The 72,089-nt window shown below is 38.9% G+C and overlaps 1 long non-coding RNA gene and 1 other non-coding gene across 2 annotated transcripts; both read right to left on the bottom strand.

Moving 5' to 3' along the window:
• Positions 1 to 5,980: 5,980 nt before the first annotated feature.
• On the bottom strand, positions 5,981 to 6,051 carry TRNAG-GCC (transfer RNA glycine (anticodon GCC)). The gene has a single exon. It is a non-coding gene; the product is annotated as a tRNA-Gly (tRNA).
• Positions 6,052 to 15,392: 9,341 nt separating this feature from the next.
• On the bottom strand, positions 15,393 to 52,307 carry LOC143881179 (uncharacterized). Its single transcript, XR_013251897.1, has 4 exons — positions 52,121 to 52,307; positions 51,798 to 51,847; positions 40,784 to 40,910; positions 15,393 to 15,872 (listed from the first exon to the last, which is right to left on the bottom strand). It is a non-coding gene; the product is annotated as an uncharacterized LOC143881179 (long non-coding RNA).
• Positions 52,308 to 72,089: the final 19,782 nt, after the last annotated feature.

Here is a 72,089-nt window from a genome sequence, read left to right as displayed (position 1 = left end):
TGGCTGTTGGGTTCACATTTCTTGAGATTTTTCTTTTATTGAACTTAGGGAGTATACTGAATATGTACTTATAGTATGTCAAATTTTCGGGGTGGGTATTGTTAGACTAAGAAGCTCGAAGAACTTGTCACTGGATTAGACAGTCTCACCCTTGATGGAGTTCATTGAATGTGGACCTTAACCTGATACTGAAATCTTTTTCAGTTGGTTGTATTTATTGAAATCTCCCGACACTCATTAAGTGGATCAGATGATGTATCTCCGGACCCTCATTAAGTGGATCAGGTGATGTGTTTATTGTCCATTTTATCCCCTATATTTGCACAATCACAAGAGTGGAGTTTGGAGTATCCAAAGAGCATGAAAATTAAACACCCATTAGTGTTGGATGCTCTTTTTTTTTGCTGAAGATCGAGATGTTGGATTGCTGGGAGTTCAAAATAGTGGCTGGTATTCTTGGTGACACAGGCAAGGCAGAAAGGAATATGAGTGATGGGTAAGAGAGACATGGATTTCCACATAAATCTTTCCATTTTGGGTCTACCAGAGATTGATGAATCTATATTTTTGGAGTACAACCTTTCACATCACAAGATTGTCTTGGGTGAAAGATGCGATTCGAACAGGAATAAAGGAGGTTATGTCATTTCCGCCACTCCTAATAAAAAGCAAGCACAATTGATTTGTTATAAATCACCCCTTTTTTAGGGTATTATGCCTCAGCATTCCTATTCTAAAGCAACACTGGATAATCTACCAATTTGCAATGTAGGAATCTCTCTCTCTCTCTCTCTCTCTCTCTCTCTCTCTCTCTCTCTCTCTCTCTCTCTCTCGTATGCATGTGCCTACATATTAGAATGCTTAAAAGAGGTAAAGCGTGGTTAGTTGAATAATGAAATCAGGTTTGAGACAACATATCCAGCATTGATGCTATAAATATATACAAGATCAGATGTGTGTGAACTTTAAACAACCCTCCTTACTTTAAGGATTATTTCCAAAACATAATTTTACAAGTGCCTATGAATTGGATATTATAGGCAACCATCCTCGCATAAGGTGGATGTGACGTAGGACGACGTACGATCAACAACAGAAGACGATCTGATAAAAAGGGTTACGAGGGATCGTGGTTCTTAAAAGCTAACCCATGTTTGGAGGGAAATTCCAAGAAAGAAATGTAAAAACATCTTTCTCCACAAAACACAATTTTATTCAATGTTTTAATCAGAAAAAAAATTCTCCTCTTTTCATTACATGCATAGAAGATTCTGTCATTACAAGTGTCAATTTAAATAGAAAGTTAAGGACAAGTAATAAGAAATGTACCTATCAATTCTTTCAAGTAGTTGTTGCTACTTTAGAAACCAAAAAATAAAATAAAATCAACCTCAAAAATGATTTCCATAGGTTGATCCAACCCTCCGATCTATAGAGGGTTAGGATCAACCCACTAATATTCAGATCGGAGGGTTAGGATCAACCTATGGAAATCATTTTTGAGGCACAACTTATTTAGGTTGTGGCCCATCTAATGGACGGTTTGGATCATCTTATGGTGCAGGCCATACTGTACTTTCAATAGATTGAGGAGTGCCCTCATCAAAATACAGTAGTGCTGATAACATTTCCCAAAATAAATTTCAACACATAATAGTGAAGAGACAACATATTTCATAAATTACATAACTTAAATAACTTGCATAAATAACATACATAATTTACATTTTATCTTTCATAATTTTAAAAACTGAGAACAATGAAATCTTACATAAATTACATGGAAATCTGACCCACGCACGCACGCACTCACTTCGTATTTACATTTTGCATTGCACTATATCTCATTCTACACCCCCGAAAGAGTACCATGTAAGATGATCCTACGGACGCGGCACTACATAAGGAAATTCCTAACTCTTTGCCTCGAACCCCAATGGGTATATGAAATGGACCATGCCACATGCATGTAAGGAAATGATTCTTAGGCAAGTTGTCGAGGTTTAAGGCATTCACGAATAAGAACTACACATGTAGGTTTTCTAGGTATGTGTTAATTAAGGTTTAGGGATAGGGTTAGGGTTTTGTATCATGGTATAGTAATTTCTTGTTGACTTGGGCGCTAGACCCAAATTGGAGGTTGGTCGTGTGGTCTAAGCTTGTGTGTTAAGACCTAGATCAGAGTATGGCCACGTGGTCCTAGGCTTGAGCTTGCTCACTAAGACCCATATCGGAGGTTGGCCATGTGGTCCTAGGCCTATCTGCCCCCCTAACAACATGATGGTGCTATTCAATAAAGATAATGGTTGCGCCTTTCCCATCACCAATTGGTTTTGGGATATAGTTAGTAGTGCCACGATCCTACAAGTGGTATTAGAGCATGTCACAAGTTTGAGTCTCCCCAGGAGGCATTGCTGGGGAGTATTCCTTGCTTGGGTGCTAGACCTAGATCGGAGGTTAGCCGCGGTGTCTAGGCTTATGTACCAGTAATGCCAATTGGGACCCAGATCGAAGTTTGGTCGCATGGTCCTAGGCTTGGGTTTGGGTGCTAGGATCCAGATCGGAAGTTGGCCGCATGGTCTTAGGTCTGTCTGCCCCTCCAAAACGCGATGGTGCTACTGTAAAGATAATGGTTGCGCCTTTCCCATCACTAATTGGTTTTGGGATAGGTGGTAAAGCTACTATCCTACTCTTCTGTTTCTTTATTTCTGATGCAAAGGTCTTTCTGATCATTGAAGACTATGATGACGGATTGTTGGCATGGATACGTGAGCTTCACACTACGGAGATGATCAACATCAACCGATTAACTTGAGAACAATTAAATTTTTTTCCTCTACATATCCTTGAGCGTTTTTATTTGTTTTCATTTCAAAGGTGAGTGCTGCACCGAGTTCATATGACAGACAGTAACTAGTTTTTTACCATTCAATTTTCAGTATAACTAAAATTGATTACTCCTAATGGGAGAAAAAACCAGTAAGATCTTATAGCTATTAGACTACTAAAACTCAATTTTTACAAACTTGAAAAAAATTCTCCCCTTTCACCCATTAGAAATCTAATTGATGATAGAAAGTTAGAATGCTTGAAAATTAATGAAGGTCACCCGATAAATTGACTTTCATTTAAGTAAAAATAAAAGCAAAAAAAGTAAAACTTTTGGTTAATTAGAATAGTGAAGAGATAACGTTAATCTTGGTCAGCATCAACTCCCTCCAACTCCAAGTGGTTTTATTAGCACTCAAAGAATTTTGAGGTATCTAAACATGGAGGACCTCCTTCACATGGATTCACGTGTTATAGCTAATATGCCATAATATATAATTAGTATCAACTTGCATACAACAGTGCCAATTGTAAAGACACAATCTCAATGGACCCCACTTTAGTTCAATTATTACTCCATTATTCAAATACTCTTCACCAAGACTAACAACAAGCTGACATGATTCTTCCTTTGTATATTTTTTTCTCAAGTGCAGGCTCAACAATACGTCAAACCAGTAGCCATCTTCTCTAAAGCAAGCCAATTAAGTAGGAAAACAAGGAAAAGCAATTAGCTTAAACCTATGGTAGTGAAATGTGGGCCACCATTAAGTCTATTAAATCAAAATGCTTAAAATTTCTCGAGCATCGTTAGAGGGGAAGCAAGTCTAACCTAGGGAAATCTAGGAGATGGTTGCCTTTCTTTGTAAAAGTTCTGGTCAAATTAATCGAAATTTAAATGCTCAATGCCGTTGTCGTGTTGTATAAGTTGTCCTGATCCCATGAATTATGCTCTAACCTAATTTGCTACACCAGTTGTAGCCTACTACTTTCTGGAATGGAAACCCTACCCGCCTTCATAGAAGGAAAATTGCGCCTATAGCTCAATTTGTTGAGGATTTGCATTTCAACCTTGAGGTCATAGATTGAATCACAGCTTACATAAAAAAATAAAAGAAAACATGATCCAACAATTTCAAAGTTGCGACTGCAGCCGAACCATCCAATTTATAGAACAACACTCTCCAGGCCTTGTTTGAACCGTCCAATTTATAGAACAACACTCTCTAGGTCATGTTTGGATTGCAGTAAAAATATTTCTGGTAAAGTTATATAATTTTTCAGATATGATTTAGAGAAAAATGATTTAATTATATAGCTTATTTAGATGGTTATTATGAAAAAATTAAGGTTCTTAATAAAACTTTTAACTGTTCAAGTAACTTCTTTCATGAATAATCAAACAATAGAAAAGCAGAAAATTCTAAGTATTTTTCTTTTTAGTTTAAACTATGTTTGAAAATTCCTGCAAATTTAAACAAAGCCTTGAGAGAAGAAAATGGATCAACTTATAGCTCCCACAAACCTTCTATATGATGACAACATCCCGTTAAGCTTAGGCATTGTAAGTAAGTTCCATATTTTTACATAATTTAGAAATGCGCAGTATAAGGATATTCTTTTTTTTTTGGTAGGTAAGTTGGGATTGAACCTACGACCTCAAGGTTGAGATTACATAAAAAGGACGGACTTAAGCAATAATTTCCAAGTTTAAGATGATTTTTTTTTTTAATATATAGGAGGTTAGAGTCTTCCTTATGAAAAATTCCTTAGTAAATTATAAACTAAGGTTTACTAAGGCATGCCTTATATTTAGCTAATGCAACAGAGACTAAAAAAACAAGTAATGTGTATCCTTTTTTTGAATTGTTCCACTTTCCATTACATGTTCATGGGGTTTGCCTTCCCTAAGCTTACTCATCAAAGACCAAGTTAGAGGAATGTAACCACTAACCAGATGGTGGTGGAAACCCAAAATGAAGTTGTGAACAAGGCTTGGTGATTTTTGTCTGAAAGCCCATTTCTAATAGAGTTCCAATGACATGATCATTCACTAGAAACCCAAGTATGGATGCCAACTTATCCAACTTTAAATTCATGTTTTGATGCCATTTACTTGAAGGAAAAAAATAAAGTAACATGAGGAATGATAAACTGATAGGTGCCTTGCAATAAAAAAGAAAAGAAAAGAAAAGAAGAGAAAAACAAACAAACAAACCAGCTACAAGCTACACTCCTATTGATCCTTTTCAACAAAGTGCATTTATTGTTCCTTTAATTTTATATTTGTCAACACTAATTTCAAAATTTTCTGTGCCCTTATAATGCACTTTGTTGACAAGACAAATGGGGTGTTAGCTGGGGCGCCCTTGTAGGTGCTTTTTGCAAGGGTGCCCTTAAGTTTATCATTCCTTTTAACATGATACTTTAAACATTATCACAAAAAAATTCAAAATTCACATTCAAAGTCCCCTAGTTGGATGTTTGGATTACTTAAAGTGGGGTCCACCCAAAAACTATTCCAAGTGGATGGTTAGGATTACTCAAAGTGGAGCCCATTGAATGACAATTCGAAGTGAAAAATAGCATTAAATGGTGGTAGGTCCCCCAACAAAGGTGTCTTACATCTCTCTTATGTAAGGTGGGATGCAATCAAGCATCATTAAGGTAGTGGGTCCACTTTGAAACCCTAATAATAAGTGGGTATGTTCCTGAACAATCCAAAAGGCAAAGGAAGAAAGAAAAGCAAACGAAAAGGAAATCCTAGGGTAATGAAAACGACAAAATAGCCAAGGTGGGTGGGTCCCACATACTTTCTTAGATTTCCTATGAAGGGATGGGGAGTAAAAGCCGAGTAAGTGGTCACAAAAAGGCGGGACTCTCGACGAGGGAACTACGGATAGTCGTCCACGTGTCCGATTCTTGTCTTATTGTCCCCACAAATTCTCGCGTCATTGCATCGTCGTCCGTCCGAAGCGGCAAACATGTATTCTGTCCAAAGCTATTTTAATAAGAGTCGCCGATTTATACCGCCGTCCTCGGCATTTCCACGGGAACTTTTTCTTTTTCCTTCTTGTAATTTTCCCATGACCCTTGTTCTGATAATGGCACCCCACATTTATTCTACTAAAAAAATTATAACCAAAACATTTGCACCAGCCGGGAATCGAACCCGGGTCTGTACCGTGGCAGGGTACTATTCTACCACTAGACCACTGGTGCTTCTTTTGGTGTGAAACATTAAATTTCTATTCAAATACTTATTTTTGTTAGCCATGTTATGTTGATCTCACTAACTCAACTTGTCTTTTATTATTTAAACAGCTCTTAAAGGTAGGGGTGCAACTCGGGTAGGGTTGAACCCCACCCGACCGCTTCAACCCGAAAAAAAATGTCAGGTCAGGTTCGGGTTGAGGGTTTGGGCAACCGGACCCGAGTTCAACCCTACGATTTTTATGATTTTTTTTTTCTAAGATTAAGAATTCAGCTTGGGTCGGGTCGGGTTCGGGTTGGAAAAAAGGGTTCCTTGGGTCGGGTCGGGGTGGCCTCAACATAACCCAAGTTGCAACCCTACTGAAAGGTTGCTAAATCTCTGAGAACCCAGTTGAAAATGAAAAGACAAGCTAACTTTGTACAACCATTACAACATGGTAGTGCAAAAACCAGTAGTTGGATTTTAATATGGATCAATAATACTTAATTGTATGCAACGTTGATTATTCTTTCTGAGAACTTCTTAGGTAGATATTCACTTACAGAGCAAGTGTAGAAAATTGAGAAAAATCTTCTCAAATAGGATCCAACATGATATCCAACAAACATTAAAAAAAAAACAAATGCGAGAAATGCAAGCACACACTTGGCCAAGAAAACCCAGAGAAAATTTAGAACTCGTAACCCTAATATGTGGCTTATATATCAATGCCACTACATCAAAAAAATTACCAAAATACCCGAACCCCTCGGTGGGGGCGCGCTGCTCCCTGCACCCCTATGAACAGGGGCAGAGCCAGGAATTTACACTGGGGGGCAAGACTAATTTACACTTTGCCTTCCAGAATGTGTGAGAGGGAGGGGGACAACTGGCCCCTGAAATTTAGGATTTCTTCAATATTTCTATTTATTAAGCGTTGAGGGAGAAGGGGGCAACTGTCCCAGAATTTGGGATTTTTCCTCTATTTTAGTATTTTTCCATGTCTTCCACAAGTGTAGCCATTTTTTGCGTAAACCTCCCTCTCTCTGCCTCCCGTTTTACATCTTTATCTAGTTTAGTTGAAGAATCGAGTGAAAATCTTGATCACCATCATATTCATGTGGGTCCAGCGCGTATGCCTGTAAATACCTGAATTATCCCCTTTCAAAAATTCGTTCCCCTCTAAAACTGAAAGGCGTTTTTGTCAAAGAGAATTAGGCTAAAATTAGGGCTTATTTAAGAAAGCCTATAAATACACATCTTAGTAGAATTTTACAGGCATTAATAAACCCTTAACCATTTTCTACAGCCCCAAGAGAGGATTTTCGTGAGAAAGAAAGAGGAGATCGAGTTTTGGAAGAAGAAAGTGAAGATCAAGGTCAGAACTATGTTCTTTATTGATTTATGTTATTAGAAATCCTAAAACAAGAAATTTGTGATCTTAAAAAGATAAAAGCGAAGGTTTTATTTTGTTTAATATGTGCCTTATGATTGATCTCGGTTTTCTTAGGATTTGCTTTGTTATGGAATCCTTAACGAGCCCAAGATTGGATCGTTTTGGTTTTTAGAAAAGTTTGTCTTGAAGGGTCGAACTAAAAGGTTTAGATTACTTTTACAATAATTATATGTGTCGATTCGAGCGTGAAATTAGATTAGTTGGATTTCTCTCGTCAATACGAATCCAACGGATCCGACCACGTGCGAATCGGAGCTAAAACGAGAAAGTTTGGTCCGTAGAAGTTTTGGTAAAATCGGGGACGAATATGGAATTATCGCAAATAAATTGTAAAACTTAAAAAATTCTTAACTTCTTCGTTTCTTATTCGTTTTCGACGATCTTGTACTCTACGGATATGCCGGAAACGAGTAATTTCTGTTAAAAATAGTTTCAATTTTTTTTGAAGACTTTATAATGATGATAATTCCAAAATACTAAAAAGAGCTTTAGGACGGTTTACCGATTCTTTTTCGAAGAGGCACCAAAGGGTGTCTTGTGTCAGTAGGAGGATATATATGCCTGATAAGAGTGAAATTAATGATGAAACTTATGGAGAATATTCATACTCTTGATTGTAGGTAATTAAGGTGAATTTGAAAAGAAAAGTATTCGTCATTGGAGGTACGTAATTTCGTACAACTTTAGTGATATGATTTGTCATTGAATGATATGTCCTTTTGATTTGTAACTCTCTATTCTCTTTGAAAATATGAAACCTTTGATAGCCCTAGACTTTGATTTGGGTCTTGCATGCTTCCCTCATTGATTACAATTTATTAAATTTTATATTCATTGATAACTTATGATTTTGTATTGAATATGAGACCCTCTCAGATATAAGAACCTTTTGATCATTATATACCCAAATATTTTTGGAAAACCTTGTGGAACCAATGTGAACCATTATCTTTGGAACTTTGTATGAACCTTTGGACTTTGTGTATATGTGGACACCTTTTGTGAGGCTTAGGTATATATGTGAACTATAAGGGCTAGCACCAATGGGGGTTATTCATTTGCTTTTGGGTCTCGTCAGTGGGTGCTATTTCCTGACCATGTTGACAGGTATATGAACTTAGGAATTAGTTTCGAACCGCGAGCAACCGGGTAGAATAACATGCTTTTTGGGCTAAGCTGATGACCTTTAGGTGATTTCATACGTTTTTTTTATCGCTTTTAGTGATCTCTTAAGACTTTGTGACCTCTCTTATTGAGACCATCTTTGATGTGAAACTTTGAAATATGATTTTGTAAGCTTTGCTTCTTAGTTATTTTATTTGTATCAGTTACCTCATATGTAGTTTTTTCCATCTTCGTTTGCCTATTTACCCTCTCTATGTAGCATGCCTTTGACCCCACTTTTGTAGTGCGTCATTATGTACTGAGCTTTTTAGCTGACTGTGGTTTAACAATTTTTAGCTCTTGAATCCTCATAGAAATCTCAAGAGAGTGCAGCTGCATCGTCAGCTATTGGAGTCTGTTAAATATAGCATAGTGAGTATTGTGTAATAGTAAGACTTTGTTCTAAATTTATGTAAGACAATATTGTTTAGTCTATGTTATGAGTGGTTCTGATATTATTTTGCTAGCCTTGTATACTTGTAGAGCTTGCTTTGCAGGTGTACGGCGTGGCGGCGCTGCCACGTCCTATGCTCAGGGTGGGGTTTGGGGCGTGACAATGCCAACATTGAATTTTTTTTATTAGGTATTGAATTAGACGTTGATGGAGACTTACACACCATTCGTTCGGTGATATTTAACCCATATTTGATTTAGCATTACCTCAACCATAACCTGAGCCTCTGGTTGAGGAGGGTCGACCCTAACCCAACATGCCTCTAAATGTCTCAAAAAAAAGAAAGAAAGAAGAAAAGGCAAGTGATATATTCGCCCCTTTTATTACCTGAGACCCAGCGGCACTCTATCAATGACTGCCGAGGGGCTGATGTACTTCAGGCTAGAAGGATTCAATGGGGCTGAATGCCAGAGACACTGCTCGTGGATGTCCCAAGTAATCAAAGGGGCGGATATATCACTTCCCAATATTGAAATACTCTCTACTCAGTAAATCATCTCATAGGACGATCTAACCCTCCTATCTATAATGGGTTACCCTTTATAAAATCCTCTATGATCGGAGGGTTTGTGGATCATCCTATGTAGATGAATTTACTTGGTGCATCCTATTTATGTTGTAGCTCAACAAAATGATAAATGAAGGTTTGGATCATATCCTGTGAAGTGGGCCCCATAGTACTTATAATTTTGAAAAACATTGGACTTCACGGGCACAATACATAAAATCTTGGGAATTATTGGGGTTTTCAAAGCTAAAACTGATATTTTATTAGGGGGCTTGGAATTTATTCAATCACTAGCATTCTTGAGCCATGATATGCATGCTGTAAGGTAGTGGGTCCCACTCATCATTATTTAAATTGTGGGTTCCACCATAGGCATGAGTTGGGAGTGATGGTGGGCCCCACTTGTCAAAATATGAACTGTAAAACAGCCCCAACATGCTATAATAGCCATTCTCTTCCTCTCATGGAGCAAATTTCTTGCTCCGCCCTGCCTGCATTAGTCAATGGGGGGCCGCATGTGTAAAAGACCAAAATGTCCCTAAATGATGCTTGATAGATCAAGGGCGCGCTAGGATCATCTGATCAAAATGGTCTCAAAACCAATTCATCTGACTTATGGTTTTCATTCGGATCAATAGATTCTACCATGTAAACGAGGCCCACCACTTGAGACACATCTATGGTAATTGAGGCCATTGGTTTGGTGCATCAACATAAGGGACCATCCTTGATGCGATCCTTGGTGAAGAAGAAGAAGAAGAAGTTATTCTTTCTGAAAATAGCACCTCCAAACGAAGAATGATCCCCATATTAAGATCAACCGACGGCAATCGGATTACTTGTGATGGATCCAACCCATCGGTTCCATTACATCAATGGCCTGATCCGTTGATTAGATAAAACAAAAAACACTTGTCATATCATATCATATAATATTATATATATATATATAAAAGAGGAGAGTTTTTTCGATTTTTTTTGAAAATTACGTGAGAATTACACGTCACACTTTTTTGAACAAATGCACCCATTCAACTCATATAATTTCAATCCTACCCCCCCTCCTTTATGCTTTTAACAAAGGCACCCATTAAATCATATAATTTCAATCCTACCCCCTCCTTTATGCTTTTAACAAAGGCACCCATTAAAGCCGTATAATTTCGATCTTACCCCTCTCCTTTATGGTTTTTTCATTAAAAAACTATAGGGTGATCTTGACCATCCGATTTAAGATAAGAGGAATTATGGAAACATCTATAGATTGGAGGGCTAGGATCGGCCTATGGAAATGATTTTTGGGGCACAACCTATTTATGTTGTGTTCCATCACATAGACGGTTTGGATCAACCTATGACGTGGTCCGTACAGTTCTTTGTCGGCTCGTGCATCGCATGGGTTTTTTACTAGTATATATGTAAAACAGAATCCGGGACGACGTGGGTGCGCCACGTGGCACCCCTCCTCAAAAACGTAAAACTCTCTCTATAAGGTGATATATTTGGATTGTAGAAAAAATCTCACCATATCCCACGGTTTTAGCAAAATTGTTTTTATTACTCAATATCCCACGTATATTAGCAAAATTGTTTCTATTTATTGGAGAAAAAATCTCCAATGTCCCATGATTTTAGCAAAATTGTTTCTATCTCTCAATATCCTACCTATATTGGCAAAATTTTGGTGAATTATTTATTTTTTACCGTGCACGGGTTGTCCACTAGTTTTATTTAAACTTTAACCCACATACGTCTCCACTTATTAAATTTGATTAACCTTAATATTAAAAGAAAGGTATATCTTTAACGGTTAGGTATATAAGATTAAGAAATTAGAGTAGGTCAAGCAGCCTGCAGTTGGGTGTATAAAATAAGATTAGGACGTTAAGAGTAGGTCAAGAAGACTGCCGGCTTCTTTTGATACTATATTATGACTTCGAACTTCAGGGAGGTGTTATCTATGATTATTGGACCAGCTAGACTTGTCTTATTTTATTAAAGTTACATCTTTTAGGTGGATAGGTTGCGTTTCATTTTCCTTTCTCTATCACCGTTGTTTTCCTGTTCTTTTTTTTTTCTGCCACGAGTAGTTGCTCTTTTCGTAAAGCTTTGGAAAGTTGCTTAGCTGTTGTACGTTTGTACACACATCTCTCTCTCTCTCTCTCTCTCTCACTAAACGTACACACATCTCTCTCTCTCTCTCTCTTTCACACACGCACACCCAAAATATTCTAGCCCTGTTGATAATTCTGCTGGATAAAATTCGATCCCACCATGAATAAATAAACAGAAGAGTAGAAATAAGCAAGCCAACCTTTTCCCCTTGCTTCTCAACCAAGAAACGAGAGTAACCTAAAAGAAAACAAAAGAGAAAACCTAAAAGTAACCCGAGAAAAATCCCAAGAGAAAACTCTCTCTCACACTCTCTCTCCATCACTTCACGTAGCTATGAAGAGCACTAGAAAAAACCCTCTCTCATTTCAGTTGCTACTCTTTGTCTCATGCCTCAACCTCGGTGTAAATATTGTTCGGTTTTAGGTCTTCTACCCTCTCCGGTTTTGTTTTCCAATACCACTAACCGTGTCCGACTCACTCCACGGGGCCCGCCCCTTGTAGATGCTGAAAATGAGTCTACACATAGAGAGGGAGAGTTCACATATATAGCCCAGGAGCTTTCTCTCCCTTTCCGATGTAGGATCTTACAATCCACCCCCTTTAGGGCCCAACGTCCTCGTTGGCACACCATACTGCCGGAGGTACGGCTCTGATACCATTTTGTCACGACCTGACCTTATTGTGTAAATATTGTTTGGTTCTGGCCCTTCTACCCTCTCGGATTTTGTTTTCCAGTAGCATTAACCATGCCCAAGATTGTAGGATCCCACATCGGAAACGGAGAGAAAGTTTCTAGGCTATATATATGTGAACTCTCCCTCCCCTTGTGTAGACGCGTTATCAACATCTCTAAGGGGTGGGTCCCGCGGAGTGGGGCAGGCACGGTTAGTGCTGCTGGAAAACAAAAACTAGGGAGGATGGGAAAACCTAGAATCAAACAATATTTACACAGTGGGGTCGGGTCATGACACTTGGTCGTGTGTTTAGAATCTTTTATATCTTAAGTTTTCCAAAACCTAAAAACAACTTCCCTATTTTTAGTTTCCCACCATAATTAGACAACCGAATTGTATTATGTGGGAAACAAGGCCACTTTTCCAAAATGGTCAAATAAATGAAAATTCAAAGTATACATTCAATGAATAGATCATGTTTAATATATTTTATTTTTAAATACACAAATTAAAAAAAAGATACATGTGTATATATTTTTTGCCTCTTATAAATGGATGTGTAAAACCAAAATCTAAAAAAGCATTTGCTTTAGGGGTTTGCTAGGGACTATTACAAAAGGCATTTCGCGGACTAGCTATTGCATGAAAAAGCAGTCACATTAGATGAATTAAATGAATAAGACAAAATTTGAGCATATGTGGTTGCACTCTTGCAACAGCTGGTCCGCAAAATCCCTTCTGCGATGGTCCCTAGATGCATGCGAGAGCAGAATGTGGATGCTCTCCCATGCAACAACCAGTCTGTAAAATGCCTTCTGCGATGGTCTCCAGCTGATGCAGACAAAAACGATGAAGAACATGCGATGCAAAATAATTGCCTTATTTTTTAAGTTCGATTTTCATCATCTTATTTGTAGCCTAATTTTCAGGCATCAAATCTTGTCTGTTTTGCTTATTTTGGTATCATTAGAAAGGTTTTTTGATTACTTATCTAACGAGCTCAAGATTGCGCGATTTGGAAGTGATTTGAGGAAGTTATGAGAGTTTTTAGGATGTGGTATAGGTTTATTACAGTAATTCTATTTTAGCTCAAGTTTTAACTTTTATTTACTTTAATTTAGATAGATTGACGATTGAGATTTATTGCTTAGGCTTTAAGTTAGCTGTTATGGTTTCTTTTGTTATAAATAGATCTCATCAGAGAATTGTAATGAACTATCTTAAATTATTGAATGAAAATTTGCTTTTAGGCTTTTGATTCTGTGAGAACTTTTGAGTTGCTTGGATTAGCCTGTGTAGGAGTATTTTCCAGTTTCGCTCTGGGAAACTTGACTTCGACGGGATCGAAGTAAATTTCATCCCCCTCGACGGTGGTCGAAGTAATCTATTCCGTACGACGCTGATCGAAGGGCTCATTTTCTACTTTATTTTGTCTATTTTGCCTCAGCTGCTGCGCATCTAGGATCCTCCGAGCTTTCCAACCACATCAGTTAGTATCAGAGCATATTTTTTCATTGGATTGAAGAAGAATTTTGGTAGTGAAGTTTGCATGGATTCGCGATGGCTACAATGTACATTCGATCAATTTAAAGGGGAGTTGGCGAATGCCAGGACTGGGAGGTAACACAAGATTTGAGAAGATTTTATTATTATTTAGAGAAGAAAATCATAAATTGGAAGTCACGACCAATATATGATGAATATTTAATCTTTCCTAAAAGTTTCGATGATGAAATACTAACTTTTGATGATGACAAAGTGATCAACAATTCAATTGAAGCAATGGTTGATGTGCCCTATGAAATCATGAATGAAGAACGTAAGGAAATTGGATCCGACAACATGGGGAGTGAACTGAAGGGTAAATGGCAAAATATTACATCTATTTATTCATCAATTTATGGATATTTATGAATTCAAGCTGCCTCAAGATCAATACATATTATTTTTTCGTTTTCAGCATTATGCAGCATGATATGACCCTAAAGAGTTTCAAATAATAAACATTCTTCGATACTTCAAAACTCACAGACGAGTTTTTTCAAACCAGGGGAGAATGATGCTTATGAAAATGATGAAGAACGTGCGATGCAAGATAATTTCCTTATTTTATAGGTTCTATTTTCGTCATCTTATTTGTGGCCTAATTTTCAGACGTGAAATCTTATCCGTTTTGCTTGATTTTGGTACCATCAGAAAGATTTTCGATTACCTATCTAACTAGCCCAAGATCATGCGATTTGGATATGATTTGAGAAAGTTATGAAAGTCTTTAAGATGTGATATAAGTTAATTACGGGATTTCTATTTTAGGTCAATTTTAACCTTTATTTCATTTACTTTAGATAGATAGACAATTGATATTTATTGGTTATGCCTTAAGCTAGATGTTAGGGTTTCTTTTCTTATAAATAGACCATCAAAGCATGGTAATGAAATTTCTTGAATTATTGAATGAAACTTTGCCTTTAGGCATTTGAGGTATGTAAGAACTTTTGGGTTGCTTGGATTAGCCCCTGCAGGAGTATTATTTTCAGTTTTGAAACTTGACTTTGACGGGATCGAAGTAAATCTCATCCCCTTCGACGGTGATCGAAGTATTCTATTCCCTACAAAGGTGATCGAGGATCCTAAGGAGTACTACTCAAAACACGTGTACGGTAATCGGACCCGCCTGGCTTGTTAACCTTGGTTCCACTCTCATCTTACTATCTCAACCCCTTGATCAATGGTGATGATCAAGGCGCCATTTTCAGATGTCTCCAAGCCATTGATTCTTTGCACATCTCAATCTTGTAAATGAGATCTCTGTTTAGTGTTGGACCTTAATCCATTGGGTCACCTTGTAATAGCCTTTGACAACTTGTCACATTATAAAAGGCAAGGTGAGTCCAACCCATTATCAAAAAATGGTAGTGCAAATATCAATAGCCTAAAAACAGCAGTAGTGCAAAAAAAAGACTTGCAACCAAAAAAAAAAAAAAACTCTCAGCAGCCAATTAAAAAGAAAAGACAAGGTGAGTTCACCCCATTATCAAAAGAAGGTAGTGCGAATTTCAAACTGCTCAGACCCAATTCTCACCCAATCCATATGCAATCTGTGAACTTAGGAAATCCTATATAACACATACATGTACTTTGGATTGTTCCCTTCTTTTAAGATTAGAAGAGCAGCCAGACTACAAACTACTTGATGCTCATGTGTGGTTTCAAATTGGCTTCAGAAACATACCTCTATTGAAGAACTCTACTTTGAATTGTTCCTATTCTCGAGTCTGTGAACTGTGACAGAAGGATGCATTCACTCATCTCTGAGAGTTTGGATAGTTGCCTTCCATTAAAATTAGAAGCTTCTTGCAGTAGCTCAGGCAATATGCTATTGTGTGGCTTCAAATTGGCTTCACTTTTCATGAACTCAAACCCCTCTGTATGTTCTTCCTATTGTTCACTGAATTGACACAACAATATTCAAGAGCGAGCTGCATTTTCAAAGATGATTCATCACAGGAAGCTCTCAAAAGGGATAAAGATTAGTAGGACCTTTTTAGAGATCCAATCAATAGATAGATACTTCTATTTATTGGCAGGTTAAGTTGGGTAGCATCAGTTCTCTCAGTCAACAACTAACAACTGTTGTCAAAATTGTAGGATCTGATTTTGTTTTTAATTTCCTTTTTTTTAATTGCAAGGCCTTTTAAGCCCTTTCCCAGCTTAAGGCACCTCTAATTGAGGCATTGGAAGTAAACAAAAGGCTTTCAGGGCTCTCCAAAAACATCAGGAGGAAGAAACCACAGTCAAGCAAATCTAAAATCAGTATTGTCTGTTATGATTATACAATAAAGGAGAAACAAATTATCATCATGATAAAGGTTTAGGTATGCGTTGAAAAGCTTTAAATATTGTAGGAAATCAATAGCGTTTGCTCTATCTTTTTCCCTTTTCTTTGAAATGCCTTTTCTATCATGATTATAAAATGGAGAAACAAATCATCATCACGATCAAAGCTTTTGGCATACAAGTCGGCACTTTAATAATTAATATTGCTGGTGACTGCATTTTATATAAGGTATTAGATAATAATTAATATTGATGGCTGCATTTTATATAAGGTATTATATAGTATCAATTATCAAATAAGTGTTGTCCATCACCGCCAACACCCTTAGCGCTAGCCACGTGGCAACTTCCTTCGTCCAATTATTTGTCCTTCCCTTGCCCACATTTTTGGTGCACCAATTTTTATGCCTGTCTGTCTAGCAAGAAAAAACCCGACAACTTCTTACTGATTAAAGTGAAAAAAGGATTATACTTCCGAATGTTATAGATATGGGAAAAAAGATGGAAGTCACAAGTGTCCATAAAGATGTACCTATTTGGTTCCAGTTCAAAAAAAAAAGAAAAAGATGTACCTATTTGGTTGACTGCGAAGAAAAGGAACCCAATCATGGGGAAGAATAAAACAATTCACACGCCAGTCAAGATTCTAATGAAGGGGAATGTTGACGAGTAGAAAGGGTGATGACATTTTTTGGTTTCTATTTTGAAAAATCAAACTAGCTTGTTTCCAGATTGGAGCTTCCAATTGTGGCTATTTTCCATTATTTTTGGGATTTCTCTAGAAACTTTGGATTGTGCATATGGAAATTGAGAACTCTATAAATATAAGACATATTGCTGGAGTTTTCTACAGCTCTTCCATAATTCCATGTGCTGGAAATTGGTAGGGACACCCCAAAGTCTTTCTCTTTTTCTTCTTCTTCAATTCCATCAACTAGTTTTATCTTTTCTAAGTCAAAGACAAACACCCAACCAAGCTCCATTGATCTAAATACATATTCCCATATTATAATTTGATTTAGATCAGATTATAAAGTAAACAAATAGTTGTTTACAAGGTCATTTGTGCAACAAAAGGAATCCATCGATTCAACTTGCGGTTTCGCATCGATTAGATCGTTATCACATTTTCGAGGAGTAGATCACGTTGACATTTTTCTTCTCATCAGCAAAATAAGGTATTTATATATATATATATATGTTTATTAAATCACTATAAAATCAATTAGTACCTAGGAATCTTGGGTTAGAGCAAAATTTTGTTCTACAGGGTTTAATTTTCCGCTACGTGTAGCAATTTTACTCGGGGTTTTCCAACCTTTTCTAACACGGGACAGATGGTGACTTAAATGAACTCATAATAAATCATCTATTATACACTAGCAAGGTGATGGCTCTGACTTATTCCGGTATGGAAGAGGATCTTAAAAGTTTTTCAATCAGCGGAGAATAGAGATAACTTAGATGCCAGATGAGAGATCCTTTCGAGGCAGGAAGTATCGATATATTGAAAAGAATCCTTAGGAAATTGTCTCGTCTTCGGTCGTCCGTGAATTATTGCAGATCTGCGTTTAAGCCAGGAGGAAGAGGTATAGGTAAAAGTGGAGGAAATATCTTCCACGGGGAAAGGGAGCAAGCCGGAACTAATGCACAAAGGGATTCTCAGGTAGATGGGTTGCAGTGCCAAATGAGACTTTTTGTCCTTAGCTGTTGTTGGGTCTCCGGGGATTATTTTGGTAGCATGGGATAATGACGCTTACGGGTTAGTTGAGGATCGGGATTTTTTCAGTTTTAATTGTGGTGAAAAACCTTGTCGATTGTTCCTTATGGACTTTCACAGGAGATTATGGTCCAAACCAGGTGAGAGACGGGGGATCCTTTTTGGAGTAGCAACAAGAAATCAGATCCAAGTGATCCAATCCTTGGTGCATTGGTGGAGATTTTAATATTACGAGATTTGTTTCGGAAAGAGATGGTAGTAATAGATCTTCAGCCAGCATGGCGGCATTATTGGATTTTATAAGCAGGAATGAGTTAGTTGATCTCCCTTTGAGCGAGGCTCAATTCACTTGCTCCATAGGAACGAGTGTGTAGTATCAAGCTAGCGTATGTATGGGATTATTGCTTTTCTTGTTATTGTATGGGTATTATAGTTGTTTGTTGTTGAAGGGAATTGTAGTTTTCTTTATAACAAGCTGGAGTGTGGAGTTGTATGGTACATACACTCCACCTTGAGGGGCAGTGTTGGAAGAGTATTCTGGTCATTACATGTAGTGTTGAAGGTATTATAGTCTTTCTATCATGTAGCCCTAAGTTGGGCCTATATATACGTTATATTACATGGGAGAGCTCCCTAGTGGAGACTCACCATCTTCTCTCTCACTCTTCTCCTTCTCTTTCCTTAGCCTCCAATCTAACATGGTATTAGAGCAAAGATCCTAAGGAAGAAAGGAAGAGTTCCCATCACTATCTCCCATTCATCTCTCTCTCTCTCTCTCTCTCTCTCTCGTGCAACCCTATCTTTATCTCTCTGTTTTTTCGTGAACCCTCTCTCTCTCTCTCTACCTAATTTCTCTCATTCTCCCTGTTTTCTCTCTTGTGCAACCGCCACTTTTTCCTCTACATATGCGCGTGGCCCAACCACCCTTCTTTGTCTTGCGCAAACCCTCCTCCCTTGCTTGTTTGCCGTAAACCCACAAAGAAAAAAAAAACCTTGTCTGTTTGCCGTAAACCCTACCCCAATCTCCCAAATACCTTTGCGCTAACCCTCACCCTCATACGACTTTGACGTAAACCCCTTTTTCGTTTTGAGTTTATCATCTTTTTCTCTCCATCTAAAATCCCAAATCCCAAACCCTAACCTAATCTTCCATATCTAACAAAAAATCCATTCCCATATCCTCTCCATCCAAAACCCCATATCCCAAACCCCAAACCCTAAATCTCCATCCAAAACCCCAAATCCCTAATCCCAAAACCCTAACTCACTCTTCCATCTCTAACAAAAATCCTAAATCCCAAATTTGCTTTTCCCTTAATATTTGTAAATCCATCCACCCACATAAAGAACAACAAAAGAATCCCATTTTGTAAATTCCTCCCTCCTTTTTCCAGATTCCCATTTCTTTTCTAAATCCATAAATCTCTTTCTTTTCTAAACCTTAGACCCTAGTTGGGTTCTTTCTAGTTCCCTAAATCTCCTTCTTTGTGGGCTAAATCCTCTCTTTCCTTATGTTTTGAAACCCCCTCCCCTCGACTCTATCCTAGTCTTGCCATCTCTTTCTTCGTCCTACTTGTGTTCTATGGCGTTTGTCTTGATATCAAATGTAGAAAAACCAAGAAAAACCTTCTCAACACGGATCGAACACGATGTGCAGCAAAAACGTCAAGAAAATATGCAAAGAAAACAATCACATAAGAAAACACAAGATTTTACGTGGTTTGGCACTGCCTACATCCATGGGGGTAAGATTTTCACTATTTCAGTCTAGGGTTACAAACTCTTTTCTTCTTGGTCAAGAAACACAAAGGAAAACCTAATCCCACAACCCTAACATGTGGCATATATATCAACACCACTACATGGAGAAATTAACAAAATACCCTTGAGCGAAAACCCAAAGCTAGATTCGTGTGTGCGTCGCGCACATTAATCTGTTAGAGTCCTATATAATGCCAGAATACAAGACATTTGCACAACATCAAAAGTGCACGCCAAGTGCTTGATGAAATGTCTGAGAGAGGTCTGGTGCCTTGAAATTGTTCTTTCCACTGCAAGTTGAAGGCATTAAGCCTAATGTAGCTCCATGGATGGAGTGTTGACTTGTTGTCGTCTCCGGGCCGATGTAGTATCGCCCTCTTAGTTGGTAGGTTGATGGTTGGTTGATTGCTTGCTTTTTCATGTTGTTGGTTGGTTCCTTCCATGCTTGGTGTTGTTGATGGACTCGCTTTGCGAGTCGTGTTTGTTGATGTTTCTACATGGTGAGTTTTAAGGGTGCAAGTTTGGCCCTGTCAGCCCTGACCCGCCTTGAGCCCGAACAGGGTCGGGGCTAGATTTTCCAACCCTAAGGGCGGGTCATGGTTCATTTTTTTAGACCCTGACTCAAGTCGGGTTGGGTTAATGCCTAGGGTAACCTGACCCGGCCCGACCCTAAGTTTTCTATTATAGAATTGAACCATTTGTGCATGTTTCTTTTGCTAATGTTTTCTATTATCTTGGATTGATGTTTCTTTAGATTATTATTATTAATTGTCTCTGTTGCCCGTCATGTTGTTGAATTCATATTGTCTTATTTTGTTCCCTTTCTCTGTTTATTGATCATTTTGTTCTATATGATAAGTGGTTGCTTTATTTTTGGCACTCTTAACAGGTATTTGCACAAGGGTCAATTAGGGCTGGCCGGCCGGCCCTGCCCAATCAGGGCCAATCAGGGCGGGCCAAGGAGCCCTGTTGGGCGGGCAATGGGTTGAGGTTTTTCGGCCCTGACTCAGGGTCAAGGCGGGTCAGGGCCGAGATAATGGGATCCAGGGTTGGGCTAGGGTTTTGAAAAACCCGACCCTGTTGCAGCCCTAGTGAGTTTAGTTGATGGGTGTAATTTTACGCCTTTGTAGTGGTTGTAGCGGTTTGCGTTGCAATCCACCTTGACGGTGCTTATACATGTGTGTGCAGTTGCTTTGCGTAGTTTTACACATTCATTGTGGTTGTTGTGGTTTGCGTTACAATCCACCTTGTTAGTGCCTCTATACGTGTGTAGTTTGCTTTGCGTAGTTTTACGCATTAATTGTAGTTGTTGTGGTCTGTGTTACAATCCACTTTGTTGTTGTCTATGGCTATATGACCAGTCGTTAGCGTTGCTTTCGGCCTTGTCGTATCCAGGCGACTTGCTGTTCGCCATTGTTGGTTGATTGTTTCTTCAGGCGACGTGCTGTTCGTCGTTGTTGGTTGGTTGTTTCTCCAGGCGACGTGTTGTACGCCGTCATTGGATGGTTGTCGTGCGCTCCTTTGTTGAGCGCCTTGTTGGTTGGTTCTTCATCCTTGTTGTGATGGGCTGATTTTTTTATCGCCATGTTTGTTGGTTGGTTGGCTCCTATCACCTTTCTGGTGTTCAAGGTTCGTTGTTGTTTTTCTGTTGAGATCATTCTTGGTATGCAAATTAGTTGGTCGTTGTTCTGATTCAGGGGGAGGCTTTGTGGTGATCGTTCTGACAGTAGTGCTGATTCAGGGGGAGCTATTATTTTTTATGGCCATTGATCTCGCCGTTGAACTCACTGTGGCCATTGCCCTTTTTTTGATGTTTTTCACAATGTACTCACTACACCAGCTTGAGGGGGAGTGTTGTACCATGCTGGCATATGTATGGGATTATTGTTTTCTTTTTTTGTATGGGTATTATAGTTATTTGTTGTTCAAGGGTATGGTAGTTTTCTTTGTAACAAGCTGGAGTGTGGAGTTGTATGGTATATACACTCCAGCTCGAGGGGGAGTGTTGGAAGAGTATTCTGGTCATTAAATGTAGTGTTGGGGGTATTATAGTCTTTGTACCATGTAGCCTTAAGTTGGGCCTATATATACATCACATTACATGGGAGAGCTCCCTAGTGGAGACTCACCATCTTCTCCCTCACTTTTCTTCTCCTTTTCTTTCGTTATCCTCTAATCTAAGAGTGGAAGTAGGATTGACCGGTTCCTTTTATGCTCAGATTGGATGCTTCGTACCCCGAATGTTTGTCAAAGTGCTCTGCACACTCTGTTTGACCACTGCCCAATCCTCTTGGACCCTCGTTTGGAATCATGGGGTCAAATTCCTTTCATTTTGATTTGGCTTGGCTTGAGGAGCCAAAAATGCGGGAAAATATGGAAGGCTGGTGGAGGGAAGATGTGGTCTAGGGGCCAGCGGATGTGGTAATCACCCAAAAGCTATGCTATGTGAAATCCAAGCTTAATGAATGGAACCGGGAAAAAAAAACTGTTAAAGTATGAATTAAAAACCCCATCACCAACAGCTTATGCTTTTGGAGTGATTGGTTGTTTCACATGGTATTAGAGCCAGAGATTTTGAGTTCAAACCTCCTGGATAGAAAAAATCCACATGCAATGGCCAAACCCAAAAGAGGGGCCACATGTGAGGGGGAGTGTTAAAGTATAAAAGATTAAATAACGCCATCTCCAACAGAAGCTTTTGGAGTGATTGGTTGTTTCACAAAAACGAAGTGAGGAAGAAAGAAAGAATTGGGGCTACAAAGAGATTAAAAGTGCAGAAGACGAAGGATCGGCTATTGAGGAGATGGTGTCGGAAATTGGATCCTTTAAAGACATAAACATCTGGTTATCTAAGAGGAAATATATTGGAGACAAAAATCCGGAAATATAAGGCTTTAGGAGGGAGATAAGAATACAAATTAATTCCATAGCATAGTTAGTGCTAGAAGAAGAGGGAACCACAACTCTTCGTTGCTTATCAATGGGGCGAGGAGTGAAGACAAGGAAGTAATATCCAAGGAAATTGTAGACTTCTTCAAGTATCTATATAAGCAGGGGGTGATCGTCCTAGACCTGGAGTAGAAGTTAATGAGATAAAGGCGTCAGATCGGGAGTTTCTAGAAATTTCGTTCACCGACGAAGAATTAAGGCTGGGTCTTTTTGCTCTTAGTAGAGATCGAGCTCCTAGTCTAGATGGGTTCCATATAGCTTTCTTCCGGAGTTGCTGGGATGTAGTTAAAGAAGATATCATAATTTTTTTCAAGACTTTCCATGAAGGTTTTGAATTGGATAAAGGTACTGGGATGACGTTTATAGCCTTGATCCCTAAAGTTCAAGGAGCATCAAATGTGGTGGAGTTCAGACCCATAAGCTTGGTATCTATAAACTTTTGGCTAAAGTCTTAACAGAGAGACTGAAAAAGATTCTATCATAAATCAAGAAAAAAAAAGGAGTTGTTTGTAAGCTAGATAAGGAGAAGGCTTATAATAGGGTGGATTGGAACTGCCTAGACTATATAACAGGTAGGATGAAGTTTGGTGTCAGATGGAGATCTTGGATTATGAGGTGCATGTCTTCTGCATAGTTCCCTATCCGGGTAAATGGCTCTCCAAAAGGGCTTTTTGACTAGAGGTTTGAGACAAGGCGATCCTTTATCTCCATTTTTATTTTTCGTAGTTGCTGAAATTTTGAGCAAAATGATAAAGGTAGAAGTTATGGCATCATTGAAGGTGTAAAATTTAGAGAAGATCTCACTAAACCTGGATAATTTACAATGAAGTAACGAGTATTTAAATAGATCACTCAAAAGGATAAACATGGAAAGATATAATCTCAATCTAATATACTTTCCTAACAAACCTACCTATATCAATTTGTCACCAAATCAAATCTAATATCCTAATTTATTTAGCTTGCCCCATCTAACCTACTTACTAATTTGATCTAATTGCCTCATCAAGCCAGATTACGACATTTAACCAACATGCCTAATCTACCATCGAGATGATCCAACGGTGAATCTCAACCTAATACTACCATTGGATCTCACATATTCTAACATGCCCCCTCAAACGTATATGGATTGGAAATCGTTATACGTTTGATTACAATAGATAACCCCAAAAAAGTAATATAAAAGTTTGCGAATTTTGATGCACACTGCTACGATTGATGTTTGCCCGTTGTTGATATTGCTGAAGATGATTGCCGCCTATTGTTGAAGAACGTGTGGCATGAAAGATGAACCGCAAAGTGCCTCCAAGAACTAAATTGGACTCAAGCCGGAATGGGCGAGTCTTTAGGCTGGTGTTGAATACCAAACCTTCTAGAAATGGGTCACTATGGACCAATACCGAAATGTGCAAGAAATGGGTCACAATGGACCAATGCCGGAATGGGCAAAAATGTCGGAATGGGCCAGATGGGGCCTCAATAGGCCAGAATGGGCCTCGATGGGAAAGACATCATTGGTCGGCTCAGGCACACACCTCATGGAACGAGGCACCTCAACTGAGTAGAGGAATTATTTCAGGCACGCACCTTAAGGAAGGTACCTCAACTGAAATGGATCAAAGAAGAAATTAGGAAAGGAAATTAAGATTTGAAAGGAGCAACGACAATTAGCGGTTGCGAAAAATAATGGCAAACATAAGTAGCCAACACTATGAAATTTTTGTAGCAGTGCAAATAACAAATTTAGGGGGTAGACTTTTGGGTAAAAGCAAATGGGGTCTTAATTATTAATCTTAAGGTGGATAGGTAGGTAGAGAAGAGAAGTGTTGGGAAAAAAATACAATGAAGGGGTGCACTTATCAAATCAAGGACTGGGTATTTGAGTATTTTGTAAAGACAAGGACCCGAGGAGATATGGTGAATGGGTATTAGGAAAGAGGGGTGTATCGAGTAAAGTAGGTCAGATGTAATTTGTAACCCCTTTCCCTGTGAAGATGAAGCCTAACAACAAGTATCTTTGCTGGAATGATTTGCTTTAGGCAAAAATGAAAGAGCCTCGGGAGAAATAATGCTTTTATTCAAATCATCTCATAATACCTGATGAAAGAAATGGATGTAGCCTTCACATGGTAATGGGAGAAGCTCCATGGATGAGATCATCAAACCCATGCCACCATCCATCATCCCCATTAATCAGAGACAAAAACTATCCATATTTCTCCTTTCTCAGGTTCTGATGGCAAGATGATGGAAGGTGGATATGTGGCAAACGAGTCGTAGATCTGGAGTAAAAGGAAATGTGTTGCAGATCTTAAAGAAAAATAGAAGGAATGAAAACTAGGACAGCCATCAAAGAGAAGGGAAAGAGGACCTAAGCAAGAAGAGGTGAAGATGATGGGCTTGATGCTCGGCGAACGGCTAGATCGGCCGCCCGCTGGAAAAGGGAATTGATAGAATTGTAATCAGGACACCAAGATCATTGGCTCTGATACCATGTAAAATTTAGAGAGGATCTCACTAAACTTGGATAATTTACAATGAAGTAAAGAGTGTTTAAATAGAACACTCAAAATGATAAACATGGAAAGATATAATCTCAATCTAATCTACTTTCCTAACAAACCTACCTACATCAATTTGCCACCAAATCAAATATAATATCCTAATTTATTTAGCTTGCCCCATCTAACCTACTTACTAATTTGATCTAATTGCCTCCAATTGCCTCATCAAGCCAGATTACGACATTTAACCAAATGCCTAATCTACCATCGAGATGATCCAACGGTGAATCTCGAGATGATCCAATGGTGAATCTCAACCCAATACTACCGTTGGATCTCACATATTCTAACAGAAGGGTTTAAGGTTGGATCCTTAGAAACGGAAGTCATTCATTTATAATTTGTTGATGATACTCTTGTATTCAATGTTGCCGACATTGAAAAGGTGTTAAACCTTAAGGAGGTTTTGAGATGTTATGAAGTGGTCACTGGGTAGAGATCTAATTGTCAAAAGTCTAGATTGTTGGGCATTCATACTTCTGATACTGAGGAGATGTTTAGGGGTGTTCGTTCGGTTATAACCGAACCGAACAGACAGAAATTCGATAACAGAAATAATTTCGGTTATTAAATTTCGAAAACCGAAACCGAACTGAAATTTCCAACAACCGAACCGATTAAAAATTCGATTATTATGTTATAACCGAATAGTGGGAGAAAACGAGGAAAAAAAAAAGCAAAATCTCGGTTTGGATTGGAAGGCTAGGATCATCCTATTGAAATGATTTTTTTGAGCACAACCTATTTAAGTTGTGATCAATCAAATGGACGGTTTTGATCATCCTACGGAGTGGCCATATAACACTTTTTTTTGGAAAAATAATGGTTTTTATACATAATTTTGGTTATTCGGTTAACCGATTTTGTTTTTTTTTTAAGATAACCGAACCCTAACCCAAATAACCGAATTTCTAGAAAAAAAAAACGAAACTGATCCAAAAAGAAAAAACCGAACCGAACTGACCAAACCAATTCGGTTCGGTTATTCGGTTATAACTGAATAATGAACAACCCTAGAGATGTTAGCAGACATCCTTCGGTGCTCAATTGACCATTTTCCATCAGTTTACCTTGGGCTGCCATTATGTGTTGGAAGGCCTAAGTGGCAAGTGTGGGGTCCAATAGTTAAAAGTGTGGAGAAAAGGTTGGATTCTTGGAAGAGAGGACTAGTATCTTTGGGAGGAAGAATCACTTTAGTCAAAGTGGTCCTAGCAAATATACCGATATACTATCTTTTAGTATTCAGAAGCCCCATCAGTGTCATTAACCGTATCGAACAATTTCAGAGAAACTTCCTATGGGGTGGAAGTGATGAAAACAGGAAACCTCATCTTGTGAGTTGAGAAGATGTTTGTAAGCCAAATAAGGCTGGAGGTCTTAGGATTCGTCGGTTGAGAAGTGTGAATGAATCCCTTATGGGGAAATGGACGATTTGGAGAGGAAAGATCCTTCCTGCAGACTACAATTATAGAAGGCAAATACGGTGCCCTTTCTGGCAATTGGCTTTCTGATGATTGTTATAGAAGTAGTGGGTTGACGTTTTGGAGAGATATATTGAATTAACGAAAAAATTTGAGTTGGGGATTATATACAAAGTTTACACGAGAGGACAAAATAAATTTTTGGCTTGATAAATGGTGTGTGATGGATCTCTTGTATCTGTGACTTTGCCTAATTTATTTGCGATGGTCGGATAAAAATGCTCTAGTCAAGGATTATATGCAATGGGTGGAGGGCATTGTCTTTTGGAAAATCAAGCTTAGAAGGAACTTTTTCAATTGGGAGATGGCTCGTATGATAGGCATTCTAGAATCCAGGTATTTGAAGAGAACATGCAGAGACAAAAGGGTTTGGATCATCAAGGTCTTTCACTGTTAAATCCTTTTGCCATAATCTTATCCCTAATCACTGTTATCCTCAAATTGTGTAAGTAGGGGTGTTCATTATTCGGTTATAACCGAATAACCGAACTGAGGCGAATTGGTTTGGTCGGTTTGGTTCGGTTTTAGTTTTTTTCTGGAAATTTAGTTATACGGGTTCGGGTTTGGTTATTTCAAAGAAAACATTCGGTTAACCGAATAACCAATTTTATTTTATTTTTAAATGGCAATATATTGAAAAAGGAACCGAGATGGTCCACCAGAAATACAAAGAGGAAAAGCATAAAAAGACAACAAAATACAACGGAAAATACAGAACAAACTTCTCACGGGGGAAGGAAATCGAACCACTCCAACCCCACTTTATGTACTCCAGATCTAGCGAGAGAATCCGCCTCACCATTTGCTTCGCACCTAACATGCTTAAAAACCATAGACGACTCTAAAATGAGATCAGAAATTTCCTCAAAGTAACTAAGGAATCTCCACGGGGGAGCCACTCTCCCAGATAACCAACTAATTACATTTGAAGAATCTCCCTCCACAATCACCCTATCATAAGAATCATCACTTAGGTGCTTTATCCCCTAATATGCAGCCCTTACTTCCGCTTCAGATGAGTCAGACCTTCCAATTGGACCTGCAAAAGCCCACGATACCACCCCTCGGGAATCCCTGCATAGCCCTCCAACCCCAGCTGGACCCGGATTATCCAGGCAGGACCCATCAAAATTTAATTTAAGAAAACCTTCACGAGGGGCTTCCCATTTATGACTTCTCTTCTCTCTCCTCATACCTTCAGAGCACACAATGCGCCACCCCTCCCACAGATCGAAGACTGATACAAATGTAAACAGAGGGATGCTCTTCATGCAATAAATAACCATGGCGATGATTTTATTATATAACCAATACGATGACTTTGCTACTCCTTCGAAAACTCTCGAGTTTCTTTCCTTCCAAATGACCCACCACAAAGCTATTAAACATAATTTCCAAAGCACCTTACCCTTCTTTTTCCAGGGCACAAAATCCCAACTCGAAAATAGTTCTGCTAGAGACTTTGGAAAGACCCAGTAAATACCAAACCTATCCAGAATGAGACCCTAAATCTCCCTTGTTACCTTGCAATGAATAAAAAGGTGGTCAATCGATTCCCATCTTCCAAACACAGGGAACAATGGTCCACCAGGCATATACCCCTTTTTCTTAGAAACTCAATGGTCTGAATCCTTCCATTACACACTGCCCAGCTAAACAAGATACCGATGGGGGGCCATGAAACTTCCAAACATCAGCAGAGATAGGGGCTCCAAAAGCAGGCATCAACTGACAGTAAAAAGATTTCACGGTAAATAAGCCAGATGAATCCCATATCCATATCCTTTTGTCCAACCCACTTCTTTTTATATAACACCTCTCAATGAGATGAAGCATACGAGAGATAAATGGTAATTCCGTCTCAAAGAAATTTCTTCTGAAACAAGGATTCCAAACCACCTTATTGTGAACTCTCTCGAAACAATCACTCAACATCACTTCTTTGTCCAAGGCCACCGAGAACAAACCAGGGAAAAGCACCGCCAAAGGCTCAGCAGAACACCATGAGTCCAACTAAAATTTTATATGATCTCCTTTATATACTTTAAACCGAATTACCGCCTCAAAGCTTTGCTTGAATCTCAAAATATTACGCCAAATGGTCGTTCCTTTCTTACCATACTTATCATCCAAACACCAGTCACCGTGTAGGAAACCATACTTGCTCCCAATAACTTTTACCCATAAAGAAGATTGTTCCACACCAAAACGCCATACCCATTTACCCAAGAGAGCACGGTTGAACTCTTTCAATCTCCGGATCCCCAACCCTCCATTCTTTATAGGAACACAAACCTTATCCCACTTTACTAAAGGAATTCCTCTTTTATTATTTGACCCACCCCACAAAAATCTTCTTTGAATCTGGTCAATTATCAAAACTACACTCACCGAACAGTTAAATAGAGACAGATAGTACACGGGTATGTTAGCCAAAACCGCCTTGACTAAAACCAGTCTTCCGCCCATCGAAACAAGGTTTCTTTTCCAGGTTTCCAACCTTCGTTCTATTCTTTCTACAATAGGGGTCCAAAGCTCTTTTCTCGGTTTTTCAACCCCCAAAGGGAGCCCTAAATACAATGAAGGTAGAGTCTCCAAACTGCAACCCATCACATTTGCAAAACCGAGAGCTTCTGAGGAAGGTAGATTGATAGCAAACAAGCTAGATTTCTGAAAGTTTGATCTTTGACCAGTAATCAGCTCATAGCATCTTAGCGAAGCCTTCAAATTTAAAATCTTCATCCTGTCAGGAGCACAGAACAGAATGGTGTCGTCAGCAAATTGCAAAAGCGACACTTCTACTCTGTTACTACGAATGATAAAGCCCTCAAACAGCCCCTTGCTACTTCCTTTTACCATCAATCAATTGAGAGTTTCCGCAATAATTACGAAAAGAAAGGGAGAGAGGATCCCCTTGCCTTACCCCCTGGAAGACTTGAAAAAACCTTTTGGCGACCTATTAACCAGAACAAAAAACCATGCCGAGGAGATGCATTGCCTCATCCATCCTCGCCATCGATTTCCGAATCCCATCCTCCCCAGAAGATAGTCTAGACAATCCCAGTCCACTCTATCATAGGCTTTCTCCATGTCTAGCTTACACAACACGCCCCCAGATCCACTTCTTGAATATGATTCAATGACTTCATTCACAATTAGAGAACAATTCAAAATTTGCCTCTTACTAACAAAAGCACTCTGACTATCCGAAGTTACAAAAGGAAGCACTACTTTAATTCGGTCAGCCAAAACCTTGTACAGGCATCCAACCAGGCTGATTGGACGGAAATCAGACACCTTAGAGGCGCCCCTTTAACCTTGGGAATTAAAGTTATAAATGTAGCCCCTGTGCCCCTATCAAGAGCCATACCATCATAGAACTCCTTGAAAAAACGAAGGATGTCACTTTTCACAGCCGACCAACAAGCTAGGAAAAAAGCTAAGCAGAAGCCATCAGGTCCGGGTGCTTTGTCTTTAGGAATCGAGGACAAGCCTTTCTCAATTTCCTCTTCATCAAAAGGTTGTTCCAATTTCGCGCTTGCCTCCAGATTCAGGCTATTGAACTCCACTCCCTCAGGAATAAGGCGCAAACTTCCTTATGAAGTATATAACGTATCATAAAAATCAATAATAGCCGAGGAAACCTCTTCCTGAGAATTCAACAGTATTCCATTCACTGAGATAGACTCGATCATATTCGTCCTTCTTCTAGCACTAGCCATCGCATGAAAGTAAGCTGTATTCTTATCTCCCTCCTCCAGCCATTTCACCCTTGATTTTTGTCTCCAAGATATCACTTCCGCAACAACAACCCTTTATGTTTCTGCTTTGCTTTTCCCAACTCTTCCCATTCTACCTCTGAACTTAACCCACACTTCTCCAGAGCTAATAATTCTTTTAACCGACTTTCCAGCCACAACTTCCTGCCCTGATCCAGATGATTTTGTTCCTTGGACCATGCTTTTAATTTATTCTTGACAAATCTGAGTTTTTTCCCAATCACCACATCTGCAAAACCCTCCACACTACACGAAGACCACCAATTTCCCAATCTGTTCTCCATGTTAGGATGTTTAAGCCAAGCCATTTCGAATCTAAAGGGAGGAGGGCTCCAAGACTCTAGACGCGGATCAAGAAGAAGAGGGAAATGATCCGAAACCGAATGCACCATATTAAAGCTTTCAGGGACCAAATCTAGCCACTCAGCACACACAAGGAATCTATCGAGACGACTCTTGCTAGGACCCCTAGACCATGTAAAGGAAGCTCCCGCTAAAGGAAGATCAATTAGCTCAAATTTTGCAATAAAATCAGCAAACGCTTTTATGTTTGTGTTAGATCTCACACAACCCAATTTTTCTCCCACTTCTTTAACCTCATTGAAGTCCCCCCCCCCAATACACCAAGGTATAGAAAAAGACTCCCTAACCTTCTCCAATTCCTCCCAAAACAGTCATTTCTCAACTCTAAGGACCGACCCATAAACCCCTGAAAAACAACCACATCGAATTGTACTCCTCCTTTTTTAAGGCCACCGACAAAGAGAACCTACCCCTCCATTCATTCTGTTTTCTCCAGACATTTTCATTCCATGTTACTAAAATCCCACCAGAAGCTCCGGAGGATCCTACAAAAGAGAAGTCCCATTCCGCTTGCACTCCCAACCCTCTCACGACACTTCTATCTACAACCTCCATTTTTGTTTCCTGCAAGCAAATAAGATCCGGTTTTAACTTGCTAACCAAATTCTTAACTTGAATTCGCTTATCCTGATGATTCAGGCCATTAACATTCCATGAAAGAATCTTCATCACAAACCAGATTTTGCAGACCGCTTCCCCCTCCTACAACTAGGTTTTCTTCTCTTCTGATCAATAGACTCCTCATCCATTTCCACTTCTCTAGCATAATTTAAATCCATCCTCAACTTCTGTAATTCTCTAACTTTCCTCCTTGAAGATTCTCCGGTCCCCTTGCTCAACGACTCCTTATTCACTGAATCTCTCATCTCATCTGTTTGAATTTCAGAAATAAAATCCTCCTCAGGTCCATCATAAACCAAACCCAGTTCCTTACTACCCCCAGAGTATGACTGACAAAAGCATCAACTTCCTCTTTATGAGATTTGTCCCTACATTTTCACCCGGAGAAGCTTCAGATATCTCCAAAGGAGCCTTCATAGAACCCATCCCCATTACAGGGAGGTCAGAATTTACTTCCTTTGCCAAATCTTGAGGCGATTGAATGGTTTCCATCTGACAGAGTTTCTGCTGTCTAGAATAACTTCGGTACTTCTTCGGGGTACCTCTCCCAAACCCCCTCACCTCCACACCATCAGAGGGAAGATTTAACCGGAGCTTCGTTTCTACGGGCAATTTAATAAAGGAAAAAGTGCTGAATTTCTTCAGCTCAGAATTAACAAGATTATCAGCTCTGATAACCAAATCTGGCTTCCCAATTTCCTTGTTATTCCAAAAACCGTCGCATCGCACACAAAAACTAGGTACGACTTGGTTAAACTGATCACAGACCAGCTTAACTACTTCCACGGACAATCCACGTCCCCCTTGGAAGCTGCTCCCATCGTTTATCTTTTCTATCGTCATGATGCTATCATCCTCCGCTTCCGAATCGAAATTAAGATGCGAAGCCACTTCTGCCAGAGCAATTCTCAAAACACCAGCCTCCGTGCTACAACCTTTGGAAGGAAACTCTAATCTCAGAGTCCTATCCTCTGGTGAGAACGAAGAGCAAGAAAGAGATAAAAAATCCCCAACTCCAACTCCTAAGAAATAACGACGGGACCTGATAGATTTTGATCTAGATCTCTCCTGACTTGAGTAGCTAACAGGAGAATCCGTATCACACCATTCATTATTACTGCTCTCGAACCGAAGCCCATTATGAATGGGCCCACACACCCCATCCTCTGATAAATGGGCCACGGCCCAAGGGCCATAAACCGCTACAGGTGACAAGAAGCCCACTTCCCAAGCCCCCCCCCCAAAAGAGATCTCGTGACCCGATTGCCAATGGGAAATAAAATCTGCCTTTTGAGAAGGTCTTGGAGAGAGAGCTTCAATAATAACAAAGAAGCTATTAACTTGACTGATGGGGTTCACCAATTTAGAACTGTCATTTCTCCCTCCAGAGACACTACGCCAGCTGTACCCTACAGGAGATAGACCATTTTGAAATTCAAAAACTCCGCCATGTGTCTCTGATCTATCTTGCGCCTCATGCAGCGCAGGATAGCCCATTGCACTATCATAGGCCACCTCTTCCACCGGGACTGCCTCAGTAACGAAAAGCTCCTCTCCGATCAAATTCACCTCCTCCTCCCAAAGAACATACTTTCAGAATTTGATACATCCTCCGAGAAATCCCCCACAGCATCGTCTTCCTGTTCTAAACCCTCGCTACCAGAACTAAACCCATCAAGATCCATCCTCCCTACCTCCTCCTCCTTCCAACCTCTCACCCATCTGACAGCCCCATCTAGAGATACTTGGATAGGCAACTCCTTGCCTACACTCCCTACTACAGAAATTTGCACCCTTGCAATGGAATAACCCTTTCCAGCTTGACAGGATTGACCCAGTTCAACCACTTTGCCAATTTTTTCCCCAATCCCTCGAAAATTCTCCTCACACCATGCCTGAGGTGGCACCCCTTCTATGCTCCACCAATAGTTGCACCCCTCTGAGCTGAACTTCTGATCCCATAGTAAAAGCTCCATAAAAGGAGAATTTATTGCATTTTCCAGACATTTATAAGTTGATGTCTATCCACACCCATTTGAGAAGAAATCAGAATCTCCAACTCTGCAATTTTGTACACAATAACTTCACAGTTAAATCCCTTCCTACTTCTCAACCACCTTTCCATACCCTTTAAGTCCCTTGACCACCTAGGAGTAACTCTACCCAAATACCTAACTCAGCATTACTAATATATTGCAGAGGGACGACTTCCAAATTGAAGCTCACTCCCTCTGATGTCTAAGGCTCAAATCTTGCAGCTCTCATGTCTAGGATGGCCTCATCCTGGATCTCCTCCACCTGACTGACCTCCTTCTGTCTTCCTCCTTCCTAGACAACCCTACTCTGATAAGGTGGAAAGTTATAATCCAAGCTTGACCAGATTTTCTTACACTCCCAACAAACCTTCGTTCTTTGGAAATTTCTAAACCCACATTTACAGCACCTCCAATCTCCCAAGCCTCCCTCCATTCTACGATTGGATATCCTATCAATTCTTTTGGACCTCTTATTCTTAACAAGAGCCCAAGAATTTTTAGGTAAAGTTCTGTTGACATGTTCTCCTCCTAAGGGGATCATATTAGCACCGGTGGCCACTCCACAACAGTCCCATCCGACGGCTCTAGGTCTTCCAGGCAAAGACTCAGATGCCCTTCCATCATCCATCCTTCTCATTGCAACTCAAGATTTCTAAAACCTGGAAAATGGGAGGATCTTCTACTCTCTTGCTGATGGAAAGAAGGGAGAGAATTAAAAAATGAGTAAAAAACGACAGCTGGTCCGCTCCTTCTTTTCATACACGATTAATGTCTTCTACATTTTTTTTCTTTTTCGCCCCGTTTACAATTCCCGTTACTTCATAGCAAGAAAGCTTTCTTTCCAAAATAATGGATAAAAATCATTATTTTTCCAAACCGAATAGCCGAAATTATGGATAAAAACCATTATTTTTCCAAAAAAGTGCTATATGGGTATTTCATAGGATGATCAAAAGTGTCCATTTGATTGATCACAACTTAAATAGGTTGTGCTCAAAAAATCATTTCGAAAGGATGATCCTAACCCTCCGATCCAAACTGAGATTATGCTTTTTTCCCCTCTTTTTCCCCATGATTCAGTTATTTGGTTATAACATAATAACCAAATTTTTAATCAGTTCGGTTTTTGGAAATTTCAGATCGTTTCGGTTTTCGAAATTTGATAACCGAAATTATTTCGGTTCTCGGATTTCGGTTCGGTTATAACCGCACGAACACCCCTATGTGTAAGGGCCCTTTTCTTCAACTCAATGAAGAGCCAAACATGGTTGCATTGCATACACATCACCCATGACAACACTCCCCACTTAGCACACCATACACACAATGCACATGGCCACAACTATTCTAGCATCCCTTATAAGCCCACCATTATAGTATTCAACCCCAAAATAAACTATCCTTCATAGAATTCAATCACAGTCACTAACAGAGGCCATCGCCACAATGAAAGAAATAGATGGAAGATGAGCATTCTCATGTTAATTTCTTTCATATTCCAATTCATTTGTATACAAGATGGAGTGGGGGCATTACATAAAGGAGGTTGAAGAGAGTATGTAGGGAAAGAGAAGGATATGTGGGAGAGGGGATGATGGTTGTCGGATCCAAGGGCGCACCGGCACAGCTTTTGGAATGAATGATAGATGGAGGTAGAGGATGCTCACTGCATCTTCTCCCAATAGGTGGATGGATAGAGTGAACACTGCACCTTCACCATGTAGGAGATGCACTAGCTCACCACCATGGTCGGCTACACTAGCCAAGCTCACTTCAATACAATGAGATGATAAGCAAGCATAATTCCCTTTTCCTTACCTATCAAAGCCACTTATAACCCACACAAACAAGGTGCCCATATCAAATCAGTTCCCAAGCAAAGATGGCCAACAGAGTGGCCTTTTCCCAACTATGGACACACAAGGGGTACCCCTATCATTTTAGCACCAAGGCAAAGGCAGCCCAAGGTCATCTCATAGCCACTTTAATACTAGATGGTCCCTTAGCCCACGTTGTAGGGACGGCCTCCCACTCCATAGGCCCCACAAATGGGCCACCTCCATACAACCCGGCCCCAAGGATGATGCCCAAACAATGAAAAAGGGGCCCCACATGGCCCAAGCCTTGCACTTATATCCCGTCCACGTCACCCAACCAATGTTCCTAAAAGGAACTTTACAATTTGCCAAAGTGTGGGAGTATCCAAGCTCCCCTCGTGTTTGTGCTTTTGGTTGGACTGCCTTCCAATCCAAAATTCAGATGGCGGATTTTCTTCAAAACTGAGAAATGTTAATCATTGATCACTGCCCCCTATGTATTCAATTGGGGGGATCAGTGGACCATATATTTTTACATTGCAGGATGTCTATGGAGGTCTGGAGTAGAATCCTGGCGAGATTTGGCATCCAATGGGTCTTCCCGGCTCATTTAGTAGACCTATTGGATAGCTGGTCTTTTCGCCCTTGGAGAAGAGGAGAATCTTGTGGTGTGTAGTCCTTCTGGCGTTGTTAAGGGTTACATGGAAGGAAAGAAATGACTGAGTTTTCATAGGTTTATCTAAAAGCTCGCATTATTTTTTTTTTTATCAAAGTCATTTCCTTTTCCATTTTTTGGGTTAAGATCCTCTCCTGTTTCAGATTTATCTCTAGCTCTGATTTATGGAGATGCTGGCTGGAGATTTGTGTTAGCAACAACAAGAAGGAGGCTGCATTTCCTCATTGGTCTCCTCGTAGTCAAGGCTTCCTAAAACTTAATTTTGACGGTTCGAGCTTAGGAAATCCAGGGTCGACTAGAATTGCGGGAGTCTTAAGGGATGACAGGAGTCGACATAGTGGGCTTTCTCTGGGCCAATTGGGCTTACAGATTCCAATAAAGCCGAATTAAGAGCGGTCTTCAAGGCATTAGAGTAGTGGATGAAGGCATCTTACCTGTTTGATTGTGGAGGGTGATTCCCTCAATGTGATCAGGTGATTGGATGTACGTCATTCTCATCCCTGGAGATTTGCTGAGTTCATAGATGAGATTAAGGAAAGAATTGCAGGTTTTTGTGTAAGGTTTCAACAAGTAAAAGTATCAGCCAATGGAGGGACTGATAGGTTGGCCCGTGCTGGGGTTGAGAGGGTGGAGTTGGAAAATTTTCATTTTTTACCGCTTTGATATTAGTTTCATGTATTTTATTTTTCTGTTTTGTATATTCTACTCCTTTAGCCTCAACCATCTCGGTTGTGGGCCTCTTCTTTCATATTAATATTATTTTGCTCTTAGCCATTCAAAAAAAAAAAAAAAAAAAAAAACAGGAAAAAAAAAAACCCAAAAGGGTGAAAATGTGTTTTAACTGACAAGAGGGGTAGGAACCCTCCCTCCCTCCCATGCCATGCATTTGCTCTCACCTTTGCAAAGCTGTCCACACCTCTCTCTGAGCCGGATTGCTTCACTGGAAACAAAGCATTGGGGTAGAGTTGTAATTGATGGGAATGAGAATCTTAGTGGAGAAAGCCCATTGAATCAAGATACTGTAAATCTGTCCGAGAAATCAAGCCCAAGGTGGTTGCTGGTTGTGGTGGAGGCAACACCGAATAGGTTGATGTCAAAATAACGGGGATCAACAGGGGCAATTATAGGTGTGTCTTTAAAGGTTCTTGTAAAGAATTTTTTGAGGATTGTTATTGTAAAGCTGGTTTTTTGGACCATGATTTTCTATGTTGGGTCCATACTGGAGGTTGTTGAGACATTTATTTCCATACTTTATGATTCTTTAAACGTTCTGCAAAGAATTCTTGGAGAATTGTTCTTGTAAAGATGCTTTTTGGACCATGATTTTCTATGTTGGATTCGTACTGGATGTTGTTGAGACATGTATTTCCATACTTCTCCACCAAAATCATCAGTCCACGAAATCCAATGTCTAACTCTTTATGCCAATAACTTTCTTGCTTCTTTCAACATCCCTTAGAAAACTCATTAATCAGTGCATTGTAAGTCACAACATTCAGCTTAACATTCGAACCATGAATCTCATCAAGCAATGTGAGAGCTTCTTCATCCTTCCCTTCATTTTAGATTACATTAATCAAGAGAATTGGATGTGATACCAATTGGGTGACAGACCTTGGTGCTTCATTTCCTCAAGCAACTTCAGTACAGCACAATTATCTGCATCCTTGCAATACCCATCAATCAGAACATTGAAAGTAACCATAGAGGCTGTCTGGATCTTAAAAATGTGGGCTCAGAGTGCCTGGATCTAAACAATTTGGACCAAAATCATCAATCAGGTTGCTTAAATCTAGTTGAGATACTAATTAAAGATCTTCAGAAAATAGAAAGAAAAACTGACCCTAATCTTGGGTAAGAAGAAGAGGATTATCCTTCATTCTAATAGAGATCTAACTCAAAACCATAAGAAAATTGAGAAATTATAGGATTTCTAGTTTGAGGAAGTTTAACTGTCAGTTAGATTGGATCCTTATTGACAACAATTGGGATTCAAGTCGGGTATAGAGTAAGTTTAGGACACAATCCAATTACCTAGTTGGTGGAGCTTTGGTATATATTTGAATTAGATCCTTTAGATGTGAATTTTTGTCTAGAAACCACTATGCTTACTGAAGTGGGTTTAATTGCAGTAAGGCTGGTTTTCAACTTATTATATTTTATCTCACTTTGAATATTTTATGTTTTTCACGAATTTAGGACACAAAAGAGAAGTACAATGAAACAATAGGCTTAAATAAGATGTTGCATCTAAGGCAGCATTGCCTCCTTTAAACTTCTAGTTCCCCAACAAGGGAAAGACTAACAGGTAAAAAAAAGCAGGGAGTCCGTTATAAGGAGCTCAAATCCTTCATGATCTCCAGAAATGCTTTCGATTGACGAGAAGGATCGGTTACCGCTCTGAAAGGCATCGAAAAGCCTTGCGAATGGAAGGGCTAGGTCTTAGAAGCAGAACACCTTCCACCAATGTCAGCCTATGAGAGTGAACGGAGTAACCTCTGATCACATATGTGAGTATAGACTTTGTCTTGGGTCTTCCGAGGACACAAAGTATGGATATGATATTTGTGATAATAGATCGCTTTTCAAAGAGGGAAATGATATCAGCACAACCAGGCTTTGATATTTTACTAGCACACCTTGTATTTTAGTATTTAAAGAGCTGTCAAAAGGTTATTACAGTTCCCAAAAAGCTCTCACAAGACAATTAAAACAGAAAACACAAGCTGGGTCTGTTCAATTATTAAAACATGGTTCTGCTGATATCATTTCCCTTCAAAGATGATGCATTTTGCATCATGTCACAAGACAAAAGATGCATCACATATCGCTTCTTTATGCTTTCATAAGATTGTTCACCTACATGGATGGAGTGCTGAGTTCCTAGAAGGTAGTACTTGATGTTGGAAACTTTGTTTAGGCCGTCCTCACTACAGATCGTTTCTTGAGTGGTGAATATACAGGCTCAATCCACGAAAGATTATTCCTTGTAAGATACTTGCAAAGATAAATGACAATGCGTACAGATTAAAGCTTTCGAGCAATATCCTTATTCATGATGCTTTCAATGTCAAGCATATAACTCCATACCATGATGATTCATCAGAATGAGAAGACTTGAACTCAATATCGAGTTCTCTCCAACCTGGGAGAGGGGGAGGGGGCATGGTTGTTGGGAGGGGGAGGGGGACACGATTACATAGAAGATTTAAATGCGTCAATATGAAACCTATCAAGGATTTTAAGGAGAAGCCCATGTTTTACCACAGCTGAGGATGTGACAGATAGATCAGTGTCTCAGGTCATCGATCGATGGGATTGATGGTCGATCAAAGATTCAGCTATCGATCGACAAGGTCCAGCTCTAGGGAGAGGAAGCAATGAGTTATTTTAGCATGCTTTTATTTTGAATTTATTTCTTTTCATCGATGAGTTAATGACGGACTAGGGTTCTTTTTGCAGATTAAAGCATGCACAAATTTGGACATTAATATTGATGTGCATCATTGGTCCAGGTGGATAGTGCCCAAGTGTGAGCCCGGTTGGAGGAACCACAAGTGGCAATGAAAACTGCAAACCCGTGTCTTTTTTGCCACTGGATGAGGTGGCGTGTTTTGGCATAGGGGTGTGACTGATGACATGGCAAGGGTGTGATGGCAATCACAAGACACCAGGTGTCCTTTTGGACACATTGATGTGGTGTGTTTTAAGATTTAACACACTAGATTGCTGACTAGGCAAGATGACAAGGCCAACAAGGTGCTGATTAAGCCGATGACATGGCAAGGAGCAATTAGGAATGGCTGGACTGTTTGAGTCGCATGACAGTTAGCCAAAAAAGTTCGGTTTGAGAATGCAACATAATTCTATGTTGCAGTTGCATGGAGAGCCTCACAGAAGAAACGTACAAGATTGCAGCAACCAGCAACCGCTGAGATGAACCTCAATAGCTTGCAAGATTAGAGTCACCAGAGGAAAAGGAGGAGGTTTCCAACTAGGGAAAATTCAAAGAGATGCACAGGCTGCACACCGTTTAGCTTGCTGGAAATCAGTTATATAGAAGAGTTTTTAGGATCGCCTAGAGAAAATGTTGGATCTCATTTCTCTCTTGACTTTCATGTAATGTAGGCACTAGATCCCACGACCTTTTGGTATATTCTAATTTATTATTTGTAACGTGCTGTTGCTAATTAAACAGAACAAAGTACGAGAAGCTAGTCTCCATTCCAGAATTGCTTAATGTATTTTCTGCACACTAAACTTGTTGTTTTATAGGATTTGTGGACTTAACGTAACTCAGCTCTGCACAGAGCATTCACTGGTCTTGTGCATGCCCAAACAGAACTGAGACATACCTCAAGAGAGAGCCGCCATTCATACGAACTAAAGGGCTTCTGTTTATACTAATTGTGAGCAGATCACAGTCAACCTGTGAGCAAATCACAGTTTGCTGCCCGTCCCAAGCTATGAATTGGAATCAGTTTCTAGTGGCATCATCCTTCCAACCCAATCCTGAACCCCCCCCACCTGTGCGAAGGGCGTGGAGATCGAGAGTGACTGAGAGGAGGGAGAGTAGGCACCCCCAAACATTCAATTTGAGGGAGAGCAACCCGGTCCAGCCCTTCATGGTGGAAGCTCGGATCGAAATGACTTTATAAGATGGTAAATATGACAAAGAAAAGCTGGACAATTGGCTAGACATGCTCAAGATGTATTTCTTGATCTACACAGCACATAGAAAAAAGAAGGTGAATTTTGCTAGATTGAACATGCTTTCTCTCACCTGGTGGAATTCATATGCAATGAGAAACAAACTAACAAATGTGAGCATGAGGCAATTCCATGCAATGATCCAGAAGTAGTTCCACCCACGAGGCTACAAGAAGGATGGATCGGTATGATAGCAATACCTGAAATAGAAGTTCGAACAGACAGTGTAAGAGTACAACACGAAATTCAACAAGCAAGCTATAGTGTTTGGGACCTCACTAAATTCAACAAGCAAGCTATAGTGTTTGGGACCTCACTGGAGGAACGAGGTAGCATCATGGTAGGATTGCATGAATACATCAGGGAGGAGCTAAATCTCTTCCCCATTTTTATTTTTTTTTGAAAGATGATTGATTGTATTTATATTCAAACCGTACACACATAGAGAAGGGACCAGGAGTCCCATATAGATACAGCATAAGATGGCCTAGGAAGTAACTCCAAGCCTTGCTAAAGAAGAGTTCCCAAAATTTTCCTCTTGTCCCATTACATTCACCAATCCAAACATAAATACCATCTTCACTATCTAACTCGAGAGTCATTCGTAAAAACATGAAAGAAACCACCAAATAACTTCTGCAATCTTCACCGAAGATCTAGAAGATAAGCAGGACCACCCTTCTTCCACAAAAAACTCCTGAACAAAAACCATAAGGAATTTCTCCCCTAAGAGGAGCACTTCTCCAGCTCCCCCAAAAGATGTTGGATTTGGTAGTCTGGCATGTCTGTGAGGGGTCCTCTGGTTCCATTTCCTTAAAACCACCTCTTTCTACTGGCAATCCTGTCTTCCACCAATCGAATTCCCACCGCCTTATTAGCCTCCCATCGAATCTTTCTCAAACTCCTCTCGTCAGCCAGAATTATATTGAAGAAAGGGTGTTTGGGCAGAGGCGAATGAGTGTCTTTTACATTAACTGACCCAGATAGATGATGGAATTCCTGAGCATTATCTTGAGCCTCCTTAAACAGTTTCCACTACCTCCTGAGGAGGTCTTTCGTAATTTCATTGTGGGTTAGGTTGTTTATAGAAGCCCTCTCTTCCTCATAGATCATCGTCTTCATCCTGTGAAGGATCTTTTCCAAAACCAAGAGTTCCATGGACCACTTCCTTTTCTGGCCCAAGGAATATGAGCGAAGGGAAGGTGAACCGTGCTGCACGTCGCTTTGATGTTCCATTTTTGCCTCAAGGTGAGAGTGAAGGTTCAAGAGTAGACCTATTTCCAAATCTCCTGAAGGATCCCAATGGTTTCCCCCAACTTTTTATATAAAGGTCACCGCCTGATTATGGCCAATGACCAATGATCGATCCCCTATTCCACTATAGGGTGTGAAGAAAACCCTTCTAAATAAAGCATGTATGTAGCCGAGATACTCATACCACTAGCCCAAAACCTTTACGACTCCCATTGACTCAGTAATAGAAATATAATAAGTACTATACTCAAAGAGCAAAAGCTTTTTGAGGGGTTGTATCCTGATCCTGACAGATCTCTACTCTTCCACACTAAATGACAAATGTTAACATTTATTGAGTAAAGCGCCATCTCTGTAATACGCAAACACAATGATATAAAAGGATCCTTCTGCTGCACTCTCAAAGTCCCTTTTATCCGCTATCCTTCTTCAATTGAAGAAGTGCCTACTAGTAGTCCCTCAATCCCCCGCTTAGAATACTATATCAGTTAGGTCCCCCGCTCTCCCAATCCATTTAGCTTCAACTTAGACAGAAGCTAGAGGGAGACCACTAGTCAATCGCCCGAAGGCAGCACATGCCCTAGGCAGAGGAAGGGGAAGATTAAGACTATCTGAGATCCAACCGAATTTTTTATCCTTCAACCCTACTGGAAAAAAAATTGTGGATTTTTCCAGCTTCCTTTTAGGAATTTTTCCTTGGGGGAAACTCCTATAATGGAACCCAAAAAGTTCTAAAGCAGGTCCTTGCTTCCGAGATAATTCAGAATTAAACTTTTGAATCTTGAATTTTGGTCCAAAGGGTCCTAATCTAGAAGCCCTAGATTTGAACGTTTCCAATACTTTGCTAGACTTCAGAATCCTACCTACGGAGATCCTTTGCTCGGGGGGGAGGATCCACCAGTCCAGGAATTCCTTTAGAAGTAGAAAGTTCATTCCTCTTGGTACCAGACCCAGCAGGTAACAGGCATATTTGACCAAAGCTCTTGCTCACAAATCCCAAAGCGCATCCAGCAGACACTAGGGAAAGCGAAGGTAAAGGATTCTTGGGAAAGGCATCCTGTACATTGTCGCCTTTTGCTTTTGATTGGTGGAATTTAAATTTTGAATTCAAAATGATGGGCCACGAAGGATCACCGGATTTCCGGCCCTGAAGCCCCGAAGCCCCGAAGAAGAAAACGGAAGGCACTCAACATATGTCACTGGCGGACTTTCCAAATTAGGGGAATCGAGATTAGCCAGGGTCGGTGAAGGCGAAACAGAACGAGACCCGGCTATATCTTGAATTTCGATTCCAATGGTATAATAATGGTCTGAAATCCGAAGTTTAACAAAAGAACCAGGTAACTTCCATCGAGGGGCTACAATTTTGGCCGACACAAAACTCATACAATGTTTGTGACTCCCTTCCATCTTCATCTCTAGAACCGGACCAAAGAGGCTCCCTAAAGCTTCCACCGTTGAAATAGCCCATGCATGAAGTGGAATACAATATAAGTTAACCCAAAGAGCTTCCGCACCCCGAACAAAGTCCCTACTCCAGGCAGAAAGAGAGAGCAATTGATTTCCCCATGCCTTCTCCCTTGGTCAAGATCTTGGAGGCCAACTCCTCCGATTCAGACATAAAGAGGACTTCGTTCTTCGCCAGAATGCAGGGGCAAGGAAGGGAAGGGGTATCCCAAAAACTTTTAGCCCAAAATGAAAGGTCATTTAGGGTCCCGTTTTTATCTTTTTTCCTACCTATTAGACATGCCTTTAGGGTATCCATTCGCACTTTCACCTCCTTACCCGAGATAGATAAAGTTGGAACCCCTCCCTCAACATGATCTTCTCGGAATCAGGCCATCGGCCGTCCTCATTACTATCATTTGCCGGTAAAACTGTTGGGTTAACGGGGATCACTACGTTTGGGGAGTTTCTGCCCTGCTGACACCATCGGCATTTATCCCCCGCCACTTAAAGTTGAGATAATCACAAGAGGGGCAATGCCAATCCCTACGGCACCATCCTGTTACTTCATTACCTCTCCTTTTAGGATCACCCCCACCACGGATGTTTCCAAGCGGCAGCTATCATATGAGGAACTGAATGGAGGGGATGATTTCGTTTTCTTTTGTTGACAGCGTCGGCATCTACTCCGCCATTTGAAATTGCAATAATCGCAAAATGAGCAGAACCAGTCCCCCAACACCTTCTCGATTTATCCTTACCCTTTTGGAAACCCCTTTTCACCATTCTTCTCATCCAGGTTCCCTCATCACAGTTGAAGGCTTCAAATCTGTCATCAAATCCCTTCCCCATTGATATTATTGAAGATATCAAGCATCAAAGCCATGGTGATCGAAAATCGGGATAGGAGGCACGAGCGGATGATCATACAAAAGACAAATCTAAGTACAATAGGAAGTTGAACACGCATGCAAACACTGTCCATAAGGCCCAGTGTGATCACTGAAACGACCTTGACACATGGCTGAAGAGTGTGCTGGAAGTTACACCCTGAGCTACTACCAAAGGAATCCGCGAAGACGGACACTAAGGGAAAGTCCAAGGCAACTCTACATGCTGTTGAAACAGAGGAATTACTCGAGCTACTTGCAGTTGACTAGAAGCCGGCATCCATGGCCAGATCTATTGAAGTACATTCAGATCCAATATGAACGAGAGGAGCTCTTCCATGTGTGGATTCAGGTCAAGCATCGATCCAAGAAGCCAGAAGAACCTGATCTCCAAAGGAATGGTGTCAAAGATGAATGATGTCGAAGATAAGGCTGACGACTACCCTACACCCATGGTTGTATCCCCTGGGCTGGATCCGTAAGGGTGTGGAGATGAATATCACTCAACAGTGCACCTTCATATTCGTCATCACTGAACGTGGGTGAGGTGATATGAGAGGTGATACCGTTGGACGTTTTCCAACTGATTCTCGGTGGCCCGTATATGTGGGATAGAGATGTGATTCCCTATCGAAGGGAAAAGTACCGGCTCATGAAGGATGGGAAAGAATAAAACATCAAAGCAAAATGACTAGTAGGAAGTGCAACCTCCCTTGTCTCTATAACCCAGGCCGAAAGAATGGTCAATTCTTTGGCAAATTTACATTGTAGATGATCAGACCTAAACCCCTTCCCACTACAGTGGACGGAAGCATCATCGCCAACCTGGAAGCCTCAATAGAAGGATGCACGTGGCTTACGTCACAATAGATCAGTTGAACACAAGATAAGAAGGTGCACCAGATGGTCGAGTAACAGTCACATCAGACTCGGTAGAAGCACAAGAAACACAATGACCAACATAAGGTCAAATGCAATTCCAATAAGAGAGAATTAGTTTGGCTACATTCCAACAAAGAAAGGCTAGAGGGAAGAAAAAGAAAAAGAAAATTCAAGCGGCTATCCCCCATCACCAGTTCTGATTTGCAGGAGCAAATGCATCAAAAGGGGGCAGGATCATGGCTTGGAGTTGACTCATATGGAACTACAAATTACAATCTGGTTCTAGTGGCAACTTGGCTTGCAATAGAGACCGAGAGTAGGTCGCATTGCACGATCTGAAATTGACTCTAGAGGCAGTTGGGCCAGCCATAGAAGTTGGGTTATGGTCTTTCCCCTTTGAAAAGATCTGGTCAGTCAAATACCAGAACAGTCATAAAGCTCTTCAGCCTCTTATGCTATAACTTGGGTCTTCCCCTCAATTCTTCAACCTTGTTTCAAAGTGAGAATGCTACTACCACTTGAATGGCTATCAATAAAAAAAATTACAACAACAAATGATGCAGGACGATCGATGGAAGGACTAAAACTTCGCTCTTATGCTAAATTGATGTAGTACGGATCTACAAAAAAGGATATTAGGGGTGAAAATTAGAGTTTTGGATCTTAAGATATGTGATTAGATTGGAAAAATATAATTACTAGGGTTTAGAAGAGTTCGGGAATCTGCAAATATATCTCGGTAAGGTGCATACAAGGGTTTTCTGTGAGACTAAGGGACGCAGGGATCAAAGTTTAATATGTAGGGATCTAGAACTAGGAATAAAGAAGATTAAAGCAAGAAATTGAAGTCAAGGAACGGTCCTAGAATCACTTTAGATCTTGCCTACGCATCACACCCAGGTTTTCAAGGTTTTACAGCCTGAAAAAGAAGGTTGTGCTAGAATCCCACTAGCAATCCCAAGGCATCGCATAAGGAGTCAAGGCCTTGCACCTTGGGAAGGTAGACTTCATACCCATGATTTGCAAGAAAGCAAGGAAAAAAAAGATTTTCATTTATTAATTTATAGAGTCCATCAAAAAAGTGCTCTGGGGCTTACAATATATAACAAAAAGAAGAGAAATGGAAAGTTCTAAAAACCTAATACTTCTGGACTAAAATGCCCTCTAATGACTAAAAACCTCTACCTAGTTAAAATTTTCATAATACATGTGTGATGCCAATTTAAAACGCTCATAACTCAAAGAAACCAAGTGATATTGGTGAGAAAAGATTGTGGTACCCCTTCTATAACTTAAGGGACTTAAAAGACACTTAAATGAGGAGTAAAAATTATAATATGGGCCCTAGGATGGTCCCATTATACTCTCCCATTTGAAAAGATTTGAACCCAGCAAATATAATGACTGGCATAACAAGTGAGAGTTTGTCGACTCTAGTCCTCACATAATCTGCAAACGATAGGCCCTTCCAGCGGACTAAGTATTTCCAACAAAGTACGACATATGGTCATATCCTCTGATGAGCACAATTTTAATATACTCTTTAAGATTTACAATCATTGGTAGAAAAAATGAAGTTGAGTCTTCTCTAGAAACACCATCCACATCCTTTGGTACTAATTGTAGCTATCACAAACTATGTCAAACTAGTCTTCTTTTCCAAGAGTGGAATATAGATCAGCATCATCTTTATCCTCATGTAATGTGTATGAGCTAAGAATCGTTGGAAGCTGCTTTGTAGAACGATAAAGACTCTAGTTCATTCCTCTAATTTCATGCGCTCCATAAATTGGTATCAATAATAATTGTTCAGGTACGAACTTCTGACTCTGTGTACTTTATGAAGTCTCCAAGGAAAGAAGACGTGCATGAAAATCTTGGTAAATATGATCCACGCAGTTCAGGTAGGACCATAACTGTTCAACTTTGGCGTTTAAGCCTTCCAACAACTCAACTATTCAATAAAGACTACATCTAGACGACATGTTTCCACCTTGACCGCTAATAACAAATCTGATGCAAGACGATCAAAGGACTGATACTTTGCTCTGATACTAAAATGACGTAGGACAGGTCTACAGAAAGGATGATATGTCTACGGAAAGGACGGTATGGGTAAAAAGGATTGGTGAAAATTAGGGTTTGGGATCTTAAAATATGTGATTAGACTGAAAAAATATATTTCAACTAGATTTAGAGCAAGGAAGCAGGGTTCGTTCCCTGGACTGGGGAATCACGATTCCCCGGACGCGGATTTGATTCGGGAATCAGTTCGAATCCCCGAAAATTGGGAATCGGGGTTCAGATTCGTCGGAACACCGATTCCCAATTTCAGGAACCTCGATTTCCAATTTTTAGAACCGTGATTCCCCGGCGAATCCCAACTCCCCAGCGACTCCCCGCGAATCTCCGGCGAATCCCCGACAAATCCCCGGCGAATCTCCGGCAAACCCACGATTCCCGCTCCCAACCATCCCCGGAGCCTTCGAATCCCGAATCGAAACCCTCTTTCGATTCCCGTCCTGGCAACCTTGGTTTAGAGTATGTTTGGAAGGGTACAGACAGATACTGAAAATGTACATACATATGTTGGGAAGGTACAAAACTATGACGAGAAGGTGCAGGCAAAGAATTTTTTGCAAGACTAAGATCCACATGGGTCAAAGAATAATATGTAGGGATCGATAACTGAAAATAAAGAGGATTAAAGCAAGAGAGAAAGGTTAGACCTCAAATCAATTCAGATCTTGCCTAGGCATTACACCCAGGTTTACAAGGCTTTGCACCCTGAAGTAGAAGGTCGTGCTAGAATCCCACTAGCAATCACGAGGCATCACACAAAGGGAATCTTAGCCATCACACTAAGGGGTTAAGGCCTTGCATCTTGGGAAGGCAGACTTCACATCCATGATTGCTAAGAAAGCAAGAAAAAACTGATTTTCATCCATTCATTCATAGCATCCATTAAAGAAAAGTACCCCGAGGCTTACAATATATATGATAAATAAGAGAACTAGAAAGCTCTAAAACCTAAAAAAAACCTAACACTTATGGATTAAAATACCCTCTAATGACTTAAAAACTCTCCCCACTTAAAATTTTCGTAATACATGTGTGGGACCTATTTAATGCACTCATAACTCAAAGAAAACATGTGATATTGGTGGGAAAAGACCGTGAGAACCCTCCTATAATTAAGGGACTTTAAAAAAAACCTAAATAACACATCAAAATTAGAATATGGACCCTAGGATGGTCCCAATCAACAAGATGAAAAGAACTATTTCCACTTTCTTCCAGAGATATCTGTGATTTCAAACCCCATGCTTTTCAGCAATAATGTTGAAAGCTTACTTAACATATCTAAAAGCAACAGCCAATTTTTCTCTTCTCTAGCAAGTTTTTTCAGCCATTCCCTATTGGCTTCTAGATCACTAACATGTCATAGATTCCACGCTTAAGTTCAAGCAACTTTGCATATAACTCGAACTAGAAACAACACCTGATAGTGTGTTGCTGGACAAGCCCACCTTGAATCCTAATCATTAAGCCCATACATCTTTTGCCCATACCTGAAATGGTTTTAAATCCGAAATTTAGGACCGAAATTTCAGATTTCGGTCAGCACTGAAACTAAAATTGCCCATACCCGAAATGGTACCGAATTTCGGCCGAAATTTCGTTGTTTTAATATTTGGTCCGAAATTCAACCCAAAAATCTCAAAATTTTTAACTGTATAATATTTTCCCGAAATTTTGACCGAATTACCGAAATTTGGTATTAAATAAAATATAGTTTTCTAAAGGTGTACCGGATTTCGGCCGAAATTTAAAACCATGCTTTTAACGCATCTAAATTGAATAAGTATCTATACTCAACTCAACTCAACTCAACAAAGCCTTTGTCCCAAACTAGTTGGGGTCGGCTAAATGAATCCTTTAGAAAAATTTCATGAAGAAGGTGAAAGGAATCTATCCGGCGCTAATCCCGGCTCTAGTTGGGTTCTTCTATGTGGATCATTTTCTTCCATTCTATCCTATGCAAGGTCATGTTCTCTGTTATGTTCCTAGCTATCAAGTCTTTCCTCACTGTTTTTACCCCAGTTGTTTTCGGACTGCCCCTACCTCTTTTTACTCCATCAATTTGGTACGAGTCACCTTTTCTCACCGGAGCATCCAAAGGCCTACGTTTGATATGTCCAAACCATCTTGTTGAGAAAATCCGCCGGGCAATCCGATCTGATCTTGCACAAATTAAACAGAAAAGTAAAATAAACAAACAAGCCACAAGATGAACACCGATATTTTATGTGGTTCGGCCAAGTCTACTCCACGGGCGAGAAACACTATCTTCCACTATGAGAAAAACAATATACAAGGATTACAATGGATTAATCGCAAACCCACAAACCGGCAACTCATTCCTTGCTTCTCAAACCCAAGACAGTACACAAGAGATAACGCGAGAGATAAACCCGAAAAAGAACCCGAGATGAAAAACCTCTTCTCCCTTTCTCTCTCTTTTTCTTCTCTCTCCTTTGGCAGCCAACACACCAAAGACGTCTTGCTTCGCCGCAACCCAAGAGAACAACACTTCTCTTTTTATAGTTTAGTTTTTCGCAAAAGCTAAAAATAGAAATCTTTATTTTTTCCTTTGCCTTCCCACCCAAGCAACCACCGTGGGTGGGAAATAAGGCAACTTTCCCAACAATCTCCACCTTGGCTTATTTCCCAGCCACCTGAAGATTTTCCATTGATGTCGCCACCGGTCCGCTATCGCAGCAAACCACCATTGGCCTTCTGAAGTACCAGCTACACACCTTTGAATCACCTTGGTTCTAACTCCTCCCGATTCGATCAACACGGCCAATGCACATGTGTAGCTGCTAACCCGTTGACTCACCTAGTCAACCTTGGAGAGGGATCTCGATCCATCCTCCCCAACGCAGGTACCGTCATCCTCTCACGCTTGCCATCCTTTCCCTTCAATGCCTTAGCTAAGCCCTGTTGAACTAGGATGTCCTTCACCCTCATCTGCCATAGGGTGAAATTGCCCTTTTCCATCAAATCTGTCGATGTTGAACTGAGTAGAACTTGATTTTACCGCCATCTCAGATTACTCCGCTCTTCATGGTGTAGCGCTCCACCTCGAACGATAATCTTTCTTGGACAATCTTTCTCCTCCCAAAAATCGCTCTAACCGCGATCCAACCACAACACCCACGATCACTCCACCCGGCCTCGACGATTGCTCCACCCGGCCTCGACGATCGCTCCACCTGAGCTTTGATACCACTTGTTGAGAAAATCCGCCGGGCAATCCGATCCGATCGTGCACAAATTAAACGGAGAAGTAAAATAAACAAACAAGCCACAAGATGAACACCGATATTTTACGTGGTTCGACCAAGCCTACTCCACGGGCGAGAAACACGATCTTCCACTATGAGAAAAACAATATACAAGGATTACAATGGATTAATCGCAAACCCACAAACCCGCAACCCTTTCCTTGCTTCTCAAACCCAAGACCGTACACAAGAGATAACGCGAGAGATAAACCCGAAAACGAACCCAAGAGAAAACTCCGAGATGAGAAACCTCTTCTCCCTTTCTCTTTCTTTTTCTTCTCTCTCCTTTGGCAGCCGACACACCGAAGACGTCTTGCTTCGCCGCAACCCAAGAGAACAACACTTCTCTTTTTATAGTTTAGTTTTCCCCAAAAGCTAAAAATAGAAATCTCTATTTTTGCCTTTGCCTTCCCACCCATGCAACCACCATGGGTGGGAAATAAGGCAACTTTCCCAACACATCTTAAGCGGTGCTCTCTCATCTTCTCCTCAATTGGTGCCACCCCCACCTTTTTACGAATGTCTTCATTTTTAATTCTATCTAACCTTGTGTGGCTGCACATCCATCTAAGCATTCGCGTCTCCGCTACACTCAGCTCATGCACATTCTGCTTCTTGGTGGCCCAACATTCTGAGCCATACAGCATGGCTGGCCTTACAACTGTCTTATAAATTGAATAAACATCTATGCAACGTTTTAATGATAATTGGTGGTTCAAAGAGTTGACACTTCCAACTCATTAAACAAGAGATATGTAAGAGTAGTGACTTTCTCTCCGTATATCCCGAGGAGTAACAATGATTTGGCTAATAGGCTGGCCAAACCAGGTGTTAGGAGGGATTTTTTTATTTAGGCAGCCTCTGCCCATTGACATTTTTGTAGAAATGACCATTTCAAAAAGATGAATTGATTTTTTTTACTTGAAATAATATTGGGATTAGGCCTAATGAGAACCTCTAAAATAGTATTAAATATGTGGTCATACAAGACTAGGTGAAGTTTGATTGATTTTTTTCTCGATTATTTTACTTACAATCTAAACTAAGAGTCGAGGTGTGACAATCAACATATTTGGATAATAAGAATGCATCATGAACTCAAATAAGATCAGATAAATGATTTCTCAAGTACTCAATTCGGTTATTTCATTAATTTGAATAGAACGCATCATGAAACTAAAATGAGCAAGGTGAATACTGAGATTACCGCAAAATGAGCAGAACAGTGTGAAACAAAAATGAGAAAGATGAGTACTAAGATTACCTCAAAATGAGAAGAACAGTACTTTCATTCTCACAGCCCACATCCAAAACCTTGGAAAATTCAACACAACAACCCATTTCAAACAAGTTCTAAGTAAGCTTATAAGAGACCCACATCTCAATTTAATTCTCAATAAAACAAAGGAAAAAACTATAAAATCAAATTCCAAGACCCCAATAAAAAAACCCAAAATTGAATCAAATCCCAAAAAAGGGGAAAACAGAAGAAAATCATCCAGAAAAGCCCAAGTAATCAAACAAAAATATGAGTGACATAAGGAAAAAAAGAGCAAAACAAGCAAAGAAAAAGGGCATGGAAAGAACCTTAAAAAGTCTATCAGTAGAGTGGCGTCTGTGGAAGCCTTTCCATGGGTCTGAATCATCAAGATAGGGAAAGGAAAATACTCTGTTTCTTCACTTCATTCCTTCGAGAAAGGGAAAGGTATTCTAGAATGGGATGATCCTAGCCCTCCATCTATAGAGGAACTTCATTATGAAAACTTCTGTATGCAAATGATTTTTTGGACACCCCCTATTTACGTTATGGTTTGGACGCTACAGTACTTTTTTGGAATATACTTGCATACACGGCCGTCCACCATATATCCTGTACGTGGTGGACAACCGTGTGTGCACGTACAGCACACAAAAAAATAGTGAGGCCCATATTATTTCGGTGATCTAAACCGTTCATTTGTTGGGACCTGATGTAGATAAGGTGTACGCAGAAAATCTTCTCGATAGGATGTTCATAACCCTTGGATCTGTGGTGATTTAAAATGGACGTCACAATATAAAAAATAAAAAAACTCAATAGATCTGAGGGTTAGGATCATCCTGGGGAGAAGATTTTCTGGGCACACCCTATCTACAACAAGGCCCAACAAATGAACAGTTTAGATCACCCAAAAATTGGGGAACCCACTGTTTTTGCAGCTGCACGTGCGTGCACGACCGTTCACCATATAATTTCTCCCCATATAAATACTCTGCAAGTAACATTTAGGTGGGGAGTGAACTTGAAGTCCAGTATTTTTCAGAAAGTACACTGGACCCCACTTCAAAGGATGATCTAAACTGTTCATTTGTTGTGACATAAGGTAAAATCTATAGAGGCTTCTATAGTGTCCCTCTACAGGTCGAAGGGTTAGGATCATCCTATGGAGATGATACAACATATTTATTTTGTCGCCCCACAATTGAGTGATTTAGATCATCCTTTGAGTGGGCCCACTGTACTTTCTGAGAAAATAGTGGACTTCACTGGCCCTCACTCCAGAAAATCTCCATTTAGATTTTGGAGATTTGCCTCTGTTTTAGCAACCCAACTTTGAAAGCTTTTGTTCCCCGCTAACCACTTCACTGGCCCCCACTCTAGAAACTCTCCATTTAGATTTGGACATTTCCCTCTATTTTGGCAACCTCTATTTTGGCAACCCAACTTTGAAAGCTTTTGTTCCCCGCTAACCACTAATTATTTCCAATGATATCCCATGATTTGCTCGTCTAATATTAGATTTTGTACCCATATAAATTATGGCTATCCCATAGGGCTGCAACTCGGGTCGGGCGGGTCGGGTTTTGGAGAACCCAACCCTACCAGAGAAATATCTTGGGTGGGGTCGGGTCGGGTTTTTTTTCGGAAAACCCACGATTCCCAAATCCGGCCCTACCCATGATAAATCTCGGGTCGGGTCGGATTTTTTCATGTTGACGCAATTTTTTAAGGAAAATTCTTGTTTGGCAAGGCAATTCAACTCATAGAAGCAGAAATTACACTCACATTACACTTGAATCAAACAATGATGTAATTACACTCACATTACACTTGAATCAAATAATGCTATAATCAAACAATGTTGTAATTACAATCAAACAATGTTGAATCAAACACTTGAATCAACTCAACTCATAGAAGCAGAAATTACACTCACATACAATAACAGTGGGTGCATGGGTTTTCACTTTTAACTTTTAACTAACAATAGAAAAAAATGTACATACTATAACTTATGTAACTCGGGTCGGGTTGGGTCGGGCCCCTTCAAACCCGGCTCGACCCGAGATTCATGCGGGCTTTTGAATGCCCAACCCGGCTCGACCCGAAACCCATGAAACCTGAACCCAACTCAGGCTATTTTCGGGTCGGGTCGATGCGGGTCGGGTAAAACCCGGTTCGAGTTGCAGCCTTACTATCCCATAAGAAAATGATGTCAGCTTAGCTGTTTTTAGACTTAACTTGATTTGCACATTTATATATAGAAATGTAATAGATATTTTAGGGCAGTGATAAATCGACCCCCCAAATGGATAAATCGACTCCCCAGGTGTCTATCTCTCTCCTCTTTCTCTCTCTAACCTAGAGGAGAGAGAAAGACACATGGGGAGTAGATTTATCAATTTGGGGAGTTGATCTATCACTCCCCATATTTTATTATTATTGTCTAGATTAGGGTTAGGTTGTTGTACCATCTTAGCTACATTTATTGTGTTGTGATTCATGGACTTTGGGTGATGAGAAATTATGAATGGATTTCTAATATCTTAATTGCTCCTTGGATTCGAACACAATAGATAAAGGAAAAGATATATTTTTCCCTTTTCTTCCCCAGGAGACCCCATTGCAGTGTAAAAGGATTAGTCATAAAGGTTTTGAACCCGGAAGGGTGTGGCTCTTTGTCGTAAAGTCATGGGTTTGCTCCCTAGTGACGAGTATTCGAATCCCCCCTTGCTTACCCGATGCGCGTGGTTTCCGGGTGATTGCGTGCATCTGTAGGGAAATAGTCCTACCCCCGAAGGGCGTGGGGACATCCTTCGTTACCAAAAATAAATAAAAATAAAGATTTTGAGGAGGTTGGCCGGGGCAGAAAAGAGGGTGAAAATATCACTTCTTCCAATAAAAAATACCAAATTGTAGCACAAGTGGGACATAGGGTGGCATCTATGAATTCTTATTTAGTTAATTGTTAGATCCGGCTACAGTATAACCTGTCTAAGTTGATACTGGATAACTAAGTTCATAATCTTTCTATCTTAATAGAAATATCTGACGGAGCTTGGGCTCTATAAGTTAATCTTTAATAATAGTTATTAAAAATTTGTCTTACGCCAATGTTTTTATATATTAATATAAAAAAAATTAGATAAAACGTATATGAGGATTACTAAAGAACTTATCTAAGGAACAACATTGCTTAGATAATTTTATATTGAATGTAGTCTAATCATTGGGATTGGTCTCGACATGAATGGGGGGTATCAACCTTATGCAAGGATAAAATAAACCTTGGTGTGCTATCCCCATCGAGAATAGTCTTATTATCATAAAATCATTAATACATTGATGAATGTTTCATGTACTTAAACTGGGTTAACAGCTACTTGAACACTAGTTTTAAAGCTAGATAGTTTGCTAATTAAGAACTTTCTGAAGTTAAATGGATTGGTATTAAAGATGAGGCATCTCATCACCTTCATTGCAACTCTCTATACGTTATTTAGGTCTGAATTTCTTTTTTTCTCCTTAGAAAACTTTTCCAATAAAAGTTTTTCCTAGGAAAAATAAACACAACTAAAGCATCGAGGGTTTTTTTTTTGTCAAGGTTTTTTGGGGGAAATTTGTTACATGAAAAAAATGGGTAGCCAAAATCGCTTTTTACTTCAATTTGAATTTTATAATATTGGAAAATTTTTTAATGACAAAATATATTTAAAGAAAGGGAAAAGGGTAGTGCCAAGGACCCACATGGTCAACAACAAGCTAAACAAATAGATAGAAAAAGGAAAACCAAACATTGATTAAGAGAGATTAAAAAAAAAATAGATTAGTTCTATCCATCCCTAGCCAGGCCAACCAATCAGTCTCGTTGTTGGAAAATGGCCAAACATGATAGAGCTTCACATCATGCCCCTCCGTTCGGTCCAAAATCTCACTGTTCACATTGGCAAACCTCCACGAGTTTTGCCCCCTTGGTCATAAAACGAATTATGTTGACAGAATCGCCTTCCATAATTTGACAGAGTAGATCATTGTTTGTTAGTGATTTTGGATTTTCAAAATCTTGGTTTTTTGCCATAGTTAAGTATTTAGGAAAATGTTTTCTCAAGAGTGTTTGGGAAAAAGAAAATGTTTTCTTGGAAAGATTTGCTTTTTACAAAAGGATGTAGAAGTGTAGTTGAAAAGATAGTCCCGTATCGAATGAGAAAAAGGAAAGAGAAGGGCTTATAAAGCATTACCCTTCCCTACTACTTGTTCGGTTGCACATTAGGTTGAACCTGAAATATCCTGAACTTGTATTTTAAACCTAAAATGGCAATTATTTACTTTAATAGTGATTAGGAAGGCTAATTGTGATTAGTGGTTAACAAGAAGAATAAGAATGATTAAGTGATTAAGTGAGATTACTGTTTATTATTTGATCTACTTAATTATTAAGCTTGAGGGGATACAAGTGTAATTGATAAAAGGTTAAGGAGGTATTTTGGTAACTTCACTAGGGGACACAAATGTAATTAATAAAAGGTTAAGGGGATATTTTGGTAACTTCACTAGGGGACACAAGTGCAATTGATAAAAGGCTAAGAGGGTATTTTGGTAACTTCACACGGGACAAGTGGAATTAATAAAAGGCAAATGTATTTAGTCAAGGACATTTTGGGTATTAAACAATAGCATGGTTGGGAGAGAGGAGAATGACACTTGGAAATCCAAGTGCCATCTCTCTTTTATGCAAGCTTATAAATCCATATTAATTCATTTTAATTATGAAAAATGAAGAGAAAATAAGAAATATTCTAGAGAATTCATGCAAAAAGTTGAGAAAATGTATGTTATTTGATTTGTGGTTTGTAAGTGTTTAAAACCAGAACTTGAATGAAAGGAAGTGGAGAAAGAGAGGAAATTTCATAAAATGGTAAGTTTAATCTTGTCTTTTTCGAATCTTTTGATTCATGTGTGTTATACACTCCATTTTAGCAATTTTGGTTAACTACGAAGTTGTATATCTTTTTGTTTTAGTATGATTACATGAAAGTTTTCCTGATTTGGTTTTGAATTGAGAAAGTTATAGCAGTTTTACTAAACTGTAGTTTTTAAATATATGAAATGGTGATTTTCATATTTTTGGATTACTTCCAACAAGATTTAGCCGGTGTGATAAACATAAAAGTTCCTAAAAATATTATGTAGAACAACTTTTATGCTTATGACTTACCCCAGTTTTGAGTATACAAGAAGATATACTGAGTTTCAGATTTCAGTTTTTCTTAAAAACCTATTTCAAATATCAGGTTAGAAAAGTTAATTTTCCGGCAAGATTTGGCCGGAGGTATCAACATGAAAGTTTTTGGAAATAATTTATGCAACAACCTATATGTTTTGAGCTAAGTCCAATTCAAAATATTTCAAGAGTTATGATTAGTACAATATTTCAGTTTTGAATGTAAAAGACATATTTTGTGTATTTTGAAGTTTGAACTTTTCTGGCCATTTTCGGTGGGATTTGGCCGGAGTTGTCAACTAAACAGATATTCTTTGGTTTATAATATATAACTTATATGTTTACAAGTTTTGATAATTCATGTATTTGATTTGTGTTTTAGAGGGTGCAAAATCAAGGTAATATGAAATTTTGCTTAAAAGTGTATTTTGGGTTTTTGAATCGTGGTTGCACCACCTTATTGGTCTGTTTGGTTCCCTTTTTTTTTTGAGAAAAATAGTAGGGAATGTAATTCTACTGATTCGCTTATGCTCTGTTTGGTTTTTTTTTTTGAGTAAAATAGTAGGGAAGGTAATTCTCCTAATTACCCGAGGGGTGTTTGGTAGGGATTTAGCAGAAATTGAAATTTTGACCGCCGGTTATGTAGGGCGCTTGTCGGGTGTAGACACCCCATTTTGGCCTGACCCATGTTCGCGATGTGTGTGCGAAGCCTTATCCAATCAATGAGTTAGGACCCCAAATTCTACCCTATGATAGGTTAGGGTCTCACTAATATCCCCATAAAATTTCGTTGAAATCCGAGCTTGTTTGCTTAGTAAACGAGCCAAGAGAGTGAGCGCAATGCAGACCAGAAGGGGGGTGAAGCATCTGAAAAGGAGGTTGTCCGCGGAAAAAAGGAGGTAAATATATCATTTGTATATAAAAGGGGGGTGAATCAGCCCGTTTTTGTCGCGGCATATTTGTGCGCTTATCAATTTTGTGCGCCCATCAGTATGGTAGTGCCAATATCGGTGGCTTTCGTTTTAAATATAAAAAATAAAAAAAACCAGAAAAAAGAAAAAAAATCTCATTCTCGCAGATTGTAGAGAGAGAGAGAGAGAGAGAGAGAGAGAGATAGATCTGGGAAGGGAAAATCCCAAATCTCAAAAACCTAACTTCTCTTTTCATTTTTTCCGGTCAGATCTCCGATCTTCTCTGGTAGTTTTTTACCGAATTCCGATCCACATAATTTTCTCTGCAAGAATTTCTTCTTTCTAGCCTTCTACATCACAGATCTGTATCATTCAGTTTCCAAACCCTAACCGACTCTCTCTTTTCTTCTCTATTAGAAATCTAACCTCCTTCCTCGGCAGATCTACCGGCCGGAATTTAAGCTCCGATCGGCACATTTTCTCCCTTTTTCTTTTCGAATTTGCTGCAAGGCTGTTATTTCTCCTTCATCTTCTCATCTCTTTTAGAGATCTGGCTATTCCTATTGCAGATCTAGTCGATTCTCCATCCAATCACACTTATCATTTTCCAATAGATCTTTAAATATGTTTACCTTTAAGATCTGGTCTATTCTCAGAGATCAAGTCCTTGATTCCGATTTTAGTTTCATTTTCTTCTGCAATTACATATCTATCGGTTCATTGTCATCATTGCGGATTTGGTGTTAAAGCTTAGAGAAGAAAAGGTAAATTGGATCGTGCCGTGTTGGAACATCTAAAGAGAAAAGGTATTATTCTACTTTGATCTAAGTTTTTAATTCTTATGAAAATACTAGATTTGGATTTGTGATGAAATCATTGTCGTTTGAAGAAGAAATTTCCTTCAAATGATATGATCTTATGGCTATTATGTAGATCCTTTAGATGATGTTATTCACGTGGTGTTGTGGATGTTCTTTAGATTTTTTTTTCTCTCGTAATCTCTCTTTTACGACTTTAGATTCCATTTCCACACAATTATCTCAGAGATTTCTCCAAAATATTGGGTGAATGTGAAGTTTTTCAGAATTTATGTGTGAAAATAGTTTGTAGATTGATTATAGTTTTTTTAGATGATTAATTACAAGGCTTTTGTTTCTCTAAATCTGTTTGGACATTTTTTTTTATATGTTATATGTGCTGGATTTCATGAAGAAAAGAGGATCTAAATTGGATGAAAGCATAGTCCAAAACTGAAGAAGAATTACCTTTTAGTTGTCATTTTGATGTTCATGTATGGACAGATTGAAATTGGTTAATATTTCTCTTCTTACTATCCAAATTAGTAATTGGTTTGCCTTGATAATTGAACTGAAAGTTCAGTAGGCTATTTTCCAATTTCCATTGGGAATCCAAAGTTGTAAATAAGCATATCCAGTAGTTACACCAGCCCTACAGAAAAAGGAAAGAATTATGCACTGTAGGTGTTCGTGGAAATGCTTACTTGAAGGCCAAACTCCAGTTGAATAATTTGATTGGTGTTGCTGATGAAAATTGTGATAATCTGATTATTACTAAAATGTTATAATAATCTGATGCTTTATTTATCTTTAGAATGTGATTTCTACCATGACATGAATGAATGGATGTTTTCAAATAGGTGTTTATCAAATTGTCATGAGTGGATGGGATAGATCTTAACTGTCAGAAGTATAAGGGCAGTGTGCATGTATGTATATATGTGTGAAGATACTATGTGTTGGTGTACGTGTGTTGGAGTGCATCTGTGTGCGTGTAAGTATGTAGGGAGATCATGTTCAATATGTTTTTGGGTCAAGCAGTTGTTTGATTAGTAATGGTAGATAAATAGGATAGATGAATGTGGAGGCCAGCAGCTTTAGATGGCTATGCCTCATATTATGCTGAAGGTGTTCCATTCTCTTCTATTATAAATTAAGTTATTACCAACCATTGAAATCTGAATGTGTGCTGTCTGTGTGTAGATATATGAGTAATAAATTTTTTTTATTAAGTTAATTTCATTGTATTGGTGTTTACTTGAGTACTTTTTGGATTTTATGAAGAGGCAAAAATGATAAGAGGGTGTATGAACAATTTAGGCGTTTTCACAAGCCTTGGGTTTAGAAATACGAATATTTTGTTCATAACATTAACTCATTATGTCATCTATTTCAAATCTTAATAGATTTGTATGTTTGAACCCATTGATTTTAAAAAGTGGATCTGTTTGGTTTCAAGGAAAGCTAAAAAATGGTACCATTTTGAGTTAATCAAATCATGAAATTAGTAATAAGTTTCCATTAATTTGGTTCATTAAGCGGATAAGTTTTGATATATGAAATTTGAATTGATAGCTTTCCATCGGTTTGTACATCCAAAATCAATTAGATGAGCAGAAGAGCAGAAATTATTGTGACTCATCTCTATTATGCTGAAATGAAAATTTTAGCAGGCCTTACATTTAATGTGAAATTATACAAGGTAAGCCTGTTCGTATGTTTTCGTACTAGTTTGTTTGATGGAGTGAATTTGAGTAGGCTGAAGGCATCAATTAGAGCAGGTTAGTAAAGTTCTATGGATATATTTGCCAAGATTTAATAGTGGCTTTGTCTTTGGTAGCTATGCCAAGTACCCTTATATATGTCTTATTTCTTTTAAGCATGCTATACTCATTTTGTAGAGATTAAGTATACTAAATTATTTCTTTCAAATTAAATAACATTTGCATAATCTCTTATACTGTTAGCTCATAGATGATAGTGCATAGATATTGGGCTTTGAGATTAGAAAGCTTTCCTTCTTTTTTTTTTTAAGTTGGTTTTCTTAGATATTAGTTCCTTGTTATGGGGGCAATGATGGCGATAGTCGGAGCCTCTTAGAGAGACAATTTGTGTCTCTATAGAGCAAGCCCAGCCTCAGGGGACTTGTTTAGTCCAAGTAGTGTTCCCCTCTTTATTTAGTAGACTTCTCTAGTTTTTTTTAGAAACCATTAGATGGTAGTTTCTCTTCCTCATTTAGGAGACCATGTGGTCTTATTAGCGAGTTCCATTCTAGGAGACACGCTTTGTCTCGTTAGGCAGCTCTCCTTTGGGAGCAAGCCTCGTTGCTTAGAGCCCGCCTTTCCCCATTGGAGGCATACAGTGCCTCATGTATGGAACCTCCCCTGTTTGTCTCTCTTTCGAGCTAAAAGACATGCTATGTCTTATTTGTCCCCCTTTATTAGAGTGTTAGAGAGTCTTTGGCTCATTTATCCTTTTTAGTGGTAGTATTAGAGAGTCTTTGATTCATTCCTCCTTTAAGTTGTAGTATTAGAGAGCCTTTGGCTCACTCGTCCTTGGGATGACATTCTTAGAGAGTCTTTGATTCACTCGTCCTTTGATAGCGGTTTTAAAGAGTCTTTGACTCATTTCCCCCTTTTCTGTAGTTGCTTTTAGGAGCTTCTTCTTAGTGTTGTCGTCACTCTTGTTTGTTAGGGACTAGCACAGTCTCATTAAAGCTTTACCTTTTGGGATTTTAGATCGTTGTCTTTATCCTTGATCTTTACTTTACCTTGTTTAGCGGTTTCCCCTATTTGCCCTAGGGTTTGGCCCTAGGGTTTTACTTTGTATGTTCCCTCCGGTCTTTGACCAAAAGGGTGAAATCAGAAATTTAAAATCTAAAAACATGTTAAAACATTTAAAATCCAAAAATATTGAAATACCTTAAAATTCAAAAATATGTTAAAACATATAAAACTCAAAAACATTAGAAATTTAAAACATCAAAAACATTAAAAAATATACATATCAAAAGCCTTAAAAATCTAAAGTGTTGAGTGTTTCTTTTAGAAGCATAGCTTAGGAAAGTTCGTTTCGAACTACGTTGGCTTGATCCTCTTCCACGAGGTACGTAGTGCAGCTTGGGATTTATATCCCAAGTCCAGCCAAACTTTTGTAAATAGCATTTTAAATCTTTTTGAATAAGCAACCTTTAAAACCTTGTTTTTCAAAAGATCTTCCTTTAGAGTTAGGAGTTTCTCCTAGATAAAGAGTTTTAGAGTTAGGAGTTTCTTTTGATAGGTTGTTTGTTTGTTTGTTTGCTGTGTGCTTGTTTTAGAGTTAGGGGTCTGTCCTAGAGTTATATGAACGCCTCTATCTGGTCATTCGGCGATCCACATCGCCTAGTGATGACTAGAGTAGGATACGTTAGTCTACCCTTTGTTTTTCTTAGGAAATACAGCCCAGTTACACATAGGTTATAGGAACCACCTGCATTAGCTTAGGGCTAATCTGCATTTAGTTAGGGCATATAGGGTGTCCTAAAATCCACAATTCATTGGAATTTAAATAATCGTACAAGAAACTTTAATAACTGGTCCGGTCTTTTAGATCGAGTCTAGGATAGAGGTCTAGGTATCTTAGGCATCATAGCTTAGAATAGGCGCGAAGAACTACATTGCTCTGATTCTTGCGGAGGCGGGGATACATAGGCTTCTTTGGATGAATACCAGACCATCCGAGGACTCGGGCTAATCGTTTAGAGTCTTAGGATTTGTTGTGTTATTGTATATTTTGTTGTATTTTCTTACTTTCTTGTACTGATCCTATACCTTTAGCTGTAGCATGTATGTGTTTGTTCACTAGAACTTAGACACCAGTTAGGCATGTCACTCACAACCTAGTTGTCATTAGGTGACACATTATTTATCTTACTTTATGTGTGCTTATTATTTCACTCCCGAGTCATGCATGATTAGGTAGACGTTCACTCGGGGATATTTGTTCCCATTTCACATGATTTTTACCCAAACTTCTTTGGAGTTAATGAGAATGGCATAAGAGACCAAGTGCTTGTACTCGGACGAATTGGGGGTGCTCTTCAGACCTTCTCCATTCGTAATCAGGCACGAACCCATATATATTTCTGGTTATCCATTGCACAGAGGATTTGATTTTGGGGTTCCATGGCTTATCCATGGATGGCGACTCTGAGTTTATTTTAGGTATGTCTTGGTTTCGAGCCTTGGCTCCGGATCAAGACATATCTCTTTCTTTTTATATCGCCGCTCGTGCTATGCTATGAGGGTGGCATCCGTTTCGAGAGTTCCTTGGTAGAGCTCTCATTTCGCGTGGATGATCCAGAGGCCGCTGGGGGTTCATCCCTCACCTCTCTCTCGGATCGGGGTCCACATCGGATGACGTGGAACCCTCGAAATTTGCCTGACGAATTTCTCCAAATCGAAGGAAAAATGGGAGAATTTCTCAGGAAAATTCTTTTTCACCGTAATTGTCATAACTTTCTACTTTTGCTTGTAGTTTTTTCCGTAATTGTCACATCTTATTACATTTTGTTGGTATTTTTCGTAATTTTCAAACTTTATAACCATTTCTAAGTAATTTTTCATTTAAAACTTTAAAACTTCTGCTATTTTACTTTTTTTTTATATTGATTACTTATTTTTGCTTTTGCTAGCAACCTTTGCCCATGTGCGCATCTTTGCACAAGGATGGCCACATGCCGAGAAGTGGCATAGGAGAAGTTTGCTCGCAAATTCCTATAAAAAAAAGGAAATGTTATCAACACTACTGTTTTTTTATGAGGGCACTCTCACTTTATTAAAAGTACGGTATGGCCCACACCATAGGATGATCCAAACCGTCCATTAGATGGGCCATAGCCTAAATAGGTTATGCTCCAAAAGTCATTTCCATAGGATGATCCTAACCCTCCAATCTGAATGTTAGAGGGTTGATCCTAACCCTCTATAGATCGGAGGGTTAGAATCAACCAATGGAAATAATTTTGGGGCATAACCTATTTAGGCTATGGCCCATCTAATGGACGGTTTGGATAATCCTATGGTTTGGGCCACACAGTACTTTTTATAAAGTGAGGAGTTCCCTCATAAAAAAACAGTAGTGCTGATAACATTCCTCAAAAAAATCTTAAAAAATACGGCAAAAAAACTCCTGCACATCTCCTACCCCCAACCAAACAACGTCGGGGAGATTTGCTCACAATCTCCCCGTTGATTGATTTCCTTTTTATTTGCTTTTGACTTCTTCTTCTCTAAATCCCCCCTACATCTACTAGCATCCAAACAGAGCATTAGGGGTGTTTGGTAGGGAATTTAGCAAAATTGGGGAGTTTGACCGCCGGGGATGTCGGGCGCTTGTCGGTGACGTGGAACCCTCAAAATTCGCCGGATGAATTTCTCCGAATTGAAGAAAAAATGGGAGAAATTATCAGGCAAATTCTTTTTTCCCGTAACTGTCATAACTTTTTAATTTTCATTGTAGTTTTTTCGGTAATTATCATATGTTATTACATCCTATTGGTATTTTTTCGTAATTTTCCTACTTTGCTACCATTTTTTCGTAATTTTTCATTTAAAACTTAGTACTTCTGCTATTTTACTATTTTTTTTCGTAATGATTACTATTTTTGCGATTTTATGTTTTTGCTAGCAACCTTTGCCCCATGTGCCAATCTTTGCACAATGGATGGGCCACAAGCCGAGAAGTGGCCTCAGAGAAGGTGGCTAGCAAATTCCTATACAAAAAAGGGAAATGTTATCAGCACTATTGTTTTTTTATGAGGGCACTCCTCACTTTATTAAAAGTACGGTATGGCCCACACCATAGGATGATCCAAACTGTCCATTAGATGGGCCATAGCCTAAATAGGTCATGCCCAAAAAATCATTTCCATAGGCTGATCCTAACCCTCCAATCTGAATGTTAGAGGGTTGATCCTAACCCTCTAGATCGGAGGGTTAGAATCAACCTATGGAAATAATTGTAGGGCATAACCTATTTAGGCTATGGCCCATCTAATGGACGGTTTGGATCATCCTATGGTGCGGGCCATACCGTACTTTTAATAAAGTGAGGAGTGCCCTCATCAAAAAATAGTAGTGCTGATAACATTTCCCAAAAAAAATCTTAAAAGATATGGCAAAAAGCCTCCTTCACATCTCCTAACGCAAGCAAACAACGTCTGGGAGATTTGCTCTCAATCTCCCCGTTGACTGATTTCCTTTTGATTTGCTTTTAATCTCCTTTTGACTTCTTCTTCTCCAACTCCTCCCAACATCTACCAGCATCCAAACAGAGCATATATGACTTGTACTTGACGTTTAAGACCTAACAAAGGCATTGATTTGGAAAACCCCATTATTGTAGAGTTTCAAGAAGAAAAAGAAGAAAGAGACAGAGAAGAAATAAAGAGGAAAATGAAAAGGCAAAGTGTTTTCTGGTAAGTGACTCAGTACCTTTCTGTGTGCTTACTTTGTTATGCAATCCAAGTGAATAAAAGACATGATTGATAATAAGATGTATATATATATATATATATATATATATATATATATATATATGAGAAAACGGTTCCTACACATATGTGTAGATAAGTTGTCTACACACTAACTTAAAATACAGTGGGGGCCACATTATTTGGGTGATCCAAACCATTCATTTTTAAGGCCCTCACATAGATAGGGTGTCCACAAAAAATCAGATCCATAGGATCATCCTAACCATTCGAACTGTGGAGGCAAAAAATGGACTAATTTGTGAAGGTTTAAAGACATCCATTTTACCTCCACAAATTGTAGGGTTGGGATGATCCTATGGATCTGATTTTTTGTAGACACCCTATCTATGTGAGGGCCTTTAAAATGGATGGCTTGGATCACCCAAACAATGTGGGCTCCCACTGTATTTTAAGCTAGTGTGTAGAGAACTCTCTACACATATGTGTAGGAACCGTTTTCTCTCTCTCTATATATATATATATATATATGCATTTATATATGGTAAGTGATATGGTACCTGTCAGTATGCATTACTTGTTATGCAAATGAAGAAAGTAAAAGACATGTGATGTGAGTAAGAAGAATTAGTATCAGATATATATATATATATATATATATATATATATATATATATATATCCTGGTTTGAATGCTCGTGGTTTGTCTGGCTATTCTTCTTACTTGATAAGTTTAGAATATCTGGTTATTCTTATGATTATGATTCAATCTATTTAGATCCGTTCTAGTATGGTTATTTGGACATGGTCCCGCCAGTGGTGTATCTGGACATCATATTCATTTGCATGGTCCCGCTAGTGGTGTATCTGGACATAGTCTCTCGAGTGGTGTATCTGGACATGGTCCCTCCAGTGGTGCATCTGGACATCATATTCATTTTGAATCTAAATCAGCATCTGAACTTGAACTTGAATCTACACTTGAATTTGTACGTGAACTTGGATCTGGATTTGAGTATAGACTCGAGCATGACTTAGATATATTTCTGTCAAGATAAACATGTTATATTCAGTCTGCTCTGATATAAACTGAAAATTCTACATTTCTATATATGTTATCCTGATTAGTAGCAGTTAGTGACAGTTAGACTGTATGTAGATCACTGATATATCTCACATTTTGAGTACCTTTATGAGAAATATGAACCCTGACCAGTTATGTAACTAGATCCTTACTAGTGGTGTAACTTTATATACATTGACTCTGACCGGTAGTGGAACTTGATACTTTGACCTTGACCAGTAGTTAAACTGCCTATAATTGACCCTTTAATAAAAGACATGCTTGCTAAGAATTGGATGAGATATAGTGTATATACATGTATTAGTTATCCTGATATGATGAGAAAACATAATCACCTATATACATATAGAAAGAGAAGTGAAGATATTTGTGAATAAGATAAGGGCACTAGTTGCCAATGGTTATGATAATCAGTAAACGCATGAGTACACTAGTACATAAAGAAATGAGTATAAACCCCCAGTGAGTAATGTTAGTACACCCGGATCTACTATGTGGGTAGATGTTATGTACTTCCCCTGCACTCTTGGGCTGAGATGACTATGTTTTGGACCTTGACATATATGAGCATACATGAGAGAGAAATTTTGAATATGACGTGATACATGTAGGTTCTGATATTGATTTGAGCACATTGTTGCTAGTGTAAAATGATTTCTTATTTTCTGATGAGAATAGAGATATGACTTATACCCTAATTCCAATAGTAAGATAAGATGTATATCCTGATTTTAGCAGTGACATGACCTTGACTATCTTGGTATATGGATTGTTTATGTATTTAATATATGATGTATTTATTACTTTAAACCATGTAGCATATAATGTAGCATATAATGTTGCACTGTTAGATATAGATATGAAACTTTGATAAGTAAAATGACTTTTTGTGCCTAGTTTTGAGCAGTAATGACTACTAATAGCTACAGGCATGAGTGCCAAGTTGATAGCACTGTGAGATCTTGATGATTTCATGATAGTTGATAGCTCTATGAGATCTTCATGATCTCATGATTGGTTAATAGCTCTAGGTAGCTCTGTGATTTCTTGATGATATGATATTAGTTGATGGATCTATGTAGCTCTGTGAGATCTTGATGATTTCATGATAGTTGATAGTTCTATGAGATCTTAATGATCTCATGTTGATTGATATATCTACGTAGCTTCGTAATATCTTAATGATCTGATATTGGTTGATATATATGTATTGTTCTGTATATGTGTTGTTCTGTATTAATATGTGAGCTAATTATTCTGGTATGGGACAACATAGTTAATTTTTGTATTAATATCAATTAGTATATATTGGTATATATCTTGCACACACATACATTCATAAGCACTTGAATATGATTGTGATTCTGATTCTGAGCATACATACATATATCTACATATAATTCTGGCTGTGATTCTGATCTGATTGTTATTCTGATTCTAATTCTGATTGTGATTATGATTCTGGTTCTGGTTATGGTTCTGAAAGTGTCATATTATTGGCCCAGTTCGGATATGATATATATACCCTTTTATTTATAGGGAAGTAGAAAGATTATTATACATTGGCAAATTATTGTATTGCTTACAAGCTCTTTGCTTATGTGTTCAATAACTCTGGTTATATAACTATGTGTGCCTCTTATATTTGAACATAAATAACATCACTATATGTGTCTACGGGCATTAAACATGAAAGTATAACTGAAAATGATACGAGATAATAAATATATATATATATATATATATAATACAAACCAGTAACAGATTTTGATACACTGCTAGATTACTATTTTGCTTACTAGTTATTTGCTAATCTGCTCGATGTTGCACATTTCATTTTCGGAGTAGTTTCTCGTTTGCGAGCCTTGTGGAGGTAGTGAGAGAGTGACCATACTAGAATGAGTATGGGTTTGTACATAGTATTTATTTTCTGTTTATGTAGAGAACCTGAGAGATTGTGTAAATAAAAGAAAGTTTCTTTTATTTCATATCTCTTAGTTTGCTAGCCCAAGGGATCCCATGGGTTCAACCAATCACCATGTTTTGATAATTAACAAACACAAATTGATTAGTCTTTTATGGACTAATGAATTTTCTTGAGTGTCGTGCTATAGGCAAGTTATTCATAGGTCAAATCATGCTAGCACAAGCACTATACCATGGCCTATGCTTGAGTATGAACCAAATACATGTCTAGAACAAATATGATTCATCATGCCTCGGAGGTACAACCAAGGAGGAGCTCTATCTCAACAATATGAAGCATTTGAAGATTCGAAGGAAGATCATTGACGGTCAAAGTTAAGGATCAACATGCATAAAGGACAAATGAGCTTGACCAAATTGGTGGCATCATTACTCGGAGATGTCAAAGCAAATAGCTCGAATTGAAGATTCCAACACAAAGGCAAAGTGAAGTCAAGCAAATGATCACTCTAAAAACCAAAGCCATGCACATGCCATTCAAAGGAGTTAATCGAATTTAAGACCAAGCATGGGAGACAAGTGAAGACCTCAAAGAATGGAAGATGTCAAGCAAAGAGCTAGAATTGAAGATCACACAAGCAAGCCTTGCACTCAAAGGAAGATCAACTGAAGGCTAGTTCAAGAGTCATTCAAGAGAGTGCATAGAATGGTAGAATGTATATCAGTCTCTCTTAGGACTTTTTCTTGATCAAGGCACACTAAAAAAATCCCAAATTTTTCAAAAGTGACCCAATACTAAGTGGCCCAAAGCCCAAGTGCTAAGTTAAGTTTTAAAATGGACAAACATGAAATTAGCAGTTGAAAATGGATCCAGCACATAAATCCTATCATAACAGGTCCAAAATATTTTCAAATATTTTAAAAAATATTTTTAATAGAAATATCTCATCGTTTCCATTCAAATCAAGTATAAGAGCGTCAAAAGCTGAAAGAAACGAGTGAGTTATAAATTTTACAATTCGGGATGATCTGCTGAAAAAGCCTAAATTCTGAGAATTTATTCGAAATTCCGTGAAATGTTATGTTTAAAAAAATAAAAGTGGCAACGGCCACTACGGAATTCCATGCGACAATTCCGTAATGACCGTTGGGGAGTATAAAAAAGACTATATTTCGTACTTCACTATATATATATATATATATGAGTGGCTTGGGCCTTAATGTAGACTCTTAATGACTCGCCAAACATTCATTGAGCATTCATAACGGTTTTTATCACACTCTAATAAGGAAATCACTCTCTCTACCTCATTTGTGCCTTGATCTTGATTAAACCCTTTTGAGAGTGGATTAAGCTTTACTTGTAATTTTCTTTGAGAGTTTTGTAGTGAGCTTTATTTTTGTAAATCAAGCCTACAAAGAGGCTAAAGAAGTGTGCTCAATCTTCATTCCTTCAACCATTGTAAGGAGAGGGTCTACGATTCGGCCCGATAAGATAGCAAAATCAAGTTTGTAGAGAGGGTCTTCGATTCGGCCCGTTAAGAGAGGAGAATAAAGTATTGTATAGAGGGTCTCCGATTCGGCCCGCTAAAAGAGGTGAATGACATTGTAAAAGGGTTCATTGATCCGGCGCGGTAGAAACTCGTATAGTGGATTGTCTCAAGGAGCCAAACTTGAGAAGAGTGGAGTAGGTCTTGGGTTTAAGGTCGAACCACTATAAATCTTGTGTGCAATCGTCTTCTACTTCTTAGTGCACTTCTCTCTATCCCTTCTCTTTTCTTTATGCTTACTTTATGATTGAGATTATTTTCTCGAGTGATTTACTTGCACATCTTTGAATTGAGCATATTATGAACATCTTGCAAATAGGCCGAATAGTTTCTTAATCAAGCATTAATTAGGAATTAAATGCTTATCATTGTTATTATCTTAAGTCAATCAATTTGTCGTGATTAAGTAAACAACTTGTAACTAGGGATTAACTAGGGACTAACTAGTGTTAAGTGTTAAGTGTTGTTAATAAACCTAAGTCTTTAAAAGCAACATTAAAAATCTAAATAGCAAAAGTTTATTTAAAAAAAAAAGGGTAAAATATTTAAAGACAACTAATTCACCCCCCCTCTTGAGTTGCCTATTAGGATTTCACTTGGTATCAGAGCTAAAGGCTCTTATATAGATTTTTGAACTTTCAAATTTCTTCAAGAGAAATGATCTATATTGGCAACTGAATGGCTTCTAGACTTCTATGTTTTGATGGAACCGACTATGGATCTTAGTCAATTCGTATGGGGTTTTATCTCAAGAGTCCAGATAGTGAATTATTGAAAGTAATTGAAAATGATTTTGTACTAAACTATAAATCTAGAAAAATAAGTGATCATGATAGTAAGTTGTTTTTATTGAATTCAAAAGCTATGATTGCACTTTCTTGTTCTTTCCCATATGACATATTTGAAAGCATTTCATCTTGAAAAAATGCCAAAGAAATTTGGACTACACTTAAAAAGAACTATAAAGAAAATATTTGTCTTATGGCATTAGAAAATAATTTTGATGACGATTTACAAGAATTCACTAATGATGAATTGTTAATTCCATGTGAAAAACTTCATAAAAACTTGGATCTTCAGATATCAAAAAATAAGACTGAAAAATTCTTTGCAAAACATAACTAGAGACTTTGACATTTTAAAGAAAGAATATGAATCACTTTTCTCTACTAATGAAAGCTTAATCTTAGAAAATAAAAGTCTTAGTGATAAAATAGAAAAACTTTTGTTGGAACACAAGAAATTTAAACAAGAAAAAGAAGAACTAAAGACAAGTTCATCTCTTGAAGTTAGCACATAGAAAGAACAATTTGAAGAGATGAAATTAGAAAAGGATAAACTTATGTTGAAAAATCATAAGCTATAAGAAGAAAAAGCTAATCATGTTTGTTCTCATAACCATTCATGTAGTTCAACTTGTTCCTCATCTACTAGCTCATATTCTTGTGATTTTTGTGGTAGATTTGGACATTACAAATCTGTATGTAGACTTAGATTTGTAAAAAGTAACAAGTTTGTATGGATTAGGAAAGATTAATTGTATAGGACAAACTGTGGACCCCGATCCGGGAGAGAGGTGGGGGACGAGCCCTCAGCGGCCTCTTGGATCATCCACACGTGAAGGAGAGCTCTACCAAGGAACTCTCGAAACAAAAACAAAACTCAGAGTCGCCATCCATGGTATACGGCCATAGACCCTAAAAAAATATGCTCTGTATACCATGGATAACCAGAAATGAATGTGTTCGTGCCTGATTACGAATGGAGAAGGTCCGAAGAGCGCCTCCAATTCGTCCGAGTGCAAGCACTTGGTCTCTTATGCCATTTATTATTAACTTCGAAGAATTTCGAACGAGAATCATATGAAATAAGAACAATTCTCAGGAATCATCTACCTAAGCATGCATTTCCTGAGGATAAAGAAATCAGCATACACAAAATGAAATAAAAAAAAATGTGTCACCTAAGCAAAGCTAGGTTATGAGTGACATGCCTAATGGGTGTCTAAGTTCTGGTGGACATACACATGCAGGCTACAGCTAAAGGTATAGTATCAGTACAAGAAAGTAAGAAGACACATCAAAACATAAAGCACAAATCAATCCTATATATGACAGGACAAGACAAATCCTAACTCTAATGCGACTTGACTCGGACCAAGATGACCGTTCATCCCAGCTGCTCTACGTATCCCGGCCTCGGGAAGAATCGGAGTCAATGTAGTTCGATGTCCTATTCTAACTACGATACCTAACCATCTAGAACCGCTATCCTAGACTCGATCCACTAGACTCGACTGATTTTTAAAGCTTTTTGAACGATTGCTTAAATTCAA

Source organism: Tasmannia lanceolata, unplaced genomic scaffold (genome assembly GCF_043159265.1).
Source record: "Tasmannia lanceolata isolate RefF3 unplaced genomic scaffold, GAP_Taslan_0.1 ptg000007l, whole genome shotgun sequence".
In the NCBI taxonomy this organism is placed as follows: domain Eukaryota; kingdom Viridiplantae; phylum Streptophyta; class Magnoliopsida; order Canellales; family Winteraceae; genus Tasmannia; species Tasmannia lanceolata.
The sequence above is the reverse complement of the archived record's forward strand: the minus strand, read 5'-3'. Positions and strand labels throughout refer to the sequence as shown.